The sequence below is a fragment of the Natator depressus genome, chromosome 25 (genome assembly GCF_965152275.1).
Source record: "Natator depressus isolate rNatDep1 chromosome 25, rNatDep2.hap1, whole genome shotgun sequence".
In the NCBI taxonomy this organism is placed as follows: Eukaryota; Metazoa; Chordata; order Testudines; family Cheloniidae; genus Natator; species Natator depressus.
In genome coordinates, this window is record NC_134258.1 from 10,891,401 (window position 1) to 10,953,256 (window position 61,856).

Below are 61,856 nucleotides of genomic sequence, written 5' to 3' on the forward strand. Positions count from 1 at the left end.
CTCACACACGCGCGCACCCAGAGCTTTAAAGGCCTCGCAGATTTATGAATGAGCGGAGCCGCCCCGCCCTCCGCCCGCTGCCATTGGCTGGGACGTCGCCGGGCAGCCCCCCCGCCGGAGAAGCGGCGGCTCTGTCAATGGCAGGAGTCCCCAGGTCCGGCCGGCCCCGCGTGGCGTCTGCTCCTGCTGCGGCTGAGACCGAGACGCGGCCGGCGCCCGGGAGTCCCCGCTGCCCCCCGCTCTGACCCTGACTCCAGCAGCGGCCGGGCAGGGAGCCAGGGCTGGGGGCACCCGCCCGCTCCTGCCTGCCCTGGCTGGGCTTCCCCAGGGGCTGCTGCCCGCTGACCCCTTCCTGGGGGGGGGTCCCCCTGCCCTAGGAGCCCTGCGGGGAAGCTGGCACCGGGGATGCCCCCGGGGAGCTCTTGGCTGGGCTGGCAACGCGCCCCGCGCCTCCCGCCAGCCTGAGCCCGGGCATGTGCTGGAACCCGTCATAGCGCATGGTCCCACCCGTCCCGCCTGCCGCCTGGACCTCCTGCCCCCGGGACTGCCATGGGGCGGCGGGGGCTGGCCCGCCCCTGCTCTCTCTGGCTCTGCCTGGCCCTCTCGCTGCTCGCCGGATCGGCCCATGGGGACCCGCCGGGGAGCAACCACTCGGGGGCCACCAGCAGGCGCCCCCGGAGCTATAATCATCTGGAGGGCGACGTGCGCTGGAGGAGGCTGTACGGCGCCACTCACTTCTTCCTGTGCATCGACAGCAGTGGCAAGGTGCAAGGCACACGGTGGAAGGAAAGTCCTAACAGTGAGTCTGGAGGGCACCGGGGTGGGGGAGTCCCCAGGGGACATTAGAGGCCTGTGCCCCAGGTATCAGGGGCTAGTGGTTTGAGCACTGGCCTGGGAGCCAGGAACAGGTCCTTTCTCACCCTTGCTCTGCCTCTGGCTGCAACCCAGGGTGCATCACTTTGCCTCCTTGTGCCTCAGTTTCCCTGTCTGTGACATGGGAGTCAAGACTTGGCGGGGAGGGCTTGGTTAATGTGTGTAAAGGGCTTTGAAGGTGGAAAGCTCTGTTATTAATGGTCCTGTCCCCACTTCCCGGGCCCTGATCCTTCCTAAACTGCTGGTGGACCTGGTCTTTTTGTCTGGCTGTTTGGAGCCCAGGTTCCCCCAGGTTCCCACTCCCATCACAAAGGAAAATAACAGTAAGAGAGTCACCATGAGGAGAGGTGCTTGCCCAGCGGGGTCATTACAAGCATGTTAACTCTCAGAGATGTACATAGGCCCTGGGGAGCATCCGTGTATATGGATGCCAGAGTGGAGAGGTGGTGTGCTGGATACACTGCGGCAGGTGTTTTTTCTGAGGAATTTTTCGGGGATTACTTAGTGCTGTTTGGCCCACTGCTGCAGGGAGAGAATGCCATCAAAGGCAGCAGGAGTTTTCATTGCATTGAGACCACCTGATCGGGCACGAACATAACCATAACACACTGAGCACTTCCCATCGCTCGATCACAAAGTGCTCCACAAAGGTGGGTAGGCGCCGTTATCCCCATTTTACAGGAGGAGAAACTGAGGCCCGAGCGGGGAAGCGACTTACCCAAGGACAGGCAGGATGGACCATGTGTCATGAAGAGAGCAGGGGTTTTCAAAGACGGGAAGCTCTGTTTAAAGCAGAGCTGGGGGAGTTTGGCTCTAGCTGCAGCCATGAACCATGGGGCCGGATCCAGGTTTTTATTCCAGTTCGGATTCAGGCCCATCTCTCACGGAAACTCAAGTAAGGCCCGGACTTTCAGAAGTGATTAGCAACAGCTTGAGCTGCGTCAGAGAAGCCTGATTTTCAGAAGGGACCTGAGCACCTGCTCTCTAAAGTAGCTTCAAGTTGGGCCCCCAAACTCACTGCATCACTTTTGAAAATCTCGCTGTATGTATGCACTAGAAGATCTCCTGCAAGGCCACCGGAAATCTCCAATTCCCCCCGCATCCCAGCCCTGAGGCCCAGCCCCTGCAATCAACACCCGGCCTCATCAGGCCGTCGGGACAGCAGCTTCTTGTCTGGTCGCTAATAATTCTCTTTTTGTTTTGCCCTGTGATTGAGTCGCCTGTCCAGCTCCGTGCAGCGATGAGCTCACACTAGATCACAGGGCCACTTGCCTGCTGCTAATGAGGGTCAGGATGGGCTTGTGACCTGGGACTCGGGGGATCTGGGTTCACCTGCCAGCTCTGACACTGACGCCTTGTGCAGCCTTGGGTGAGGCACTTTAAAGCCCAGATCCTCAACGATATTTAGGCATCTAACTCCCATTGGTTTGAATGGGATCTGGGCTATATACCTTTGAGGACCTGGGCTTTAATCTTTCTGGCCCTCAGTTCCCCATCTGTAAAATGGGGATAATAATCCCTTTTCCATGCCCTTTGGCTACGCTATTGTAAATTCTTGGGCTCTTTTATTCTCTATATGTTATCAATGGGTGCCTGATCTTGGCCTTATTGGAAAACGGAAAATTGGAAAACGTCCAGTAGAGGGCAACAAAAGTGATTAGGGGACTGGAACACATGACTTATGAGGAGAGGCTGAGGGAACTGGGATTGTTTAGTCTGCGGAAGAGAAGAATGAGGGGGATTTGCTAGTTGCTTTCAACTACCTGAAAGGGGGTTCCAAAGAGGATGGCTCTAGACTGTTCTCAGTGGTAGCAGATGACAGAACGAGGAGTAATGGTCTCAAGTTGCAGTGGGGGAGATTTAGGTTGGATATTAGGAAAAACTTTTTCACTAGGAGGGTGGTGAAACACTGGAATGCGTTACCTAGGGAGGTGGTGGAATCTCCTTCCTTTGAAGTTTTTAAGGTCAGGCTTGACAAAGCCCTGGCTGGGATAATTTAGTTGGGGATTGGTCCTGCTTTGGGCAGGGGTTGGACTAGATGACCTCCTGAGGTCCCTTCCAACCTCGATAGTCTATGATTCTATGATTCTTAGAGACGCTCTTGTAGTGTTAATACGTAGAAGAATCGCTCTTAAGATGAGTTGGGCTTGAACCAAATTTCTGTTGGAGCAGGAGGCTCAGAATCCAGGTCTGACTTTTTGCACACTGAGGCATCCTCTAGTCTTAGCACACCTCCGCTACATTAATCCTGGCCCATTCCAAGCCCGCTTCCCAGACGCCTGGAATTCTACCCAGCTCTCCCTGTGCAACAGACTGGCCCTGAAATGCAGCAAGGAACTTTGCGCATCTGCCTTTGCGTCAGTGCCCAGAACCGCATCCTAATTAATGTCAGGAGGCCTGGGCAGATGCATGGAGGCCTGTGTTTGTTACAGGAGGCCAGATATTGCTGTTATGTTACCTTTGCATAGAGCCCGAGTACTTAATAGTCAAATACGAAGGTGAGGCCACTGTCCCAAATAGCGTGCAGCCTGACCAGATCGGACAGCATTATGGTATGACATCTCGAGTGCATTAAGGAAGGATCAGGGAAAATCACAGCAAGGGTATCAGGAGCATCACATTGCCTGGCTGCTTTGCTACAGCAGGGTAACCTGCATCCCCCAGAGAGGAGGTGTGGGGAGGAGCCTGATGCTAGGAGACAGTAACAACACCACAAGATTAGGTCTTTCCCTGGGGCATGAGGCTGGCTCTTTGTCTCCTCCACCAGCCTCTAATCAGGAGGGCCACACCAGGCTGCTGGCAGGAGGAGGTGGCCAGTGGCCCCTCTATGCTGGAGGGTCTCAGTTCATCAGGGTTCGGCTGTAAGTATTTTCACTGTGGAAGCAAAGTCCTGATTCAGTTCCACTCTCTCCCTGCTCTGCCGGTCCCCACCCCTCTCCCATGTCCTCGATAACAGCGCTGCAGCTCCTGGCGGGACTTGGCACCCAAATGCGGCCACGGAGACAGGGACGGGAGGCTGATGGTATCTTGAAGAGAAAAGCCCTGGCGCCGGGAAAGCTGCCTGAGATCTGTGCACAATCCGAGGGGTTGACTCCTGCAGGAGTTGGATCCTGTCCTTGCTTGCACCCAGGCACTTCCACTGACCCTAACGAGGGTGGAGTCTAGCCTAGCGTGGCTAGGTGATGACTAACATGGCCCAGATCGGCCAGGGTTACCCTTCCCTGTGAGTTTGGTCCAGTTTATTATTGGTGTGACAGTAGCACCTACAGGCTCCGGCTGAAATCTGGACCCCATTGTGCTGGGAAGCGAACAGACAGAGAGACTCTTCCCCCCAAAAGTTTACAATCATAAGAAACAAGACCGACAAAGGATGATCTCTATTGTACAGATAGGGAAACTGAGGCACAGAGCGACGGGCCTGACTCTACACAGGGGCTCGGTGGCAGAGCCAGGTTTTTCCTCTGAAGCTGATGGTTGCCAACACCAAGGGCCCAAGTGGGAGGATTGCGTCGCCCTTCGCTCCTGCCAAGCTCCCCAACAGGAGCCGAAGGCTTGGAAAGGAACAATGAAGGCAGAACAGGGACTCCATATCGGCCCTGGCTAACAGCACGGCCTGGGGTGATGTTGGGGGGCACGGACTTTGTGCGGATGCTGCCGCAACAGAAACATATGCTGTCCTGGAGCCTCCCACAGGAAACTTGGCCAGATCAGCTCCTCCTGGGAGCTCCGATTGCTGTGCAGCCCCCGCTGCTAAGCCTGAGGCTGGCCAAGGTGGAATCTAGCCTCTTACTGGGGTGGCGATTTTATTGCGCTAGGGAACAGAGACACTATCGGGTTTGAACTCCCAGGACAGATCCAGCCGGGACTGAGAGCAGACCCACTTGTGTTATTTTTAGAGAAGCAAACGTCCTTTGTTATTAACAGCAGCAGTCGCAGAGGATCATTAAACCTGACTGGAGTCGCAGCCACCTAATTAGCTTCTCACCACCCAGGCAGTTTGCTCGGGGCTTTGCTCAGACCGTGCAAAAGACGACTGGTCGGTTTCACTGGTTTCTAGCCAGCGCCAGGTCCTGGCTCCTGGGTACGAGTGCAACCCTGCGACAGGTGGGTGGCAAATGCCACAGAGGAGGAGGTAAATTTCCCTTCCCCCTAGGAATGGATCTGACCCCTCCCATTTTAGACAGAAGCCAACCAATAACCGAGGGGCTTAAGAGAAATTTTCCCGTAAGCGCCTGCTGCAGCGTTTCACGCACCTTCCTCTGAAGTAGCTGGTGCTGGGGCCTGTTGGAGACGGGGTGATGGGCTCTTAGTCTGATCTGGCAGTTTCTGTGCTCCCATTGATCCCAGGCTTCACCAACACTGGTCTTTGTAAAACACCACTTTCATCCTGACCATGTCCTTTTAATGGCCGCGATGAGCCAAAATTAGAGACTGGGGACGGTGCGCTGGATGCAAAACAGGGACAGAGAAAGTTGCTTAATGGAGCCCAGTTTTGCTCATGCTAAGAGATGAAGTGGTGTCCAGCTGAATGTGAAAATCTAAGGGGGATGTTTTCACAAGAGAGAGAGGCCGGGGTCTTACTCGGAAGATGCCCCATCCTGGCTCCCCTCCACACACAAAACTCTAGTGCTGTGGTGCTTTAAACCTGGGTTACCTGGCCCATCCTGTCCTGAGTGCTGGGTTCACGCCAGCTGGTAACCCACCCTCTTTGCAGGGAGGATGTGGGCTTGCACCACTCGAATGCTTCCTGTCCTCCAATGCCTTCCCACAATCCCCCCCGGGTGCCTGGAAAGACAGACAAATCCTCCCACAAGTCATTGGGCGGGGGCAAAAATCAGAGAGCAGCTAGGCTGATTGCAGCACAAAGCAGCATGGGATATGCCCCAGGAGCCCTAGCTCCAGCCCACGAGGAGCGCTGCGCCAGCGAGGGGCGTGGCTTTGCAGCACCGTGACCGCTCACCCCTGGGCTGAGCTAACCCAGACTCAGCCGCTGATCCCCCTGCGTTGCTCCCACTGTCCCGGGAGCTGCCCACTGCAGCAAAGCCCGGGGCACGTGCCCCAGCGGCTGGGTTTGGAACGGAAAGTCCCACCGGAGGTTTTATTCTCTGCTTCCAGGGGTGCTGGGGGAGAGGAGAGGGAGAACAGAATGGGCCTCCTCAATGGGTCCTGGGCCTGGTCCATTGCCATCAGTGGGAGCCTGTCCACAGGCTGCCCTGGGTGCTGGAGCAAGCCCCGCGTCGGCCGTTTGTAGCGACGGGTCCGTTCGCCTGCAGCTACGTCAGGACGCTGTGGCACAAAGCAAAGTAAGGAGCCTGCTGGCTGCTTCCAGAGCGAGAGAGACTAATCTCTGTCCTTGCCAGCAGGGGGTGCTGCGGGAAACAGTCTGACCTGATCGCCAGGGCCAGAGGATGTGTCCAGAACCCCCTTGGCATATAAATCTATGGCAGCTTCTCCCCGGCTCCAGAAATGAGCCTGCCCCGTCTCTCCAACTCCTTTGTAACAGCCGCTGCAGCCACCCCAACTGGGACCATGGTGAATGGTCCTTTCATGTGAAATAATTTGGCCTAAATTGTTATCTGTCCATCCATCCATCTGTGGAGCCCAACATGCATGCATCTGTCTGTCTGTCTGCCTCCTATGGGGTCTGGAGCCTTCTCCCTTGCTCAAAGTTCCTGCCAGTTTCCCACCCACCTCCTTTACCCTGACCGAGGGCAGCTCCTGCCACTTCTCCCGTCCTCATTTGCTCGGTCGCCCCTGGGAGCTCTTCCCCTCTCTCTGGAGAGTAAGAGCACGTCCTCCGCCTTCCCCCCATGTGGGGCCTGGGGCGATGGGGGAGAATTCTGGCTTGCCGGTGCTGGCCCATCAGAACAATGGGAGGTTGATTGCAAATACACCAGTGGACTGAGCTGGGGAGCATTGAGTGGGTATCTAGACCCACTCTCCCCGCTCCCCCAAGCCTCTGCAAGGGGTGCAGGATGCCATGTGCCTTCCAATTCCCAGCCAGCTTCCCCATCCGTGAAGTGCAATCGGAAACAATAAAGAGCCAGATGACCTTTGATCCTCAGAGGCTGCCAGGCTTCCTCTGAGCTGGCCTCGTTAATGAAAGACTTCCTGCCTTGTGATCATGCACAGCCGCCCGCCTGCCCCTTGCTGTCCTGCTCTGGCCCTATTTACGAGGGATGTTTGGGGCACGAACCAGACCAGATTTGGCTGGAAACTCCAGGTCTAGGACAGCAGGTCAGGTGGCAGCTGCGAAAATGCACCTGGCTCCCTGACTCAACCCTGGGCTCTCTCTTGGTGTCCTTTAAGCCGCTGCACGCATGGCTCCATCCGTGCATCATGCGGCACCCCCTGCAGGGTCACTGCAGTCTGCACCTGCCCCTTGCACCTCCCCTGTGTTTAGACGGCAAACTCTTTGGGGCAGGACCAATCGACCAGCGCCCGAGTAGAAGGGTGGACTCGCTGCAGGTGGGCCCCTTCGTGGCGGGGCACGGCCTAGCAGGCTTTGTTCGAATGCTCCTGGCGAAGGTTGCTCCAGCCCTGCAGGGGTCAACTCTTCGGCCAAGTCGTAGTTTGTTTCCACCCCTTCCGGGGTAAGAGAAAATCCAACACAGCAAATGTCCAATGTTGTTATGACAGGTTTGCAACCCACGACTCTGGGTCCTGTGGTCTGTACTCACCCTTGTCCTGGGGTATTCAAAAGTCCTGATCCCCTTGTCTCTGCAGGTTTTTTCTCCACCACCTTCCCTGGTGGCTGGTAGAGGAACCCAGGCCCCTTCTCTCCTCTAGGTTCCAGCCCAGGAAGCCTGTAGGGAACAGCCTGGGTCTGTCTATTCAGACTCATCCCTGCTGCCTCCCATGGGTGTCTTCCTACGCTGGGCTGGCAGTAGGCCTTTCCCCACAGCCCCCTCCTGGGACAACCGGGCAGCTGTATTTCCCTCCGGTGCTCCAAGGTTTCAGCCCTCACCCTTCCTTCAGGGCTGTACGCCCCAGCATTCTTCCCTAGCGCTCACCCACAAATCCCCAAACCACAGATACAATCTTAAGCCCCTATTGCCCTTCCCAGTCTCCTGCACTGCTCTGCGCCTTCTCGCTTCCTCTCTCCTGGGTCTCCCGCAGCTGAGGTTCACCTGATTCCTTTCTAGGTGGCCTTGCTTAATTAACCCTCTCCAGGTGTCAACAGGTAGGCTGATTGAGTGCTGAAGCTCCCACGAACCTCTGAATGCCGGTGTGGGGCATATACCCCCATCCAGCCTGGCGCAATGGGGCTCTGATCCCTAGCTGCTCCAGTGATACAAAGAACAAGTGGGATGCTGTGCTGAAAACCCCACCTGCCCCAAAGAAAAGAGGTTTGTCAGTGTCACTGAGTGGATTTCACACTCTCTCCTCCCAGGGCCACAGCCACTAAGGGGGATGCTTCTGTAGCTCCTGGTAGGAGTGTGTGTGTGTGGGGGGGGGATGTCTTTGTCCTCCTCTAGTGGCAAATCCACAAAAGAGGATAAGAGCCTGCGGGAGCTGCCAGTTAATGGAGTTACTCCTTTCGCTCAAGCATTAGAGGTGTGGTGGTGCTAAGGAGGGCAGGCCTCCAGCACGGTATGTGGGGGAAGGAGACACCCTCCCAGGGAACCACTGCTGTGGAGAATGGACACAGAGACTGGAGATCCCTCCCCAGAACTGGGTTTAATAGGAGAGCTGGGATCTCCCAAGAGTGTAGCACAGTAATAGAAGTGGTAGCATGGTCTAGAAGTCTGAGCAACCACCTGCGGGCCAGGAGCTCCTGACCTGAGTGCCTGGCTCTGATGCTGACTTGCTGTGGCAGCTTGGGTGACTCACAGCCCCTTTGTGCCTCAGTTTCCCCAGTTGCAAAATGGGACTGAAAATACTTACCTCACTCCCCAGGGTGTTGTGAGAACTAGCCCTTTGCAAAATGCTGCAAGATCCTCGGGCCCCAGACAAAGGCAACATGAACTCTCCTCACACGACTGTGCGAGGAGGTGGTGCTAAGGACCCTGAGTAAGGATGGCAGTGCAGCTTGCAAGTGCCAGCATTGGGGGCGGTGAAGGAGTCAGCAGCACATGTGCGGAGCCGTGTGTCTGTGCAGAGGCTCGCTACCCCCAGGGTCTTGGCCAGAGCAGGAGCTACGGGAATCTGGAGATGGAGTTTCCTGAAACCGTGCTGGGTGTTTCCATTGTAAACCCTGCCTTGTCTGGCCACATGCCTTTCGCATTAGTGTCTCTGCTAGAAGATCTGCCAGCCACCCACCCACCTCTGGCCAAGCACAGAGCCAGAGCCCAGGCTAGTTCTCTATTACAACTGCACCCCTTTTCTCCTCATGTACTCCTCCACCCCCACATATTCAGACACCCGCTAACAATCCACGGGACATAAATCCTCCCCCAGCCCTGTCCCCACACACACACACACACACACCCATCTGTATTCCCTCCACTTGCACTCACATCCACCCACATTCCCATGTGCACACACCCTCTGCCACCCCCATTCTCACATCTCCTCCTCTCGTTCAAACACAGCCCCGGCCTTGCACTGAGCCCCCCACCTTCCCTTTCGTATACACACGGCCGCACCCCTCCACCCCTATTCTCACAAGTACGCAGGCGTGCACACCCCTCCATCCATTCACACAGACACACTGCACCTGTGCCTCCCTGGCGGGCAATGCATGAAATGTGTACATGTGCAAGCTATGTGCATGGCATGTACATCTCCACTGCATACGTCGCGTAACGTGTATAGGCAGAGGGTACATGTGTAATGCATGTCACATATTATTGTATATGGGCAGAGCATCTGTACGGGATTTGTTTCTGCAGGTAACGTGTAGCATGTATATATGCAAAGCATGTACCCATGCACACGTATACACGCTGCAAATACACCCAACCCCTCTTTGCCCAAGGCTGAGTCCTCTCTCTCTCCTTGGAAGGTGGGTCAGCGATTTGCAGGCTGACATGAGGAAGTCATCCTGGGCCTGGTCGGTCACCGAGGACGTGGCTCACAGAGCTAGGACAGGGCCGGAGTTTCCTAAGAGGAAGGGAAAAGAAGCAGTTTGGAAAAAACCAAAGCCAGCGACACTGGGGAGCGGGGAAGAATTGCAGTTTTACCACTTTAATCCCTTCAGTTCCTCTTTCCTCATCTTTTTCCCCCCTCTGCCACTCAGCGAAAGCAGCCAGGAGCTAGGGCCAGGCTCTCTGCTCCCCTTAGGCCGCAGGGCCTGTTCTTCACAGACCCCAAAGGCACGGGAGCTAACGAAGGACCCCTGGGAGGGCGCTGAGGTGAAAGAGCCTGGGATGATCTAACAGCGGGGTCGGTACCTGAAGATCAGGAATCATGTTTCGACTAAACACACAACACAGCTGCCAATTAGGAGGAAATAAATCAGGGGTCAGCGCCGGTCAAAGACTGACCATTTGTTCCAGCCACGTGGAGGTTTTGCTTAGATCCCTTGCGCCTGGCTCTAGGGAAGCAGCTGGTCCCAAGGGAGAGGGGAAAATAAATCACACAACGAATCTGGACTTTTCCCTGCAGGGAAATCCGTCCCACACTTTCATCTCCTTGACAGCGTGAAAGGACGGCTGTGGCTGCGGCTAATGCAGCTAGGGACAAGCTGGGGTGCTTTTGTTCTTTGCTCTTCCTCGGAAAAGGCAGGCCTGATCTCACGGCCCGTGCAGCTCGTGATCAAAGCGCTGGCCTGTTTTTCAAGCTGGAGCTCAGAGAACATAGCAAGGGGATAGAAATCCCAATTCCACAGCCAGCGCCTGAGATGGTAACCATGCTTTCCCTTTCATGCAGCACCTTTCATCCCAGGATCTCCCAGCACAAGTTGCTGGGCTGGTGGAGAAGGGGAGGGGAATTCCCTCCCCTCTAAGGACTATTGGGTGCAGTTCTCTGGCTTGTGTCATGCAGAAAGTCAGACGATGAGCATAAATTATAGGGCCCGAACGGACTGTTAAATCTCATCCCAGGGATTTTTCTTGGCTGACCACATGAGGCACTAAGAACACTATCCGCCCCGGGTCACACGGGGTGGGAACTGGGAATAGAACCCAGGCGTCCCAACTCCTCCTCTGCACTACCAGACTGCATGCCTTCCTGTGCTCACAGCACCTCTTGCAACTCAGTTGTGCTAGGCCTTTGGAAAGGTCCACCTGAACCTCCGGCTTTCCTAGTCTCTCCTTAGTTTTGCTCATGGTGGTGAGATGCTTCCCAGATCCCTGTGACAAATGGCAGTTGTGGGTCTCCTGGATTTTGTCCAGGCAGTTCTTGTGCTGGAACATGATGCCTGATGTTAGCAGACCGGATATTCGAAAGGACCAGCAGCAACTCGGTGGTTGTTTGGTCTCGTAATCCCGGTTATTCTCATTGTTTGATTCAATTGGACATCAACTAGCTTGGTGGGGGAAGAGCTTAACCACCCTGGAGCACGGCAGAGAGCTAGCACCGAGCTGAACAGTGTATGTGCATTTGCCCCCCCAGGTTGAGCCGGGAAGCTTATTTGGGGGTCATTTTTGCTCATAATCTTCTCAGCTATGTGGGTGAGGCATTCTTTGTAGATAAGTATACAAGCTAGGAGTTACTCCTCGATATACGGCTAGCAGGTCCCATGCCCGTTGTTTTCCACTCAAGACGACGTGGGGCTCTTGCGAAGCATTGGCGTGACACAGATGGAAGTATGACCACACAGTCTTTGACACCTGGGTCTTAAGACTCCACTTCTTGCAAGAGTCTGATGCTACCACGCCTTAGTTCAGGTTGTCCCCAATCTTTTGGAAGTCTGTCTCTTGAAACGAGGCAGATGTCATCTGCATACCTGAATGGCCTTGAGAGTGGGGGGGGGGGGGGGGAGGGGCAGATCATTTATCAATATGTTGGGGGCAAGAGCAGATCCCTGGAAGAGTCCATTTTTCTGTATCCTCCGTGCGCTCAGTTTACTGCCTAACATCACCTGGAATGGTCTGTTTCAAAGCATCCTGTCGGGCTTCAGGGGCATCTCGTCCCATCCCCGGCTCTCAAGGGCAACTGGAATTTGGCTCCTTGGTTGCGAGCATTTTACAGAAAGAAAAAACACTGATACAAACTGTGTTTTATTGAAGCAATAAACATTCCTGTTGAGCTCTGGTCAGTCTCAGCAGATAACTCCAGGACGGAGCAAAGCTGCTCCTGGCACCTGAGAACCAGGCCAACCCCTAGTCCCCACTGGAAGCCAGGAAAGAGTGGCAAGGTTGGGAGAAACTTTTACCTGACCAGCCAACCCGTAACAGTTTGTACTGAGGACAGTCCGATCTCTTTCTAGCCTGTTCTCACTTCTTTAAGAGTCAAACTGGACTGTAGTCGAACACACTGTTACCATGTAGAACGCAAAGGAAAAAGATCAGCTCCCGCACGGCCATTGATTCAGAAGCTAGCAGGAACCTTCTGCAGAGCAGAATGTTGTACAGACCTTGGTCCTGGCGCCGATGTTCGCTCCAGCAGAATATGGTGGAGCAGTTTAGGGCAGAAGGCAGCATCCGCATCTGGTTGATGCGGAACCGAACGCAGTGACATGTACCATTTGCAATTGCCTTCGCCACACATTAATATCTAATTTGTATCTACTGGCACACAGAGCTCCCCCAAAACTTAGACAAGGCGCCATCCTTTTGCAGCAGCCATTCATGTTCATGCCCAGTGCCAATCCCAGATGAATCATGGCATATTAGGGCTGACAACTGTGTCCTCGGAAAGTGGCAGCAACTCTGGGATCGAGAGACCGGCATGCTGCTGAATTTCAGAAGTCCTAATTTACCTGCTTGCAACTTGGGATGCAGATCCTAGATGAGGCTCCACAGGCTGACTGACTGCATGGGCCAGAGCAGCTACCACAATGCAGAAAGGTGACTTAGTCCAATCTTCCCCGTGGGAGGGTGGGGCAGTGAGGCAGAGAGTTCCACATGTGGGGCAGGAGTGCACGTTTAGAAGATTGGAGGGGGGGGGGGGACTGCAACACCTTGGTGCCCTCGATGATGCAGCCGTTAGAGGGCCGAACAGTCAACTTGTGGCACGTACAAAAGAAGAAATCACCACCACTGTGCCTCAGTTTCCCCATTTGTACAAGAGGGATAATGATGCAGACCTCCTCTGTAAAGCACTTTGAGATCTACTGACAAAAGAGCTCCATCTAACCACTAGGTATTAGCAACATAAAAAACAAATCACTCTAAGGGCTTTGTTTGCATTCAGGAGAGCTGGCAGCAGTCTGAGTAGCTGGCCCCTAAGCACAGACAAGGGCAGGAACTGTTTGCACTGATTAGCTCAGTCAACATCCACACATGCTTGTGATCAGGACAGACACCTATTAGTCTGGTGAGCTACATTCGTTTTCTTTCAGAGTAGCAGCCGTGTTAGTCTGTATTCACAGCAAGAAAAGGAATACCTGTGGCACCTTAGAGACTAACCAATTTATTTGAGCATAAGCTTTCGTGAGCTACAGCTCACTCCATCGGATGCATCAGTTTTCTTCTTTGTGCATTCCAGGGCATTCGGTGTTGTCTGAGCTCCTGGGGATAGAGGCTTTGGGACAGATCCGCAGGTGGCATAAAGTCACTGTAGATCTATTGAGGTCAATGGAGTTTTTCTGCTTCACACCAGCTGAGGATCATCTCTTGAGCTGAATCAAAGTGAAAAGTCAAAAATTTCCTAATTTATCACACAATGAAAATTCCTAGATTTCATTTCCAAAACATCGAAACGACCCGATACGGAGATATTTTGACTTTGGTTCATTTTGTGCTATATTAAAAGTCTAAATGTTTTGACTTTGGTCTGTATTCTAAATTATACCGTAAAAGTTGAAATAAAGTCAAAACAGATCGCTTTGATAATTTCCTGTCCAGTGTCGGCAACATCGATACGTTTTGCCAATTCCGTCAAGTCCGCATTTTCTGACGGAAAACGGGCATTGGAAAATTTGCAAGCAGTTCTATTGAACACGCAGTCACTCTACAGAAAAGGCTGGGCAACCCAAGGAAACTGGATTTCCCTCCCTTAGTGCATATGGCGCAGCTCTGTGCTATGGGCCGGATCAGATTGGAAGGATGAAGGCCCCAGAGCGGAGCTCTGCAAACCCAGTCTCCCTCTCCAGCTCTGTATCAAAGGGTCTTTTTGTTTTGTATTGTGGCAGGAAGGAGAAACCTCTCCAGGCTTGGAGGAACTGAAAGATCTCTCTACTGTGTGCTTTGGGCAGGGACTCTCCTTTTTACACCTAGTGCAGTGTGGCCCCAGGCTATCACAAGACAAATAATGAATACTACTAAACAACATATCACACAAGCATCTTGTTGAGCTCTGAAGCAGTGTAGGGCTTACCTTGGACTTATTTCTGATCTCACACTGCTGAAAATCGGGAGTCACTCCATTGATCTCCACGGACTGACTCCAGATTTTCACTAGAAGAACAAAGATCAGCGTTTGGCCCAAGAGCTCCTCGGTGAAATTGCATCATCTGTCTCCATTGCATTCAGCCCAAAAATCCCAGCGTGGCCGAAGCCTTGGCTTAGATTGAAGCTATTTGGAACACGGGCTCTCTTCACAGTGTGTATGGACGCCTAGCAGAGTGGCGCGCCGATCTCTGATTGAGGGCTCTTGGTGCTCCTGCAACGCAACCAATAATTGGGAGGCCGTGTTGCCCAGTGCCCAGCACACTGGATTGGGAGTCAGGAGACCTGGGTTCTAGTCTCATCACTCACCTGCGGTGTGACCCTGCCAGTCACTGCCTCGCGCCGTGCCTCAGTTTCACCTCCCACCCGTTGTCTATTTAGATGGTAAGTGCTTTGGCCATGCACTGCTGGTTATCCCGCCATCCCTCCTTAAAGCTCTCCTCGGCCAGGGGGTTTCAATGCAGCAATTTGTAACTCAGTCACTCGCTGGTTCACTTTCCAGCCTCCAGTCGCTCCCCTGTCCAGTGATACGTTAACGCTCTCAAGGGGCAAGGAAATATCTTTTATCGGACCAGCTTCTGTTGGGGAGAGACACAAGCTTCACTGCATAATGCAATGCCTTGTTAGTCACGTGACAGCAGCTGTCTGGCTCTCAGCTTTCGGGCTGCTGGGGATGGTTTGAGTCTTTAACGATGGGAGGCATTCAATTAACTCAAGCCTCCTGGGGACCATTACTGGGAAATCAGAGGTCAGGCAAGCTGGGCTAACACCCGGCAGGGTGCGAAGGGAGCGATAGGAGGATGTTTTGCTACCGGCAGCCTCATTGACAAAGGTCCAGCTAGAACCCTCCACACAAGGTGCCCTCGACAAATTCCAGCCTAGCCGACTGCACGCTGCCTCCCTTGAAGAGTTTGAATTGGATGAAAGGCTTCTTAGGTATTGAGTAGTATTGCTGTAATAAGCTGCTAAACAGCTGCCACCTTCCACCCCAGAGGTGGCTGCATTTCAGTGGCAGGCAATGCGATGGCTTCCGTCAGCGCTCGTACAAAACAGTGCTTTGCTGGCTAACGAAATGAAGCGCCTTGGCCCTGCGCCAGGGCAGCCCCGCTGTTCTCCACACCCGTTTGCGGCACGGTTACACTCTCCCGATTCAGTGCCCTGAATTCTCTGTCCCCCCCCCACAGGCATCCTGGAGATCCGGTCAGTGCGAGTGGGTGTCGTAGCCATCAAATCCGTGCACACGGGCTTCTACCTGGCCATGAACAAGAAGGGGAAAGTATACGGGTCGGTAGGTAGCAAGCTGTTTCCTCTCCTTCTCGGCCCTCCTTACATGATGCTCTGTGGGGAGCGCGGCTCGTGGCTTCGTTCTGGACCAGGGATCAGACTGGTCGGCTGGAGAATTTGGGATAGAAGCTAGCAGGACCCTGCTCGGCCCAGCCCGGCATTCAGGATATTGTGCCTGATGCTGCCAAGAGAGGGGTTGGGTAGCTGCTTAGAGACAGGCAGCCTGCTGGAAGGAAGCCCTCACTGCTGGGGGGGCTCGTAGCACATTGCTAGGAGAAGAATCCAGGAGTCTTGCCTCCTGGCCGCTTACTCTGTTAGACCCCACTCCCTTCCTGGAGCACGAGCTCCCTGACTCCTAGTCCCCTCCTGCAACCTCTGAACTTCATTCCCAGTCAGGAGCTGGGGCTATAACCCCGGACTCCTGAGGTTCCTTGCTCCAGCCCCCCCCGTCAGAGGACACCCCCCAGCCGCACCGTACTCACGGTCCTCTCTGTCTCCCCAGAAGGAGTATAACCCCAACTGCAAGTTCAAAGAGCGCATCGAGGAGAACGGCTACAACACCTACGCCTCACTACACTGGCACCACGGGGACCACCACATGTTCCTGGCCCTCAACGGCCAGGGCAAGCCCAGGCAGGGGGGCAAGATGCAGCGCCAACACCTCTCCACTCACTTCCTGCCCATGCTTGTCTCCTGAGACGCACGCAGCCGCCCTGGACCGAGTCGGGCTGGGGTTTGTATGTTTTTTTAAAAGGACTTTTTTGTGCTATTTATTATTTTTTGTAACAAAAAGGAGATGGGCTCTCCCCCTGCCCTCCAGCATGGGGAGCAGCGAAGGATTTAAAACCACTGCTTTGGACCTGCTCTCCAGCGAGCAGTGCCAAACCAGAGCCGGGACGCTGGCTCCCACTTGAATAGAACTGGCTCCCCGTGGACCAGGAAGTGGGATCATCCTGCGTGTGTCACCCTGAGCGCTGGCAGCTCCCCCGTCCCCCTGCAGCAGGCCCCAAGATCTCTGGGCATAATGCTCCAACTATTGTTCCCTCAAAAGGAGGACCACGGATGGCGTGAGGCTGAGCTACCCAAGTGGGAACAGCCAAACACTTTGGGGTTGTTTTTGTTAAATTATGTATCAATGCACGTGTATACAGTGTATGTCTCTAAGCGTCCAGGCAAATTAAAGCACTCTTCCGTATTTTTACAGTAGCCACAGGGCTGTGTCATTGCTGGAGGGTGAGCGGTAAAATCTCTGTAGTTTTGCTCTTCGGCGTTTTCTGTGCTGCATCCGCTTGGCTTTCCAAAAGCTGAAATCGCTGGTCTACAACTTGTGCCTTTGCGAGACAGAGTGGACAGCGGCCAGCTCTGGAACATGACAGCGAGAGGGGCCCATTCTTGAAAGGGCACACACAGCAATGATTGCCTTCGATACCTTGATGAAGGTGTCAAATGCTGTATGTGTGAAGTATTAGCTAGGTACAGCATCAAGACCAGTGATGGAATTTGTCCTGAAGAGCAAAGCTAAGGGGAGGTGTGTGCTCGTGTGTGCGATGAAATGAAACAGGGCACGGCTGGTTTGAAAAGAACCAGCGACTCCTGCTTTTCCAAGTCCTTGTCTTGCGTCCCTTTCCCCACCACCAAAGGGCCGAGAGGGCTTTAAAGCAGCAGAGCGGTCTGCCCTGCATTGGTCATTCACAGCCCCATGAAGGACGCCCCGTGGCCAGCGTACAGCCTGGCGGGTCAGATTGACAGCCCACAGCTCAAAGAAGGGCGCAGGCCCAAATGGGCATGAGCTCACTTTGCCCTAGGACATAGGATCCTGATGCAGCCCAGTAAAGGGATCAAGGCGATGGGGCCTTCTGACCCTCTATAGGGTGGCTCTGACTCACCGCCGAGATCCTCAGGATTCATGACCACCACTGGGCATCCTCAGTAAGGACCTAACTAGGTCAGCACTGAGCACGGCCAGATTTGGTCCAGATGAGCTGGTCCCAGCTGTCAGAGTAGGGTAGAAGGGGAAAGAAGCAGGATAAACAGATATGACCTCCCGCTGGTCCCATTAATATGGGTACCACCTCCCCCATCCACAGGCAATGAGCCAAGAGAAAGTGAAAGCCATGGCTCCATTTAAGCTCTTGTCAAACAGCAGGAGACACCCTCAGGGAAGGGTCCTCAGGAGACTGAAGAAGCCAGAGAGACTGGGTAGAGATAAGATAGGGAGTGAGTTCAGGGTCCGCTCACAGCCAAACACGTCCCAGGAGGCCAGGGCAAGGCAGGGCCCCAGATACAAGAACAGCCCGATGAGCTCATCAGTGGTACTCCAGGGGCATCTCACTTCATGGCACTGAGAACGCTCCCAGAACATGCTTGGATTTCATACTCCTCGCCATTTCCTCCACAGATAAGGACAATCAGAGGGAAGCAAAGGTCTCCCAGGTGCTGAGAGGACTGTGCTCTTGGCCTGTGTTCACCAGGTTACAGCCCAGGCTGCAACCCCTGCCGCAATGAAAGCAAGACACCCATGCTTCCTTCTACGCATCACTACGCAAGGAGTCACCCTGCTGCTACCATCTGTATTTGGGAGGAAATTCCCTTCTCTGGATATCAGCAGCACGAACTGGGGCAGTGACTGGATTTCCTAACCGTCGCCACCCCCCAGACCAAGCTCTGCCGGAAGAGAAACTTCTCACCCAAGGCCTCCATGCCGGAGCAGCAGCAGACTCTGCCCGTCCGGTTGGGCTGTCTGGTTAGGCCCAGGGGAAGCCAACAAGGTAGGTCTGAAGCCAGGTGGAGAGAGGCGACGATGGGTTCCAATTGCTAGGAAGCAGCGGTTCAAAGTCGATCTCTGTGTGCACGCGCCTCGTAACTGCGAACGGCGCGTGGGTGCCACCAGTAATGGACGAGCTCAGCTCTGTTACTACTCTCCAGCAGGAGCCTGCCCCCTGCGGAGTCCAGCACGCTCCCGTTTGTAAGGCCGCCCAATCACTTGGGAGTCGCAGCATCTTCAGCACGAGGAAAACACGGGCCTGTTGCTTATGCGCCCAGCATTACAGAACTACTTGGAAGGTGGGCTGCAGACTGGTGGACTCCAGCTGTGACCGTGTCGAGGAAAGGAACTGTGATGCAACAGCCCTGTCAGGGATCATCATCTGTGATACAGGAACATTGACATGGCCCATCTGGGATCAGGACCAGACGGTGCTAGGTGCTGTACATTGAGTGCAAGCTCTTTGGGAAAGGGATGCCAATCTAGAGAGAGGACAAAGGAGGGGAAACTGAGGCACAGAGTGAGGAAGTGACTTGCCCAAGGGCACACAGTGGGTCAGTTGCTGAGCCAGGAGTAGAACCCAGATCTCCTGACTCCCAGGTCAGAGCTGTACCCAGTACACCACACCGCTGCTCCAGCCTGACCAAGGAATTCCTATCTTAGGTGTATAGTACACAGGCTCCCCTCTGATCTCGGGAGGCACAGGGCCTCTCTCAGATGCAGCAGAGCGACTTGCTCCTTTGCGCTGGTACACGAACTGGCCTATCTTCATTTTACTGCTGCCAGCTTCTCACACCGGGGCATGGGGCTGTGCCCAGTGTTATACCAATAAATTAAAAACCAGCAGGATCTTATTAAAGGGAAAAAGGCAAAATACCACATTTATTGTGAATTCAGAAAGAATCATAGTAAGCAGTTAGTTACAGCTATAACATTCCATTCAATCTCATATTTATTCACACACACACAGGTTCTGCAAAGTTATCATAGTTACCAGCCTTAGAGTTGCTCATGCCAAGCCACTGGCCAGGTGGCCTGGACATGAGGAGGGAGCAGGGCCCTGTCAGATGCTCATCTGATGCTCCTGGAAGTTGCTTTGCAGAATCAGACCCCACAGTTCTCACTTTTTAGAGTCTCTTTTTATAGGAATTTCTTCCAAGGCCAGTCTGTGGGAATTGCTTCATCATGCTGTTGCTGAATCAATCAGCAGATGGCACATTCCTGACTGCTCCGTGCTGCTAGATGTTATCTTGTTCTTTGGTTCTCCCATTCTTGAGGCTGTTGGGTGGATTCCAGTCTGCCCTCCGGGGGTCCTCTGGTTATTTCCACTTGATGCCTTCTTCAGCCGATGGACACTGGATTCTTAGGCTGGCACCTCCCTGATCATTCAGTTATTATCCACACCAAGCATCCATCCACATACATCCTCTGTCTCTATTTTAATCACAATTGTTAATACAACAAAAGGGCGGGGAGTCTCTGGGTGCTGTTTCTGTTGTTACAGAGTATTGCTTTGAGTCTCTCTCTGTGTGAATTGCTTTGAGAACAGACTCAGTCTTAGAATGTACTAACGCAATTAGCAGCTTGCAAGTTTCACACAGAGAGGGAGAGAAACAGTACCAAAAACCAAGAGACCTCTTAATTAGTAATACCCTGGAATTTAAACTATGGGGAATCAAACTCATTTGTGATTTTAATACAGAACTTCTTTAATATGATCCAACACCAGGACATCAAAGGCTCCACTGTGGAATCAAGTAACTGCAGCTGCCTGATCCTAATCACTGTGCTTCCCCTCCTGGAGCAGGAAGAGGAGGAGGGGAAACCCCTTGCTATTTAGTAGGAATCCAAGTCAAGCTCCACGGAGTAGCCCAGTTTCTCAGTAACTAAATGAGGCTAGTGGACTCCAGCCACCCCATCAGACTGAGACAACAGCTTCCTCTTACAGAGCAGGAAAGGCCACCTGTGATCCCATGCGGAGCACAGGGCTCCTGATCTCACCCACTAAGAGACAGTTCAGGAGATCTCAGCTGCAGGAGAAATCTATTTGCCCCCACCCCCCATCTCAGGGATTAATGTTGGAGCGCGGTTCTGGCCAGAAAAGCACACGCAAGGCTTCCCTCTCCATGAAACCCAGAGCAACATACAGCGGGATGGAAGCTTTAGATTTTATTAGTTGGTTACATCCCCTAGTCATGGGCATTTATGTTGCCCAGCAGGGACTCCAGCCCCCAACCAAAAACAGTTCCAGGAGGTGCCTCATTTTGCACCTCAACCAGTTCAAGGCATGCAGGCGTGCTGGTCTGAGCTACTTCTATAGCCCCCTTACTGAGCACTCAAGAGTAATCTGACCTCCATCCACCTAAGGCATCACCTCCCAACACCCCTCTGAGGTAGGACAGTGCTATTATCTCCAGCTTACAGAGGCTGGGAGATCAAGGCCCAGATCCCAAGCCTTTAAGGCTCTGAGCCCAAATGACTTGCCCAAGGTGTGTGGCACAGCAGGGAATCGAACCCTGGTATCCAGAATCTAAGGCTCGTACTTTAGCCAGAGTCATCCTTCATGTGTCTGAAGGCAGCTCGGTCCTTAAAGGGGCACAGGCTACAGCGCTGACTCCAGTTTCCTTTGAAGGAAACAACTGGGTGAATGTAGCGATCTTGACAATGGCTGGAACCAGACATAGCACAAGCACGGCAGCGTCCCACACAGGGCTCTGGCAGTGCACGGTTCTGCAACACCCTTGCTGAGCCAGATTCTGGAGAATCAAAACTGCACGGTCATTTGGTAACATCAGATGTGCACGCTGCCTGGAGCAGAAACCACCAGACTTGTTTGCTTTGTCACCAAACCAGATTTAGAACAGGTCTGTGCTCAGGGGAAAGCTCATGCATTAACCCCATGGTGCCTTCTGCTAAAGGGAATCAGGTCTCACACCACCACCCTTAGCCACAAGGGACTGAGGTTCAACAGCTGGCGAGGAAACTCTTGGAAGCCTTCTGGCAGTTTGTGAGTCTGTGTGTTTTAGAAACATGAATGAATTAAGCCACCCTATACCTATGTGGAGTAGGTGACATCCTTGTTTTACAAGTGGGAAGACACAGCAAAGTGTCCAAGGTCTCAGTTGATGGCAGAGTTGGGTATAGAACCTACCTCTGTCTCCCAGACCTGTGTTTTAATGATGAGATAAATGCTTTCTTCTGTCCATCCTGGGTCTAAACCCACTCATCCTCAGAAGCAAGATCAATGGGCTGAGAGAGTTGGCCCTCAAGCAAGGCAGCCCTGGTGACAAAATTCCAGCCTCACCCTCCAGCTCAGGACGTTCCAAACAAGCCACTGACCCTGATGCAACGTCTTGAAGATGCCAGCCTTTTGAAAGATCAAAGGAACTTTCTGACACTTGTCCACTTGGTGAGCATGACAGGAGAAACATTCCAGCACTGCTGCTCAGGTGTAGTAGCTCCCCTGGGCTTTGCTGGATTAGACCCTGCTGTGAATCCCAGACACGCTTTCGGTGGCCATGCGCTGCACTCACAGTTGGGCTTTTTCTCCCAACGTTTTAGCAGCTCTATCCTCTAGCAAAATGGTCTAGTTTTCCTTCCAAAACCGTTTAAGAAGAGGTGCTAGACAAACCTCCATCCTCCCTTGGATGGATCTTAAGACACAGACCTGTGCTTAAGGGTTTCCTTAGACTTCCAGCAGCGTCAACAGCACAGCTGAACTAGGATGGACCAATGTCCTGCACATGACAGAGCATAAAGAACTGGAGGGAACGAATACCCTTCTGGACAGATTTTCAGCACTGATTTTCTTAAGGACTCAGCAGCATCCCCATTGAGAACATCTGACCACTTGCCTAGATGGGAGCAGAACTCTTTGGAAAACCTCATCCTTAACGGGAAGGGGTTATGCTGCCATGATTTCACTCTCTGGGAGGACATAGGGTTCCCACTCCTGATCTGAGGCTTTGGGGTACTACCACAACCATCACCGCTGCGTGTTTAACACACCCCCTGGGTTTTCATGGCACTGGTCCCTCCTTTATGTCAGGAACAACCTCGAAGTTGCGCGTTCTCCACAAAGCAGGGCTAGAACCATCTTGCCCCAATGCATCTTTAACAAATCTATAAAAGGCAACACATGGTGCACAAGGCACCTCTGCGAGCATCTCAAGACAGATGCAGTTGAAAGTCGTGGAGGTGTTGGCACGACCCTCTAAAGGGGACACCCGGAATACCATACCTCCCTTCCCACCCGGAGCTGTCAAGCTAACATGAAAACAGGGCAAAAGATTTTCAACAGCACAAGGCAACTGAGAAGTGAGACAAGAGGGTTTGAAGTGTGTGGCAATCCAAGTGACCCAGCTGGCGTGTAACAGCCAGTTTGTTTTATGAAGTGTCACTGGAACAGAAAGTACAGCTGCAGGATTACTCAAGTCATCCTACCAGCCTCTCCCATGGCTCCACTTCACACACTAGACTGTCAACATGGGCCCAGCAGCCAGTCTACCAGCTCCTCCCACTCTCCACAGTGCACATAGCTTCCTGGTTGCATTCTCAACCTTTCAGAGCACAGCCGAGCTTCTGCCCTTGAATCCTAAAAACAGGGACTGCCCTAAAAGCCAACTAGCAATTGGGGCCTTAGGACAACAAGTCAATTTAGAGGAGTCACCAGTATCGTAGCCTGGCAACATTAAGCAACGGGGAAACGGTGGGACACAGGGAAACTCCAGATGAAGTATGAAGCAGAACATACCCCAAGAGTCTGGGTAGAGGAGCACTGGAGCTAAGCTGGAGAAGTCAGGGAAGGGTCCATAGGTTGATTTTGCCAGGAGATCCAAAGACTCAGAGCTCAGATAGTTAGGTTTTGGTTCTCATTGCGTTTGCCCCAATGGAAATACACTATGGCGGGGATATATGGAAGGCAGTCAGTTTTATATGGATCACCCTAATCACAACAGGGCACACTTTGGCCTTTGTCACTACACATCCTATAGCAATGGTGTCAAACATACAGCCACGGGCCAGCATGGTACATTTACGTGGCCCACATGGCTCATCTGGAGTCTAAACTTTCATTTTATAAAAAGGTTTCTAGCCCGCCGGTTACGAAGATAACCTTCCAAATGTGCACCAAGTGCAGCTGAGGCAGCGGTCTCTGCCTGAGTCTGCAGCAAGCCTGAAACAATGAAATAGGTACGTAGTCCCTTGCTTACCATTAACCTTGCTGGGGCAATAACGCACATGACCAACGATACTTTAGATGGCAAGGTGAGCTATTTCTGGTTTTAGCAGACGGAAGGGGGGCAAGGGAAGGGGAGCTGGATCCACCAGTGGGAGACTGGAAGTTACTGCAAGGGAGGGAAAAGAGGTGACAGACTGGAGGAGAAATGGAGAAAGGCGGCTGGAAGAGGAAGAAAGGCCACTGGTCTTAACCAGGAGCATATTTCCCTTCTTAGCACAATGTCAAGGACTGAAAAAAAAAAGTTTTGTTACGACATAAAAGCCAGATCCTCTCCTTGACCTTTGTGCAAACCTCCCAGTGAGCCCAGTGGTAGCTCCGCTGTGGAGCAAGGGGAGTGTGGAGTCCTAAAATTTACATCCTGAACCACAGATCTTAACTAAAGGTATAAGCCAGGCCCCCTTGGCCCCCCTGCCCCAGAGTCAGACTAAAAGGCTTCACATGAAAGCTATGTTAGCTGGGTCAATACATGACCGGGCTGATTGCCACGAGACACCTGGAAAAGGAACAGGAGACAGCTCGCAGTTGTAACATGGAACCCAGAGCACCACTTTAGAGGGGAAGAATGACAAACAGTTTTCCCCCCAATCATCTTTTCAGCTCTCAGAACATTTTAGCTTTGCCACAACCAGATTGTTTGACACCTCTGGGTCTGTTGCTCCACCTGCCGGCAACACACAGAACTGCAACTGTGAGTTTGCAGGGTATGACAGATTCTTCCTGTTAAAAGCTCACATTACTTGGGGCTAGTCCACACTACAAAAGCTTTGGGCAAAGTCCCCTCGGGGAGACGCAGCTTATGCTAGCAAAAGGAGTTCTTCTGCCTGTGGAGTTAAACCATCTCCCCGAATGATATTAGCTATACCAGCAAGAGTCCCTTTTGCAGTATAAGATGTGTCTACACAAAGGGTTTTGCTGGCAAAGCCGTGAGTTACGGGGGTGATTTTTTTCCCCCCTCACACTCCTGACATAGCTACATCGGTAAAACCTGTCAACCTGGCCTTGGAGAGGAGAGAATGCTCATGCACCTTGCCACACAGTCCTGCCCTGGAGGAAAAGGATCGCTCTACAGCAGACTCCTTGCCTATCTTCCTGCCCACGTACACTTCTGTGAAGGCCTTCAACACACATTACATATCTCACCACCATGGATCTCGGCTAAGACTTCAGGATTCCTTCTACGGCCAGACTATGTCAGTGTGGCCAGCTTTCAAGATTTTTTTTTTTTTTTTGAGAATCCTCCACTTGACGCCAGAAGTAAGCTTCTGCCTCTCACCCTGAAGACACATCATACAGCATCTTCTATGGTCCGACAGCTTGACTTCCCACCTAGCTCCCTGCTGACTGTGCAGCCTCAGAGCTCAGTTGGATCCACACACCCATGGTGCTTCTTTGGGGTCTTCCATGGGATCAGTTGCTTCACTTAATCCTCCAGCTACAGCTTGTGTCACCGCCTCCCCTTTACATGGGGCAGGTCCCTCTTTCCAGCAGGCAGGCCTGGAAAACCCTCAACTACACAGGTTCCTACTATAGATGCCTTCAGAATCATACCATCCACCGCTGAAGCTGAAGTTTTAAAGTGATCAGAACAGTAAATGATATAGGTCCTGCCCACAACCCATGAAAACGTAACTTTGAGCATACCTGCTCCGACTTCCTCTCTCCAGAGAGAATCAGTTTATTAAAAAAGCTCATACAAAATCAAAACCTGCCCCCCGGCCCCTGAACATTAGGACAAAAGTTTCCCCCCACAACCCTCCCCCCATCAAACCAACTCTTGCAAGGAAACTGATTCACAAGCTCCTGGGGATTTTTGAAGCAGCTGTATTTTGAAGTAGCTTTGAAATACATTTTTTTCCCAAGCATCACTTGCTCTGTATTTTATCTGATCACGATGGCGTTTGGCTGGTCCTCGCTCTGGTACAATTTCAGTCCTGCAGCCAACATTCCGCATCCAGGGTGAGAGAAGGGCAGGACTGCGGGGGGTGGCAGGGGGGGTAGAAATACAGAAATTGAACAAAGATGCTGCAAGTTTCTATCCCGCAGCCAACAGCGCTGGATGATTTGCAGGCTGGCAATGTACACGGGTGTTGGTCAGTAGGAACCGAGTGCTAAAGAAGTCACTGTGTACCAGCACACTGGGAGGGCAGGAGGGCACAATGATCTCAGCGCAGACTGGCCTGCCACTGGGAAGGTATCATACAGCACTCAGACGAGCTTACCCTGTATTTATCCACAAATCATGCATAACTTCTTGCTGAGCTGAAACGTCCATTTATTTAACAGCAGTAATAATTTAAAATTATAAAAACCCTTTCTGTGTTGAATATGAGAAGGGTGAAGTTATAAAGAAAACAAAAAGGGACTGTGGCAGGGGAAGGCAGGATAGCTCTGTCTATTCCATGAGTTCACATTTTCTGTGGCAACTCCCTGACCCCCACTCGCCCTCCCCACCTGGAGATCCTCGGCGCAAACTGGATTTTGTTACACTGTCATTTTAAAGGTTTAAAACTTCAAAGCATAAGGGATGGAGGAGCGGGGCGTGGGGAGAGAATATAAAGAGCAGAATCTCAAAACCATACAAACCACCTTCCCCCAGCTGGAGTCGCAGACAATAGCTCAGCACCTTGGGTTTCCAATCTGTGAAGCTTAATGGTCTTTCACAGCAGTTTTAAGAGTCCACACGGTGACGTGATGAATTCAGAGATCTTCCCCCCACTGGAGAGCCGGAGGTGTCTCGTCTCTGAAGAACCAGGGGCCTCATGAGGGAATTTCTGGGTTTTGGTTCCCCCCCTTGCTCCGCTCCGGAAGGCCCTTAGTTGCTTACGTTGGCTAGGGACGAAGGACTATGGACAGGGCACGCAGGATTGGGGCTGGACTAGGATTCATGAGTTGTTTGATGAGTTTTCATTACTTGGTGAGCTGGAGGAGGAGGAGGAAGATGACGAGGAGAAATTCATCCCTGTGAGTCCTGGGGGATTCGTGGCAGTGTTTTGTCCACTTAAACTTTTCCGGCACACGGGGCATGTGTCGTGCTTTGGAGATTTAAAAAAAAAAAGCCAGGAGAGAAAGGATTAGACATAGGACACGGGAACAGTGCAAGTAACAGCCAGTCATGCTACTGCCTACCTCCTTCTTCAGAGGCAAAAGGCTGCTCATGCTCAGGCATCAGCAGGATATAGAAATATTTACCAATGGGAACAGTATAATGGAACGTGTCCAGAGTATATAATATTCCCTTTGCATCAAAGGGATCCGGGCGCTGGTGTAACTAACCTGTTCCAGCCAGGGGACTATACAGCCATTGTGGAATAGATGATTACAGGGTAATTGCCGGACATTTTCACCAAGTGTGTAATCCTCTTTACATACAGGACACTCGAGCCCGGACCCTGCAAGGCACAAAACCACAAAGCGAAGAATAAAAAGGGCTGACTGGGTATCATTCATTCACCGCTTGGGAGCGGAATGAGCACTGGCTTCCCCAGCCAGTTCAGAAATTGGTTCAGAGCTGCCCAGCTTTGAAAACTCGCCAGGGACGTGCTCCAGCTCATCTGACTGACTCTTTATTCCTGCCTTAGGTCATCTGGCAACTGGCCTTTCACAGTCTCCCCAGCACTGGGGAGAAAGCTACTGCCTCCAGAACTTCTGCCACTTGGGATAGCTGCCTGTATCTCTCCACCTTATTCCCAAATTCCTCTCCTTCCTTACCTATATTTTCTCTCTCACTCCCTTCCTCAACATGCTGCTGCCAGTGTATCATGTGTAGGCTTGGAAGGATTTGATTTTTATTTTTAAATGTCAATGTCACCGTACACACAAACCCACGAAAAATATTTCTGTCAATCATCAAACAATCATCAAAATTGACACACCGGTAAAGAAAGAAAAAGGCAGTTTGAGAACCTATTAGAATTTGAGTTATGGAACTTCACCTTGTATATTTTGACAGGCGAGGTCGACAATTTGTATTTTAACAATTATAAAACTAACTTTGAGTCTCAACGAATACCGTCATTAAAGTACTGACCGATCCCTCCCATCATTCCCCACCACTGTGAAATCGGAAATCAATAAAAACTGAAAAAAAAATTGCTTAAAGATAAACACTGATCGTATAAAAAATAAAAATCAAAGTCTGCCAAGCCTAATTCTATATGAACCCTAACAGATTCAAATCTCTCTTCCTGTAAGCCAGTCTGTCCGGCATTTTATTATGCACGGCTATGACGGCCAGCAAACACTATTCGTTGCTCCCAAGAGATTTTTACATGCAGTGGCTGCACCAGCACTGATAGTTTCAGGAGAAACTCACACTGCTGCAGCCCCACCAGGTGCATTTTTACCACTGTGTCATCTAATGCTGCTTATAGCCCATCTAGAAGACACAGCGGCAGAGGCTGGCAACCTGACCAGAACCTGACTCCAGGTGTCAGATCAGGCATGAAAAGGACTTGACGCTCTCAGACTCAGGTTTGGACTCTGAGGGAGCAAGGGAAGGATCCGGTTCCCTGTCCCCAGAGCTCAGTGGAGGTGGCAGCAGCTGGCTGAAGGAGTCGGCGGACAGCTGCGCAGCTCTGCCATGGAAGGAGCACTTCTCCCAAACAGGAAGCCAGGCAGCACCAGGATGCAGAGAGGAGGCTTGGAATGCACCAGGAGCCCACGTGCGCTGCTGTGCAGGTAGGGGTGGGAGAGACACACCACAGTACAGCAGACGTGGGATGATGGTGGCTTAGCCAGGCAGGTGGGCTGGATTCTGTCCCCGTCCTGCCTGCCTGCCAGGAAACCCCATGGCCAAAGGCGCGGGGGCTGTCTGAAGCCGCTGCCAGACAACTGCGCTCCCTGCAAGGGCATGCCTTGGACTGGGTTCCCCAGTCCTGTAGGAAGGAGCCCCAGCAGAGTGCGACGTGTCATGTGCCGTTTGCACCCAGCAGTGGCATGGCTAGAGCCTCCCGGGGGGTGAAGACCAGACAGCGTAGTCCGGCACAGCGAGGGTGGGGGCAGCAGTGTGAGCGAGAGCCTTGCTACCTGAAACGAAGCCGATGGGACGCATCCAACTAAAGCATCAGGTTTGGGTCAGGTATGAAAACAACTCAACAGGTTCGGTCTGGGCTTTAAAATGAGGCCTGAGCAGATCTCTAGGTAGTGGGAACCATGCTGCCAGCTGTTCTACACCACCAGTCCTACGCTACAGTGCCACTGGGTGTGAGATTCCCCTAAAAGGCGACAATGCCCAGGAGATAGCAAAGACCTCTCATTTTCAAGATAGGCTGCAGACTTGGGAGACTGAGACAGTCGGCCAATTTCTGTGCTGGCTCCAATCTTTATATGTGTCTAGCTACATTAGCTTTTACATATGGGGCAGTTAACGGCCTACAGCAAACATATCAGTGTTACAGTACTTCTGTTCAGGTAGGAGTAGGAGAGAGCTGTGCCTAGTTCTGCCTCTGGAATTTTTGCCCTATGATAGATTAGTTGCCAACATGAAAATTCCAAGGGAAAAAACCACATGAAAGCTCTGCAAAGCTCTTCACTGGACTCCTCGGTGAAGGAGGCAGGGGACGTACCTACATGTTCCTCTGTTATCTGAACGGTGGGGAGCGCTTGGATCTTCTCTTTGTCTGCTGGAGGCGGCCCAGTGTTTTCAAATTGATTTAATAACTGAAAGACAAAACGCCATACGGTACAGGACAACGACACTGGCTGAATGGGACACAGGATTTGTTAGGCCAAGGTATTGAGCCATCTAACCATGTCCTGTCACCTGTATCCCGCCTTTACTGCTTGCTAACTCCTGATGCTTCAAATATTAATTCCCCACCAAGGACCTGGGCAACTTTGCAGAGTTGCATCGAGGAGAAAGATTCCACCCTGACCTCTGAATGGACCAGCTGATACCCCTCAGCACAAAATTTAACATATGTATTGATGGCGGAGACCACAAGTCTTGAACCCTGGTCCACAGGGCTCTTAGGAGCTAGTAAGTTCCAACCTGCCACCCAGGGACCTGCTAGCAGTTGCCAGAATAGAAGCCCCTGGCAGAAGACTCCAGTCCTGGAATCTGATTGGCAGAATGCTGGAGGTCCTGATTGGTTCACAGCTTCTATACAAACCCAGCACAGGAACAGGGAGTTGTGCCTGCAGCTGCGATCTCCCTACTTTGGGCTGCTTCCTAGTTCCAGATTCCTGCTCCAACCACTAGGTCTGACCGCCCATGCCCCAGTCATGACAATTGGTCTTAGAACTCTCCAGCAGTGAATTCCACTTGCCAAACATATGCTGAAGGAATTATTTCCTCTTAATTTAATGGATGCCTTGTTATCGGACACCATGAGGAATACCAGGAGCAGAATCAAGCGCGGTCCCCCTCTTCTACCTCCCTAAACCACCAACAGCCATAAAACAGGTTGTCAGCTTGCGGCAGACAGGAGAACATGCTTGTCTTTTGGAACCACAGCCAAGCCCTGACTGAAACATGTTTCTGCTCATACTGTTCCCTCTAGGCGCAGAGCTTGTGTTTTCAAATACATTGCTTCCTTTAAGAAACCGTTACTGAAAGGATAAGCCACTGCAGGGGGAAGTAAACAGAGCCCTCCTCCTTGTGCATTTCAAGACACATGAATCATGAAACAAAAGACATTTTCCCTGGCAATGGAGTGCAAACCTGAGCGCCTCTTGTAGCTACTTTTACACACATTGACTCAATGCTAGGTTTTGGAGACGTACTGGACTGCGAGTCCCTACTAACCAAGATAGATGTCAGTGCTATCCCTCTATGGAAGGGAGAAGGGTAGATTCTTAGAGAAAGGGCTCCACCTCAGTACCAACCACTGCACATGAGCATCCCCCAGTGGCAGAGGCATAGAACAGGTGCCAGGTTTACCTGTGTAATAATTGCATCCAAGCCATTGGCACCCCAGGCATAGTCCATTGGATTCGAATGCAAGACTCCCCTTTAAGAATAAAGACAACAGGGTTTTAGTCTTCACTGGGGCTGCACACAACCAGACCTTTAGGTAGAGTAGCCCGTAACTCCAACTCACCAAGGGCCTAGTCCTAGGTTTGGTATTGTCGTAGGTGCAATAATGCCGTTGACCAGCTGCTGTATGATTCTGAAAGACAGCAAAAATCAAGATCAAAGAAGAACTAGGATCCACTAAATCCCACAAACGGCCCTGAAGTCCAGAGTGGGTCGGAAATACTGTGGTACCATCAGGGGGAATGAAAGGTAAGACACAGTATCCGGTTTAAAGTGCAACTGCATCCTAGTGACTACTTATTTCTTGCCACAGGAAGAAGTCGAAGGATTTTATTCAGAGAGGACCATTTTTCTACACAAAGGTGGGAAGTGGACAGTGTCTCTGGGATGCACTTAGAGAAAAGTCAATCCACTCTAGCATAGGCCTGGGAGGTAGCATCATTTCCAGCTGCTGACTGTAAGGAGCGGAGAAATTCACCAGTGATCGGACACATCAGCTGGTTTTTCGTGCTGCTTTGCCCACAAGTGACCATGCTCAAGGAAAAGAATCAGGGCAGACAGATGCTTACTCAGTCTAGGGCATCTTTTAGTTAAAAGCTCCCAGGCATATTCCCTTCTTTGCGGTATGATCTATTGTAGAGTACAGGCAAACCACGACCAGCAAGTCAGTTTCACTCAAGATACAGGCTGGATAAGGGTTCTATTCCAGCTGAAATGTAATCTCCCAAAAGTAGCTGTTTGCATAGGAAGTAAGGCACCTGTGAAGGAGAATAACTCCATGTAGGAAGTGTTTAATAAGGGACTAGCCCTAGAGAATGGATAACACAAACAAATGTTATGGTTCTCAGCTAAACCACCTTAAAAAGAAAAGCAAGCCCTGGGCACTGAGCAGAGCATTAGAAAGCACTTCTCACCCTTCTAGCGTTGGGACTCCCTCGTGCCTGCCAGCGGCACGCCGTGCAGTGAGACGGGCTCGGGGCTGCCTTGCACCATATCTGTGCCGAGACTGGTGTTCTCTCTCCCGCCGGTTCTCGGAGTCCCTGTTGTCTTCAGATTGGCCACTGGACCCAAAGGCAGGAAACTCAAAGCTGTCATCAAAAATCCCAAAGGCAAACTGGCCATAGCCCTGTGGCAAGGTGAATAAGTGCTGATCCACGTTCTGTAGCGAAGAGAATTCAAGGCAGGTTGGTCACAAGGAGAGACCTTTTACTTCTACTAACAAAGGCCTCTGACGAGACAAAGCCAGACTCTGCAGACAGCTCCAGCATCACAGCTGAGGGCTCTGTGCTGAGCAGAGGCTCTGCAATGAGCAGACAGCATCAGCTGAAATTAGACTTAGGAAATAACCATTATTTTTCTGATACCACTGTGTGGCAACTGAGGCTAACTGCTGACTCTTTAAACGGTGACCCTGGCATGCCCAGATAAACAGTTCAATATACCACAGCATGGCTCCTCCTAACAAAAACGGGATATGGGGGAAACTCAGCTGTCCTCGGAAAAGAATGCCAGGCTATTTAGAGAGTTCTAGAAGCGGTGCTTGGATGATATTTACCTCCAAACTTTGACAGAATCCAGGGGGACAATATAAAATGATCTCCCTGCAGAAAATATTCAGATTCAATGGCAAGGAAAAAAAAAACAAAAAACCACAAAACCAACAAGAATCTAGTAGGGGATGGGGAGCGGCTATTACTCACCTCGAATGGATGCCTGCTCTGATCGCTGGTCGATGCGGAAGAGCTGGAACCATTCTCAGCATTCCTGAGAAGAGCGAACAGCATTGGTTAGCCTCAGGAATGCGGACTCGCAACGGCGCAGGGTAGGTGGAAAGGCTTTTGCAGCAGAGGGAAGCAAGGGATGGGATCTTGGTAGGGGCAGACATCACACCACTTTACGAGTTGTGCAAAACCATTTCACAGGCAACACATTTTCTCATCAGCTGCTGTTTTCCACCACAATCGCTCCTGTAATTTTTCTTCTTGCTGTCCCTTGCCTCCCTGATCATTCAGACCTTCCCCCCCCCCTCTTGCTGATCACCTCGTGCGCATCTCATGAAGCTGCAGAACAGTAACTTTGCTAGGGAAGACCCACCTGTTACATCAGCCAAGCATTCTCTACCCATTCCACCCCTAGGCAACTCAGCTACGTTCTCCGGAGCACCATGAGGGTAAGGTTTAGGATGCCAACACGACAACGATGCAAACATGCTTAATGCTGCTGTTGGAAACCCACTCATCAGAACCAGTCCTCTTTTTTGCACTGCAAAATCACATGACCAGTCAGAGAATGAGAGTTAGCAAATGATTACAAGAGAATACATAGCGCTATGCTTTCAAAAAGCCGTATGAGCGTTACTCCTCATGGCCCATGTGCCTGCTAAATGTTATCTTGGTTTTACAGCAGAGTAAACGGAGGTTCAGAACACCTGAGTGACTCTGCCAATGTCACAGCAAGTCACTCTCAAAGCTAGGATTAGCTAGGCACGATTTGTAGCTCCATCTACCAGACAATGCTGCCTTTCAGGATGGAGCTATGCCTCTTCATGGGTTTAGAAAACCTACTGCAATCCAAAGGAATAACTAATGAACACTTGATACAGCTGATGTATGCAGAGACTTGTTTGTTCTTAAACGTGTAAGTAAGTGGACTTCTTTAACATCTTGTCACCTTGCATTGTTTAAATCTCAAGGCCACTCTCTCTGCAAGTCAAGACCAAGAATCACATTACGTGTGACCTGCACTGGCAAACACACCATTACAGCCAAAACAGGTCAGCGTGTCCACACATTAAAGCATTTTTTACAAGGCAAAAACCACATCCTGATCACATTCTGTATAACTGTGTATCACTGCTTCCTGCCGTGTGTATGGATAATAGTGGGTGTTTCTTCACAGTGACCTTTGAGACATCATATGCTCTCAGATTTTGGGGGGAGGAGGGGAGCTACCCCCGATTAACCCACAGCTAGGTGCTACTGTCTACATAGCAGAAAAACTGTTAGAAATCAGCTACTGTCATGCTTACTATTTCATTTAAATTAATATGTATATTTTGGCAGTGCTTAAGGACCAACCAAGACCAGGGCACGATTGTGCTAGGCACCCTGCAACACAGAACAGTAGACGGTCCTGCCCTGAAGCGCTTACAAACTAACTAAACAAGACAGACGCAGGGTGAGGGAAGGGGTTGAACATACAAGCAGAGTAAACAATGTGATGGCAGCAAATGGGATTTAAGTTGCATGGTGGGTTTTTTTTTTTGGGGGGGGGTGTTAGTTAGCAGGGGATCAGTTAAAAGGAAAGGAAAGGGCAGGGGGATGAAGGGTCAAGGCATGGGAGAAAAGAAGTATGGAGTGAAGCTAAGATGAAGAGACTGTGGGGAAGAGAGGAGTTTGGAGCAAGCAGCCCATCAGCACAGGGCAGAGAAAGTCCAGTCAAGACTGCAGAAAGTTCTCTGAATGGTCCACGGGTCACTAGCCAGGATGTCAGGCTTCCAACCATCATGGTTGGGAAACATGTTGACTTATTTGTGGACACAGACTGTGAGAGTTAAGTATGTTACAACCTTGGAAAAACCAAGTAGCTGGGCCCCCAAGGTTTTCATTGAGAAAAGCCAAATATCATTAGAGGTTGTCCAACTGGTCCCCTTAGTTTGTAATATCTCCCACCCCAGGAAAAGGAAACAGAACAGAGAAGATCCCAAGTTAACGCTCACAGTATCCTTCAGGAACAGCACATTACCTGGGCTCCTCAGGAAGTTCTTCAATAAAACCAGATTCACACCTTGGGCAAATATAATCCTATAGAAGAGAAAAACTACATGAGAAACGCAGGTGCTAGAAAATAGTTACAGATAGTATCTTCCATATGGAGAAATGGAGAAAAACCCTGCGTTCCATTCTCCAGGATGGATTTTCCAGCTAGCCAACAGGAATAAGGCACAGAAACCCTGACTCTGTGCACTCTGAATAATACTCTATAAACTAAGAGGTGAAGTCAGGCAGTGCACCACTTCCCAAAGTCCACCATACTTTAAGTACCAAAGAATTCACTGTTTTGAGTCACTCTGGCAACAAGCAGGAGCTCTAAGTCCTGGAGAAGGAGGAAGCCACCTTTATGGATTAGATACGGTAGGACACATAGCACTGCAGCCCTATGTAACACTGGGCTCAAATTATTCACATTTAAGGGGACTAACTAGAAATTGGTCTCAGTTCATGCAGGCCACACCAACTTTCACCATGAGGGCCAACATGTAACAATACGTGAAGTTAACAACTCCAGAGAAAATTCCAAACTTTACAGCCTCACTCTTACTATCCTTCCCCAGGTACAGCAGGATTAACTACAAATGTAATAGGCAGCCTTTCTACCTCACACTTTCCGGAGCATTCTTTAGTTTCTGATGGCAACTGAGATTTCAGGAATTCTGGCTGGACTTATTCTGTGCCTTTTATGACTGAAGGCTACAAATCCCAGAATTCCATGCTTGTTTCTCACCCTTTTGTAAAAAGAATCTCTACTTAACAGACTCATGGGATACAGACACATGGCTACACCCTTCTTCTGTCTCCACACTGTATTACATGAACCAGTTTTAAATGCTGCATAAAACCATTTCAGGCATAAGTTTCCTTAGTCAGTGTGAACAGGGCACAACTGTTATCAAATCATGTTTTAAAAGCATTCTATTATGCAGAGATTAGATTATAGACCACAGGAAGTCAAGCAGTCTTTATAACAGTTTTAAAACCATTAGCGTATGCCTTCACCAATGTTCCCTCTAATTTTTTAGATCCATGTATGGAATGAATTTTGTTATGTCCACCAATATGGAGGTGCTGTGTGGCGACGATGGGGCTGAGGCGTTTGGAGTGTGGGAGGGGGCTCAGGGCTGGGGCAGAGGGGTGATGGCATCAGCTGCGGCTGTGGGCTCTGGGTTGGGGCCGAGGATGAGGGGTTCAGGGTGTGGGAGGCGGCTTAGGACTGGGGCAGAGGGTTGCGGTGCAGGGGGTGAGGGCTTCAAATAGGAGGGTGGCTCTGGGGTGGGGCTGGGGATGAGGGGTTTGGGGTGCAGGCTGTTGCGGGAGGAGTCGGGGAGAGAGGACTCCCCCCCCAGCCCTCTCTTACCACAGCAGCCCGGGGGAGAGGTTCCTCTCCCCACCTGCGTGGCCCTTGATAGCCTGCCGCACAGCCATGTGGCTGCACAGCTTAGAGGAAACTTAGGCCTTCATCACACTGGCCAGACAAACTTAAGCCTGAATCTGTTCGGAGCATGGTTTAAAGGTGGTTCAGATAACATTGGTTAACCCCCAGCACAGACAGAGCATTAGACGGATCTTGATGTAGTCACAGGCGAAGTGAAAGCAAAACCACTGGATTTCCTGGCAAGGCAGCATGCATACGTGTTGATTTTCAAATGGCTTCTAGAGGACAAACTGTCAGAATGAAAGAGAAACAATGTGGAGTTACAGTTACTGCCAATTATAATGTCAAGAAGAACTAAGAGGAAAGCAATACCTAACAAGATCTGGGATTTTTCACCACACAGAGCATGTCTACACTGCAATTAGACAACCCAGCTGACTCAGGCATGCGGGGCTGGGGCTGAGAGGCTGTTTAATTGCGGTGTAGACACTGGGTCTCTGGCTGCAGTCCTGAGCTCTGGGACCCTCCCACCTCACAGGGTCCTAGAGCCCAGGCTTCAGCCAGAGCCCAGATGTCTACACCGCAATTTAGAAGCCTCACAGACCCAGCCAGCTGGCATGGGCCCGCCATGGGTTTTTAATCGCAGTGTAGCTATACCAGTGGAGGCTTCAAGGAGACATAAGGAGGTCATTCTGCAACACAAACACTAAAATAACCTCCCACACTGCACGTTCATTAGAGAAAGCTCTTTCGGTCTACCTCTATTGCTCCCAATTTAAGATGGGATCGCTTATAAAGCTCAAACAGACTGCACGTTCAGAATCAGGATTTCTTCTCAGAGTAACGGATTCCTTCTCTGCACACCTGCTTTTCTTGTTTATTCCCAGCTTTAGCAAAGCATTTATGTTTAATGACTGTTGATAATTCGACAGCCCCTTTGAGACAGAAGAAACTCAAAGGGCTTAAAATTATATGAAGGAATCATTTGTCAGTAAAATGAGTCCCCACAAATAACTGCACACAACAATGCTATACAATACAGTGCAACTGAAGAGAGGAAGTGAAGTGTACCATGCCCAATTTGAACCAAACACGACACTTAGGGCAGGCAAAATATAAATGACCAAAGTGGAATTTGCTAATTCCACTGATATTGATAGCTGGCTTACCTGAGTTTATCTTTTTAAAAATGCAGATGCTGCTTCCCCTACCACTTTTACTTTCGGGATTGCCACACCCACTAGAACATAAGGCATGTCTACATTAACCCGCAGCCTTAACTAAGGTGGTATGAATAGCAGTGAGTGCTGTGCTATAATTCCCATGTGGACACTGCAGGCATGAACTTAAAGGTGCTTAGTGTGAACTCAGGATCTTTATGTTTACACCCAAAGTGCCCACACAGGGGGAGTTACAGCATAGCACTTTGGTGCACACTGCTATTCACACCCCTTTAGTCCAAACTGTGGGACAGTGTAGTCAAGCCCAAAGATATTCCACCTAGGAGCCGAGCTACGTGATTCCCAAAAGGAACAAGATGCAAGCGGCCTGTGTTCACCCTGCTAAGAAGTTTGTGATCCCTCCCCGAGCCATGGGGGGGGGGGGGGGGAACACACACACATTGTAAGACCCTAGCTATGCACAGCAAAACCCAAAATCCATTTAATGTTGTCTCTATTCAAGAGAATAAGGAATCAGCAAGACACCACCCATCTGTAGGGACTGTCAGTGAATACCACTTAACAGACACTGCTGCCTCCTCTCCCACACTGAACTCTTTAGATTTGCAGTCATGTTTCTATAAAATACCCACAATTTGTATTTCAAACGTGTTCCTACCTCACCCAAATGCCTCCCAGGGAGTTGGTCAACAGCACACAGGGGCAGGAGCGTACAAAAAACTGGATCAGTCTCTGATTTTGAAATAAACGTCAGCCAATTTACTCAATTTCCATCAATGCCCATTCGGATAAGAATTTACAAAACCAATCTATTGCTTTCCACACTCAGCACCATGAGCCTGATCAAGAGAAGCAAGTGATTTGCTCCTCTCAGCTTTCCTATTAGAGGGATATAATTTTGACAACAGGCAGTTCTGAATACAGCAATCAGCAAATTCTTTTGCAGCTGGAACAGCACAATTGCCAAAGTTTACTGCTTTTCAAACTGTTAGACTCTTTCCTTTTGTAACACATGCAGTGCCAGTTCCACTCTGGCAAGTTAGTTTGCTGTCAATAAGAGTGGCCTTCCTAATTTAGACCTCTGAAACAACCAGCTTCTTGAGCATCAACTGAGCCTGGATTTTCAGCACTGAGCTATGTTAGGAGACAGACAACTGTTGCATTCACCACCAAAAGGATTGCTCCAATAGTTATAGGAAACCCAACTTTGCGTATTACGCAAGGCTAGTGACCAATATATCTGGGAGGAAAGGGTTTTTTTGGCGGGGGGGGGGGTGAGGGAGGGGAGGAACCACCAACAAATTCCCTATCCACCCTCTCAAAGCTCAAGAGTATTTAGCAGGAGCATATCAGCCTTTTAGCTCTTAAACTGTATATAAACGTAAAATAAAAATCCAGTTCTTTCATCCCGCTGAAGAACGGATCAGCTATACAAAGGTTCACTTCACCCACTGCTCAGGTGCAGGTATCCCAGAAGTGAAACAGCAGGTGTTTAAAAGAACGCAGCAACATAACATTGCAGGAAGAACTGTAGGTAGGTAGACTAATTAAGCTGGAATCTGGCCAAGAAATCTGTCTTCAGCATGTTTTGAGAAGCACTATGGAATCTCTAATGGGACTAAAGATTAAAGGCCTCAGTTTTACGTATTTCAGAAAGGGTACTTCCAGTTGCTGACTCAGAAAGTTGAGCGCCACCAGCTGCATCACCACACTGGATTTCCTCAAAGGCTTCCATTCAAGCAACAACCAGCCTTGTCCTTGGTTAGTTTATGAACCAGTACTTGACAGAAGTCCAAGGTGGCGTATCTAGAAAACCTTGCTATACACATTCTTTCCTGATTTTAAAACAGCCAGAAAAGTTTTCATCAAAACAGCTAGTGAATTGAGGAGTTACCTGGAGAGCTGGATGCTCAGATTAAAGGCTGTGGGCTAAACATGCTTTAACAAAAATGTTAACCTCCCAGTTCAACAGTAGTTTGTCAAAATATCAGGGGAATCCTTGCGGTCACCCAGGAAAGAAAATGACATCCAGTTAGCGAGTCTGAAGCTGTGGTTAAAAATGTCCATTACAACATAATCAGACTAGAAAATAAAACGTGGTGTTTGATAGTCACACCTAAAAAACCCTCCTCCATATAAAGGGTTAACCGGGTATATTCAGACACACACTTGGAGAATCAAGCATCAGGGTGCACCGGAAGGTTTTAACAGCAACTGTTTACAACGATCATGTCCTGAGGAACATCCATAATGCTGGTATTTATGTTAAAGCTAAACCAGATACAGACTGAGATGGGGGAGAGTATTTACCAAACAAAAATAAATAGCAACAAAACGAGTATTTTTGTAATTATTTAGAGGGGTTAAAAAAAAACATCAGGAAAAGGCAGAATCTTTTCACAGCATGCATCACAGCAGTGCTACAGTAGCAGATGAACAGCAACTGATTTAAAGGAGACGTTTTCATTTGACAACCTTCTCAGCAGCCTGTTACAATTACTAGACAATCATTGAACTAATCTAGACCCCCTCAAAACAAAACAAAAATTGTAAACTTTCCTCTAGTTCATTTTAAGATAAACAGATAGTCCTCTGCACAATCTGCTGGCACTAGGTGTAAAGTCTGATACGAAGAGATAGCTTGCCGTGGTGGTGTAGCCATGTTGGTCCCAGGATATGAGAGGGACAAGGTGGGCGAGGGAATATCTTTTATGGGACCAGGTTCCATTGGTGGAGGGTACAAGTTTTCAAGCTACACAGAGCTCTTCATCAGGTCTGTGGCAGAAAGAGAGACTTGTGTATCTCAAAGTCTTGTATACTTCACCAAGGCTATGTATACACTAGAGAGCTTAGAGCAGCGGACTGTACCAATGCAGGTGCACCGCTGTAAGATCTCTCGTGTAGTTGCTGTGTGAAGATGGGACAGAGCTCTCCTGTCAGTGTAATTAAACCACCCCCAAAGAAAGGCAGGAGAAGCTCTTCGACCAACATAGCGCTCTTCACACCGGCGCTTCTGTTGGTGAAACTTCTGTCACTCAGAAGGGTGGGTTTTTTCCACACTCCTGAACGACATAAGTTCTACTGTACTGACAAATGTGGTAGTGTAGATATAGCCTAACAGAAGATAGATTTTTGGTAGGATTCTGCAACTCAGACTTTACAGCTGGGAGTTTCAAAGAGACCTAAGGGAGTTAGGCATCCAATTCCCATTGAATTCCAACAAGAACTGAACACCTAACTTCCTTTTGCTCCTTCCAAAACCCCAGTCAAAGGGTGGGGTAAAAGCTCACTTTATCACTGTATAAAATGCTATATAGATTTGAACTCTCAGAAGGATGATTTGACAAAGGAGTCCAGCACAACCAACAAGTCACAGGCCTGTGAATTACTCTAGTAAAGAGACCGACTGACAGCAGCACACATTAAAAATCAACCCAGAGCTTCACTATATATTGTAAAAGATGAATTAAACTGGATTATTTGTGCACACAATTTAAAAAGACTTCCCTAGAAGCAATACAACTGTGAGAAGCCTCATGGTCTAGTGGCTAGAGTAGAGAAGCGGGTTCTATTTCCAACCTTGGCACTGATGTTTTTATGACTGTGGGTAAGTTTCTTAATCTGTTTTAGGGCTCAATTTCCCCAGTAATACAGGATTAATATTTAGCACCATGTCTATAGGACCCTGAGATAGTCAGCTGCTAAGCACTCTACTAAAATGTCAAGTATTCTATCTGGAACTCACTACCAAGTTCATGGCACAACTTGAGTTTTCACTGTACACCAGATCAGCAAATGACTTTCACTAAAGATAGAAATTCTATTGCAAATAATTTCCTGGCACGATGTTAAGAGTTTCAGAACAAATAAAGGCTCAGCATCAAGGGAAAGGCTCATTAACTTCAAAAAACAAACTTGATGTGCTGACGACATTTGGCAACTCATTAATAGAGCACATCTTGGCCAGATTTCCTACAAGTCACGGTCAAACATGTTGCTTTATCAAAGTCACTTTCATGCCAATAATCAGCACTTTTCTCACCATTATGGGGGGAGTGTGTTTCTCTCCTAACAAGTAAAGATGCATGGGCATTTTAGTTGGAGCTCAAAGCACATCGTTAAAGCACTACAGTGAGTGTAAGAAACACTCCTGCACTGGTCAGTGAAATTATTGTGTTTGCCTCACAGTTGCCCATTTCTAGATTCCAAAGCATTACTTTCTCTAAGGGTTACACTCAGCTTGTCTTCACTGACTGTTAATAGGAAATCTTCCTGATAATTGGAAGAACTCTATCACACCCCCTAGTTTGTTTGTTTGTTTTTTTTTGGGGGGGGGGGGTGTTCTGGTGCACATAGAGTAGAAAGCATGCAGCTTTAATTTGGAAGAATGTCACTTAGAACCTCTCCCTCTACCTAAATGAAGACAGTGAGGCAAGAAGAACCCAGAGGCATGGATGGGTGCCAGGAGACACCTTCTCTGGGTATCTGTTGTAGGCAGCCTTGGGGTGTGGGCATCTTTTGATCAAACATTCTGCCGTATAAGTTACCTTGAAACATTTAAAGTCACCCTCCTAGTCAAGTTGTCCCAGTTCAAAAGCCTGGGGGAAGGGTGCGTGGGAACAGCCACCACCTTGCAGTTTGTCAGCAGGGTCCCACCCTTCCCCACCACCCCAGAACATGGAAGGGGGAAGAGGGAGAAAATCCTCTTCACCCTCCTGTTCCCCACCCAAGAGCCTCCAGTACACTTTGCTATCTTCCAAACCAGGAACAGCAAGGGGATGCAAACTAGAACCCCTCCCCCCCCCCAGCACAGAGCCCATCACCCTCCCGAACGGACTTCCCCAAACCCCACCCAGTGCAACCCCCCCTTCCCCTCCAGCCTAGGGGATCCTTTTACGTCCCTTCCCCGACCCCTCCAATCCCAGCTCCCTTCTTCTTTTAGCCCCCTTCTCTGCCCCTCACTACTCCCCATGGCCCCAGTCTTATCACTCACCGTCCCCAGCCCACTGCCCTCCCATGCCTCACACCCCCCCCGACCCGGCCGCCCCCCCGACCCATGCCTCACACCCCCCCCCGACCCGGCCGCCCCCCCCCGACCCGACCCATGCCTCACCCCCCCCGACCCGACCCATGCCTCGCCCCCCAACCGGCCCGGCCCGGCCTCCCCCGCTCATCCCTCGCCCGGCCCGGGACCCCCTCATCCTCCTCCTCACCAACTGCCCGGCTCCCCCCCAGCTCAGGCCGCAGCGCCCTCCTCACCGGCAGGCGCGGAGCGATCTCGGCCGCGCAGCAGTGGCAGAAATACCGTCCCGGCTGCGGGGAAGCCTCCGCCATCTTCCCCCCCCGACGCCACGCCGCCCCGCCCGGCCGGGGGCGACGCACGGCGCGGCTACGGCGGCCGAGCGGGCACGAAAGGTGCTCGCGGTGGGACTGGCGGAAACGCGGACTGGGACGGGGCGGAGCCTCTGAGACTCCTGAGGAGGGCGGGGGCCTCTGGGAGCCCACACAGAGGGGGCGGGGCCTCTTTGCCTGGAGGGGTGGGGCCTTGAGTCGCCTCAGGGGAGAGGGTTGAGGTGGGGCGGAGGGAACTACTGGAGGGCATAGCCACGCCCCATGGGGGGAGGTTCCTGAGGAAGTGGGAGGGGCTAAAGCATTTTGGGAGGAGGAGCTAATTGGTCCTCTGAGGAGAGGGGGAAGAGCAGGAGGGCTTGGGGAACGACGCCCCATCTAGGGTCTGTGTCCCCTCACTGCACAGGGGTATAGGAAGTAGGGGTGGGGGGGGGATGACTGTGCAAGGGTATGGGGTGTAGGGGGCTGCTCAGGGGTGCAGGGGACTGCATAGGGGTATGGGGTGTAGGGGGCTGCTCAGGGGTGTAGGGGACTGCACAGGGGTATGGGGTGTGGGGGGCTGCACAGGGGTGTAGGGGACTGCACAGGGGTATGGGGTGTAGAGGGCTGCACAGGGATGTAGGGGGCTGCACAGGGGTATGGTGTGTAGGGGGCTGCACAGGGGTATGGGGTGTAGGGAGCTACACAGGGGTGTAGGGGGCTGCACAGGGATATGGGGTGTAGGGAGCTGCATGGGGCGTAGGGGGCTGCACAGGAGCATGGGGCGTAGGGGGCTGCACAGGAGCATGGGGCGTAGGGGGCTGCACAGGGGTATGGGGTGTAGGGGGCTGCACAGGGGCATAGGGGGCTGCACAGGGATGTGGGGTGTAGGGAGCTGCACAGGGGCGTAGGGGGCTGCACAGGGACATGAGGCGTAGGGGGCTGCACAGGGACAGGGGTGTCCCTCTACCTGTGCCTACTGGGATCTGTGGGGTCTGCACAGAGGCCTGTCTGCTTGTTGGTCTCAGATACAAAAGAAGCCCCCCATGACAGCGTCTCCCACTACCGCTAGGCCTCAACATCTAGAACAGCCTGGTGCTAACGCACAGCGGTGGGAGCGGCTCCTTTGACTGAACTGCCGGGGCTCTGGCGTCTGGTGCGGGGTTCGATTTTCTGTTGGCGAATGTGGTGCTCGTCTCGATGTGGCTGCTCAGCACCAGCACCCCTCTCCCATCTGTGAGTGAGTTTTTCTCTGTAGATGTATGCTAGCAAGCACAAGAGTGACTTCATCTGCTACTGAAATGCAGCCACCTCTGGGGTGGAGTGCAGCAGCTGACAACCCCACAGCAAAGCTGCATGTTGGTGAGGAACAGGAATTGAAGGCGTATTGGTAACTAGATGGAGTAATATTTCAACTGCAGTTTACAAATTCTGCATAATTCCTATTTTATAAATGACACTGTGGAAGGACAATGTTCTGACTGATAGGAGAGCTTACTCATGGAGCTACTACCGGTTTGTGTCCTTGGGCTCACTACTGCCCACAGAGTTCCATAATTTAGCTAATATCTGTTCTCTTCGTTAATACAGGGGTATTTCCATGGAGACTACATATCCCAGCATGCTTCTGATCTGAAATCTATAAGAGCATTGCATGCTGGGACCTGCAGTCTTTATCGTCTGCACCGCTGTGTATTCTCAGTCTACCCCAATTTTGGTCAATTAAGAGAGGTACCAAGGCACACAGCGGGTTATGAAGGTAGCCCTCAGCTGAGCAAAGTTTGCTAGCCGCTGTAGCCAGTACATCCTCCTCCTTCAAGGGACAGATTTGTTTCCAGGGGATGACGCTTTACTGAAGATGGATTTGACCCAACATCTGTACTAGGGAAGAACTGACGCAGCTGTGGTGTGCTGATGCCGCCACTCCAGCACCTGTGCTGCCAAAGAGTATTTTTTTACTATGGCATTCAAATTCCAGTGCTGCGTGCTCATGCTCCTAGTACTTCTGGTAGCACTGGGGTTCATCTCTCCCTTGTGCCTGGCATGTTAGGGAGCAGAGAAATAGTTAAAGCAAATTCCCCCATTTTTACCATTTCTGTTTCCATGGAAATGCTAGCTGGTGGTCAGGGATAAAACCATCCCTTGCCAATTTCAGCTGTGGCTGGCAGCTGGGACCAGCTAGTGCTGGGAAACAAGTGCAGTGTATTTATTTTGAATATATATATATATATATATATGAAACAAACAAAATTTCAATTTTTTTTTAAAGAAAAGTTTTTGGAACACCGTTCCCCTTAATATCTAGGGAAGAATTGAAATCTCCTGCAAACACATGTGAGGGCAGGTTTTGGCTTTGAGGACAAACCTCAGGATTTGGCCCTTTGGATGATTGGTCCTCAGATATAAATTTTGTTTTATGAATTAATCTAATCTATCCATGCATAGACAAGAGCCCCAATTCTGAGCCTTAACATTGCTCCAGCACCTTAAAGGGGCTAGAACATTGCCAGATCCACCAGCCAGAAATTCCTCCCCATGCAGGTGGGTTCCTATGTAGCATAAGGCCTTATGTTGCCTCCATTCACAGCCTCTGACAAAGGGATATAACGTAGGGCAGACCCACGGGCCTGGTAGTGGCAGAAAGGAGCACTCTATGTTCCAGCTATTCTGGGTTGCCAGACAGCTCCACAGAGTTATCTCCTCTACCCCACATCAGACCAAAATTTGGGAGGCATGAATCTACTTTTGCTCCCTCTGTGTTGGGACTTCTGATCTGCATCCACTAAGAGGTGCAACATAGAATCTGGCCCAAGATATATATAGATCAGGATAGCATTGTGAAAGGAAGTCTCTGACTGATGAGGGCCCAGGGAATATATATGAGTCTAAGGCATGGTAATGGGATGCAACAACCAGTTGTTACAGAATTATAGCACCAATGGCTATTATGATTTATGCTATTGCTCATTGAGATTAGGGCCCCAGTGTGCTGGTGGTGCACAAAGAAAAAATCCTATGCATAGATCCACCTTATCTTTACAAAAATATTTTTTTAAAAAACTTTTAGAAGTGAGCGTATTGCCTGTGAAAGGTGCCAGACAGAGGTAGTGGTGCTGAAACAATTTACAGAGTGGGGGTGCTGAGAGCCATTGAACCAAACTGTAAACCCAGTATCTGATGGAAACCACTTCAAACCAGGGGGTGCAGCAGCACCCCTAGTTCCAGCACCTCTGGATAAAGGCCATGAGGCCCCTGGACTGTCAATGCACAAAACAGGGACAGCTTGGGAACTTGCAGAGCAAGCTTTTCTCCAATTCCACCCAGCCAGAGTGCCTCCGCAGGGTCCTGAACTGATCCTGTGTAGGGCAGAGAAGGGAAATCCGTCTTCATTCAGTTCTTATCCTCTCCAGTGAGTCTTATTACCGCGTGTGCTGGTGGTTCGGTGATGTGCTTATCTGTGGGAGGATGGCACTGTTTTCAAATCGGTGGAGCTAGCTGGTAAATTTTTTTCTCCTTGTGAAAAATGTTGACAAAAATTAAAATCTGGGTTTTTTTCAGTGACTGAAAACTGAAAATTTTCCTCTGAAAACCAAAATTGGGGTGAGGGGTCTGGTTTGCAAAAACTTGGGGGAGGGGCGGGAATTATTTTTTGGATGGTGTTCCAAGTGTAAATTTCCAACAAAAAACCCCACTGTCAAAATAACTTTTCAGTGGAAAGTTTTCGATCAGCTCTGCTCATTTATTTTAACTTCAGATATTGGCACTTTTGAGAGTTAAGGGTGGTTTAAGTAACAGAGAAAAAATGATTCTTTTGCTCTGTTTCTCCAAGTGCCCTGATAGCCAATAGACTAAAGCCTCAGAACAGCCTAAAAGCCCCAATCCTGCAAACACTAATGAACTGCTTCATTTTGCACACAAGAGTACCCATATGAGGCAAAGTTAAGTATTCATGTGTGAGCACAGAATCCTACCTTTATTTTAGAAAGTGCTGGCTAGTTTTAACCACAGTGTTGCGGTGAAAAAACCACGATGGTAAAAATAGCTCTGTGCCAGGCACGTTACTTAGATTGTAAGCTCTGTGGGGCAGGGACTGTTTTTATGTCCTATGTCTGTACAGAGCCTAGCGTAATGGGGTCCTGATCATGAATGGGGCTTGTAGGTGCTACTGTTATATAAATAAAAAGAGGCAAATGCCACAATACCACACATACATTCACCCATCAACATGAGACGCAGAGAACAGATTGTGTATGTATGTGGTGGTTTGAGAATATGTTTCCTATCTGCACATGCTGGGTCTAATTCACCCCTGAGATAACTCCACTGAAGCCAACAGTTAACACAACAGAAGAATCTGGTCTCGCACCAAAAGGCGGCTATTGCATAGATGCCTAAGCATCAAATTAATCTGTATACACGAGAGGGCGCCATTGGCTCAGGTTTTTAAGAGGAAGAGATGAAATTCTGGAGGTGTCTTGCTCAGTGAATTTTTGTACTTCTGAAAAGCAGAGAGATAAAACTCTGTGAAATTGTCAGTTTATTTTAAAAAATTAAAAAGCTGAGGGACAGTGGTACAAAATTTTGCCATTGGGTACTAAATGATTGGCTTTTTCTGGAGGAGTATAGAAATTGTTATAGCAACTGATTAGTAATTGAGCAGCTATTTCTAGAATTGTTTAGTAATTGCTTAGAAATTCTAACAATTGCTTAGCAAATTCTACAGTTAATTAGTAACTGTAGTTAGTTATTGCAGAGTCATTAGTAATGGTTCTAGTATTTGTTGAGAAATTTTTACAATTAATTGGTAATTGATTCATAATTCTGCTAGCTTTTCCTGTAACTGATGAGTCCCTCCTTTTTATAGGAGATGAGTCTAGACAAAAACATTACATCTGAAATCCCCTGACCCGGGTGACAGTTCAGCTCTAAATCTAGAGCCAAACTTGGTAAATTCCCACTAACTATACTAGTCTAAAGCCAAATCCTGGTTTCTAACACCTCTCAAATTTAAGGAAAGTTCTGATCTGACTTTTTTGACTTGGACCTCTCTCTCCTTTTTTACTCTGTGTCATAGTATGAGAACAGCTGTAGTGAATGGCTGTAAATTTTATAACAAGCAGGAAATACTCCTTTGCTTTCTGTGTCCCTGTGGAAGTCCCTGACAAAGGAAGGGATGGAGTCAAATATGACGGCTGTATCATTTTAATAATCATTGATAATATTTTCACATATGCATGTTGAGATAAGGGCAATCAAATCTCAAGTTTCAGGGCATTAGGCACTGATAGCCTGGAGCAAGCAGGAAATAATTATCACACAGTCTCCCTGTCATTATTGTTATTTATTTTATTTGTATCACAGTAGAGCGTGGGAGTCCCAGTCATGGACGGGGCCCCATTGTATGTGGTGTTGTACAAACACAGCACACAGCTGGAGAGGTTTGCACTGTCCCCTGAAGCATCAAGTATTAGCTATTGTTGGTGATAAGATTCTGGAGGTCAATGGACCGATCCACAAGAACAACTCTATTCTTCAGTGCTGCTGTTTCTCATCTTAGGTGAGAGAAGATGAGTGGACAATGGAAAGAAAGACCCTTTAGAGGCAATCTGACTGATCCAGAGAGGAAACTACACATTTGTGGACAGATTTACAAACCTGGGAAAGTTGCAGTCCCGGCAGTCGGCATCTAAATGCCCGTGGACAGATGGGTAGAGATAGAGAGATGGGTAGTTAGTAGACGTCGAGTCTTGCTTTTCTGCAGTGGGGTAGTGGCGTGTATTGGCAGCCACTTTGCACAGTCTGTCCTCCAAAGGCCACATCCTGAATAACAGATGTGGTGAGGGACATTCCAAAGCAGCTGATCTTTAGAAGGCCTCCTGGAGACGAAGGAAGAGATTGTACCAGTTGATACGACAGATGCCCAGCTCTTCCCTCTTGTGGGGCTTAAGCCAAGCAGAGGTTGTCACATGCGCTGTCTTCACTTGGGTGAATATTATTCTCTGTGAGTAAACTCAGCCATTTAAGGAGATAATGGTGGGAGCTGGGAGAATATTGCCAGACAGGTTTGCTGCGAACATCCAATGGTTTAAATGAGCCGGCTTTGCAGAGTGCACGCCCCTGTTCTGCATGATTTCTAGCACACAGGTTCACCAGCAGGAGCATTGGCAGAAACCTCACACTTTAAGCAAATGTCAGTGGTCATTGATGTAAAATGGTTATCACATTTGGAGTGATGCATATTTGTACTGGGAAGCTAATTCTACAAGTTACACTCGTTCAGTGGGGGCAGCAAATTCTTAGGTGGTTTATGTGTCCAATGAAAACGGACAAGTGAGCTGCCAGCCACAAACAGTTTCTGCTAATGCTCTTGAATAGCAAATATGAGAAAATTGCAGTCTGTCTGCAGAAGATTGACCGGGAGGCAAAATGTTTTGAATCAGTTATCCTCTGTGAATTAGTTGCTCAGCGCTAAGTTGTCCGTATACAGCACCTTCCGTTCCCAAAATGCTTTTCTAGCAGTTGCTGGAATGCAGCCATAACCATTCAGGGAAGGCAGCAAGGAAAGGGAGAATTTTGGCTAAGGGCAGTGGAAAATATCACAAACACTTAAATGTCCACAAGGAAGAGACAGGCCTGAAAGGACACATCTGAGAGGCACACGGAGTAAACTGCAGTGGCTGAATATATCTCCTTTAAGATGAAGGGTTGGAGACCTCACTTGGGATTCTGTCCCTGTGATTACAGAGAGAGTAAATATAGCAAGGCCAATGCTTAGACCTTTAAACTGTCCACACCTGTGGGAAAAGGGGGAGTTTAATCCAGGACCACTGCAAAGCAGTAGAATCTTCTCTGTTCAGCTCACTGCAGGAAGCAGCCTGCGGATCTTACCCAGCCCCAAGCAAGTGATTCTGTCTGGCTCATGCACATGAGATGCAGCATGCCCAGGAAGCCCAGAGGAATTGAGTCAGGGCACCTCTTGTTCCATTCACATGACCCTGCCGCTTGCATTCCATCCAAGAGCCTGTGGGCGTTAACCATGAGATCACGTCCCGAGACGTTACTTCATTCAGACAATGCCACTTTGCCAGGCTGTTGGCAAGGGGTGAGAGGCGTCTCAGACAGTGAGGCTCTACAGTGGACTCCGGCATGCATGTGTGATGTGTGTTCATGGCACACGCTTGCTCCCATTTTGTGCTGGGGGAAGCCCAGCTTGCCAGCACTGTGCCAGCTGTGTGGGCTCTAGTTTACATTACGCAAAGCTGGTTAGCAGGTAGAGGAGCCTGTAGCCGGGGCCTTCTCTACCCAGACATGCCCTGTGAAAAGTAACAAAGCTGTGGGCAAATCCATCCAACTCCTGGATTTGCTGACATGAGCTCTGCAGTGTTTATATAAATTCCAGACTCTCAGATGTTATTCCACGTAGATGTCGCATTGCACAGACATGTTCCCAAAGTGTCTCTCCTTCACAGTTCCTTCCCCTGCACACACCAGATCCACATCACGCTGTTGAAGCCAGGGGCTCCAAAGCGCTGTATATTTCCTATTCATAAAAGCTGTGAGGTCATCAGCAAGTCTGGGCTTAAAGCTGAGCTGTTGCATACCACCTCCTCCATCACCCTAAATCCTGTTTCACAAAACCATACGTGTCCTGGGGAGAGCAACTTCTAGAACAACTTCCCTGCCTCAGAACTGGGGTCTTTGTTTTAAATGATATCCAGAGTTGAAATCCCAGTTTCCAACTCTCGCAGACTGCCCCACAATTCAGACCCAAATTCTGCCGTGCAGACCCAGAGCTGGTTAGTTCCAGAATGGCAGACGCAATTCTCTCCTGCAAGGCACAGAACCAACCCCAGATTCTGCCTTAGAAAGACCCTTGAAGCCAGGAGAAGCTCAAAGGAGACAAAGCCTAGCTCTGTGTTGTGTTTCTGGGCAAGTGAGAATAAATAATGTAGCTAGGCTCCTGGCTTTCCCCCACCCCAGATGATACGTAATTGCATGTTTTAATTAGTAAATTGGAGACCATTCAAAGGAAAGCTGCAAGGTTTGTTATAGACGCTGCAGGGATTGTCAGCACTGAACCAGTCACTCACATCATGGTGGATTTGAATTAATGTACAGGCAGATCATAAGAATTACATTTCTATCCCCACCTCCACCCAAAGAGCCTTTCACCTCTGGCTCACAGGTTCAAATTCAGCCCCAGCTGCAGTGACCAAAGGCTGTTGGGTGGCCTGGGTGAAATGAGTTTGAAGGTCTCGATCCACTTTCCACCAAATCATGTGTGCACATTGCCTAATCATGTGTGCACTGACACACCCTTGTGTGATTCTGGGCAAGTCACAGAGGTCTGGTATGAACCTAAAACTTAGGTCTACCTACCTACATCGCTCAGGGCTGAGAAAAGTCTCACGCCCTGTGTGACGTAACTAGCTAGACCTAACTCCTGCTGTAGACACAGCCAGGATTCTTCTGTCACCCTGGCAACTGCCTCTCCGAGAGATGGATTACCTACACTGATGGAAAATCCCCTTCCCCTGCTGTAGTAGGTGTCCACGCTAGAGCAGCACAGCTGCAGTGCTGTAGCTTAGCCACTGTAATGTAGACCGACTCTGCGTCTGAGGAGTGTGATCTACACAACAGGGATAATGGCACTGCCGTTCCCCACAGGAGGCGGTGTGAGGATAAACCCATTAAAGAGTGGGAGATTCTCAGATACTGCGGTGATGGAGGCCAGATACATTCTTGGGACAGAAGGTGTGGATTCTATTCCCAGCCCCACCACTGACCTGCTTGTGTGACCTTCAGCAAGTCTCTTTACTTTTCCACTGTTTGTCTGTCCTCTTTAGATGATAAGCTCTTTGGGGCAGGGGCTGGCTTTTGGTATGTGTTTTATATAGTGCCCAGCCCAACAGGGCCCCAGTCCAGGGGCGGGGCTTCTAAGCACTCCTGGAGTGCCAATAATAAGCAGTCATTCATTCATCTCTTTGCTCTGCTGCTATTTCCTGCCCTTGCTGGAGGGGTTGATCTATAGGAGCAGTTCGTGGTGGGAGATCCCACCTGCCTTTTAGGGTTCATGAAACCTCTATAACTTATTTTTAAAAAGTTTGGAGTTTCATTAAACTTGTTGGAGTTTCACTAAAGTTTTTTTTCTTTCTTTCTTTTCTTTTCTTTTCTTTTCTTTTCTTTTCTTTTCACCCTTAATTTAAACCATTGTTTTTCAAGGGAAATTTAATGTGAAAAACATGTTTTGTTTTTATACTAACTGGAAGCCTGTACTATCTATTGCAAGCCATCGAGATTCTTCTCCGAAAGTCATTCTGGCCCCACTGCTGAGGCTGACGGGGTAAATCTAAGAATGTGACATGCCATGCAGCCGCACAGGACCCGCATTTCACTGAAGCCAGTCAGAAGTGGAGCCTTCAATCTACCAAGAACCTAGAACCCTGCTTTTTTAATAGGTTGTAAGCCTGGCAAAGTTAGATCCCTCCCTCCTGGCTAACAGCTTGCTGAGCTAATGTAACTTTTGTCATTGTGGTTCTCTGAACAATTCCTCTCTTTCTGGTACTGAACTATGTAAGTTGTAGTCACATCAGACCTGCCAGGAGGGTATTGATCCAACTTCTGACTAAGGGCCCGATCCTGTGCACCTTCTGCCAGGTGCTGACTATCCTCAAAACCCACTGAAGCCAACGGGAGCAGAGTGTTTTCAGTGCCTCGCAGCATCAAGGCCTCAGATGCCATTTTGCAGCTTGCTTCTCTTCCCTGTGATTCAGTGGGAGCAGGACTGGGTCTTCAGTGGGAAAAGCTGACAGTATAAACAGCATTTTCTTACTCAATGTCTCTGCTCCCCACCATGTGTCAAGCTGTGAGTAATAGCTGCTTGTCCTGCTTTCATAAGTATGCTTTAATTTCTCTGGTTAGTGTGGCATTGAGAGGATGGCTCTGTAAGAGCGGGCTGGATTCCATTCGGCCCCATTCATCCTCCTCCATCACACTGTCATCTGACATCCGGTAGCAGGATCTTTGTCACAGGCGATGACGTGCAAGGGGCAGGACGAATGCAGCTGGCTCTTCAGACCTGCTAGTTGGAGCTTGGAAGGCAGGATCTGGAGTCGCATATTGAGCAACTGTGACCCATCATTGAGAGAGAATAGACACAGAGCCCTGGGATGGACCAGATTGTCCCCTCCTGCCAGAAGACGAGAGGGTTGGGATGGTATACTGTATGAGGGTCATCATGAGGAGTTAATACCCCATCGTTCCATTGGGGTGAACGGGGGGAGGGTGGATGGTAGAATTTCTCTCCTATTCCTGGCAGAAAGTGCACAGCCTTTGGCCCCCCAGAACCAACAGACCTTGGGTGATCTGCCAGATGATGGCTATCTGCACAGACATCCTCTTCTTGTACACCGGCTTTGGGGAACTTCTCTGCCCCCAGCTCTCTGGAAGGTCCCACCAGGCTAACAGGCTCCAGTTAAAAGGATATTGCTCACTTTGGAGCAGATTCTCTGTAAGGATGATTGCAGGATGGGCAGGACAATGCATTAAGCAACCCAGTCCCCTCTTCAACCACACTCCCTGCCACCTCTATCCCCCCATGCAGATCCCACGTCCTGTAGCGTGCCCTCCTCACAAGATGGGGAGGGTGCGGAGGAGGCTTCTGCCCGGAAAGGGGAAGATCACCCCCAGAGGCACACCTGAGCGAGCAGCTCTCAGCAGGATCCTCCAGCCCAACATCCTCGTTCGTAGTTGCTTTCCTAGCTCTAACCATGTTTTGGGACAAACTCTGCAGCTGGTGTACGTCGGCGCAGCTCACTCTTGAATTAATTCTCTGGGCCACTAACTGCCCCGTCACCTGTCGTTACAGCCTTTGTCCCTTTTCCTGCTTACTCGTCCCCCGGAAAGACTCATGCCCGCAATAACTTATGGCAAGAAATACCAGCGGTTTTGTGAAATTATGTGGCCCGGGTCCATCAGGCATGACACAGTTTGCTACGTAACTTATGCAGGCATGTAGTGTAGACAAAGTTATGAGTCAACACACAAGTAGGCTGTGTGGGTTCCCAGTGCTAATGGTTCTTCTGTCCTGTTAGACGTCACGGGCTAAACTGAGCCTTGATGTATAAAAGGGTGCAACTCTATTAAAGACACCTGGGTTGAGTTTGCTCCAGAGAAGCAGACACAGTGCCACATAACAGAAGTGTCATCAATGGGGGGTGTTGCAGTGCAATACTTTTTGGACACACATCTTTGTGCACCATGTTACTTGGGTGATATAATTGCACCATCTGTATTTGTGCAGTACCCTTTTGTGCAGATATTTTTTGTGTGCTGCTCCTGCATTACAATTCTTGGACCAAACAGATCAAAACATCTTGCACCCATTAGAATAGGACATTGATGGTAACACGATTCCTTGACTTGCATGTCTTGGAAGGGACTTTGGACACAGAGCTGTTTTCCCCATGGCCCAGAGCAATCTTGGACACCTCTGGATGTGCTCATCAGGACTCTTCCTGTGCCCCCAGATTGTCTCGCCACTACGCTGTGTCCACCTGGCTTCAGTTAGACTTGGGCAGAGAGTCTGGGTCATTAGAAAAACAAAATCTTTGGCTACAACTAAAATCTTGCCATCCAGCCTTCCCCTTTTCTTACATAGCCTGGCACTTGTGCCCCAGCCCCCATCCTAAAGATCAGAAAATTATGTGCATAACTCGATCATTTCATAAGGAACCAATTAAGGTAGCTATAAATCTCTGTGCATCCGCTGTAGCTCACAAAAGCTTATGCTCAAATAAATTTGTTAGTCTCTAAGGTGCCACAAGTACTCCTTTTCTTTCTGCAGCCTGGAGAAATCAAATACAGAGCCCAGGGAATACCATAGACAAGAGGCATCTGGCCCTTCACTCAGATGGGAAACCAGCTTCATCAATGACTAGCTGCTTCTCTTCAGTAGTAACAACTTGACTTTACCGACTTCTGGACAACTTTCCCATCTCCAAGGTGCAGTCTGTATTTCCCCTCTTCTCTGCTTTCCATAGCTCTACTCCACAGCCCCAGTCATGTTTCTGATGCCTTTCTTTTCAGGCAGTCGGGGCCATACATTTTAATGTGCTTTAGTACTGACGAATGTGTTTTAAAATCTCCAAGTCAAATTCAGCCTTGGTGTAAGTGGGCACACATACATTGACTTCATTACGTCTGATTATGCCAAGGATGAATTTGCTCCTCCATGTTCAACAGCCCAGACTCTGACATGTTGTAACAAAAGAAAAGGACCTCACTAGAGGTCAGAAGTCAAATCCTGGCCCTATTGCAATCATGAGAGTTTAGCCATTGACCACAGTAGGGCTAGATTTCACCCCAAGAAGTCTTTACTGGGATGCAAAAGAGCTACCAGAGGATCTCAAGATCACACATTTTGCTTTGTATCTTCAAAGCATGGTACTAACACCAACTAATTGCAGCAATCCTCCCAACGCTCTTGAAAGGTAGGTAAGCAAGAATTAGGTCAACGTTTTTCAGACACATAGGGGTCAAGGCCCTGACCGTCTGCGGTATTTAGGTGCCTAACTCCCATTGAACTTAAGAATGGCCATACTGGGTCAGACCAGTGGTCCGTCCAGCCCAGTACCCTGTTTTCTGACAGTGGCTGATGCCTGGTACTTCAGAGGGAATGAACAGAACAAGTAGTCATCAAGTGATCCATCCCCTGTCTCCCATTCCCAGCTTCTGGCAAACAGACACTAGGGACACCATCCCTGTCCATCCTGGCTAATAGCCATTGATGGACCTATCCTCCATGAACTTATCTAGTTCCTTTTTGAACCCTGTTGAAGTCTTGGTCTTCTCAATATCCTCTGGCAAGGAGTTCCACAGGTTGACTGTGCATCGTGTGAAGAAGTATATTGAAGTCCCTGGGAGTTAGGTACCTAAATATCGTTGAAGATCTAGGCCCAAGTGACTTGTCACAGAATAAGTGGCAGAGCTGGATTAGAACAAAGAAAGTCCAAGGCTCTTAGCCGTGTGCAAGTGCTCATAGACCACTCTGCCTCTCAAGCCACATGCAGAAGATGAGCAATGTTCCTGTTGCAAGGGGTACCGGCTGATTTCTGACCTGTTACTATTACTATCTGTATTATGGTAGCACTTAGAGGTCCCAAGCAAGATCCTGGCCCCACTGAGCTAGACACTGTAAAGAAGAGACATCATAAGAGACAATTCCTATCCCAAAGAGATTACATTCTAAATTGACAAAACAGAGGGAGGATTATTATTCCCATTCTACAAATGGGGAACTGACTCCTTCCAGGGCCAGTGAACTAGCCCACCAGCTCACAGTGATTTTGATTGGTGAATTGATAGAGAATAATATAGTCTAGGCCATCTGTGAACCAGATGAAGAGAACAGGATGGCATGCTAGGATTAGAAAGATACCCAGAAGGATGCAAGGAATACTGGGAAACTTTGAGCTCATGTGGGAACCCAGAGCCTGGGTGAAGAATGCAAGGAGAAGAAGCATCCCCAAGAACAGAAGAAGGCTGGAGCAAACCTACAGTCTGAGTAAGAAACTGAGTCAGGATCTCTGGACTTTGCCCAGCATAACTGAGGAGCAAGAGCCATAATGCCAGGGAAAAGAGACCAACCAGGAGCAATAAGGAGGCTGATGTGGCTTTGAATGGGGCTGACTCAAATTAAGGAGATGATGTCCTGGAAACTGAGAAGGAAAGAACGTTCAGTTGGATGGAGCTTGCAGAGACAAAGCACAAGCGGTTCTGTGGCGCTAAAGATGTCTCTGGGCTGGAATAGCTTTCAGGCCACCTTCAGTGGAGAGAGAGGTCAGGATCAGGTGAAACAGCCAGAGTGGGGCCATATCTGGATTCAGTTAGAGTCTTGGGTGTGCTGCAGGGTCTATTGCCATGGGATTAAACGCACATGAATCAGGTGGCTTAATATAGGGCCAGATTTTCTATCTAGGTAGCTCTGAAAATCTGGGTCTAATTCAACGTCTATTGAAATCAATGGAAAGACTCCCCCTAACTTCAGGGGGGCTTTGGATCAGGTCCTTCTAGAGTGAACAGAGGCAAGGAGCATGTTCTGAGGCGATAGAAGTGTATGGATGCAGAGTATAGTCAGAGAAGAGATCTGCAGGCACCAAGAGGTTAATGGGACCCTGGGCAATAAACAGCTGGGTTCATAGAGAGCAAACCGTGCCAGACGAACTCAATAGCTTTTCTGATCGAATTACAGACTGAGCTTACGGTGTGGGATGCAGGCAGTGTAATAGATCGGAACTTTAATTAAGCATTTGACACGGTGACTTGTGAAGTCTTACCCAAATAATTAATTCAAATTGCCTGGGATATGAGCAATGCCAAATGTGCTGAAATCAGGCAGGAGGGTAGTAAACAAATGGCAAAGTGTCAAGTCTTAGTGGGGAGTTGGTTTGCTACAGGACTGGGCATCAGGCTGTTTATCATTTAACCCCCTTTTTGTTAATAATCTGGAAGATGAGGTAAATGGGGTATCAATTAACTGGGCAGTTGATGCTACAGTAGGACACGGTGCAGCCATCGGCTTGGCTGGAGTGGGAAAACGGCAGTCAGGAAAAGCAGTTGCACTGGGATAAAAGACCCAATAGTGGAACTAGGTATTTATAAGGTGGTATCGTTCGTATCTTGCATTCCCTACAGAGGCTGTATTTGAAGAAACCAGGGTGAGTATTCAGGGGGAGTCTGAGTTGATCAAGACCCAACATCCAAGGGAATCAGATTTGGAGGAGTTGGTCTTTGAAAGATTTGAAACCCTCCCTCCCCATTTTGCAGAAATGGAAGTGTGACATGAAAAGATTTGTTGGGCAGGAGAATATAGCTCAGTAATTCTTGGCATTTCTTCGGGGGTTTTCATCTTCAAAGATATTTTGTGAATATTAGCGAATTAATCCTCAACAACTTCCCCGTGAGGTACCATAGAATGGAGCAAGAAACATTATCTTTGTTTGACAGATGGGGAAACTGAGGCATGGAGCTGTGAAGCAACTTGCCCCAGGGGAACAGAGGAAGCTAGTCTCGGGGATTAGAACACAGCAGTGCCTGCTGTCCAGCTCTGGCTCAGACCCACTAGTCATGAGACAAATCCACTAATGTGGCATCGCTCTGAATAAAGGGCCAATTGGTTTAAATGGGCGTAGCTCCATTGAAGTTGATGGGGCTGCACCAGTTTATATTAGCTGAGAATCTGGCCATTCGCCTTAATAATAATCCGTAGCTGTTATTCAGCACTTTTCATCAGTAGGTCTCAAAGTACTTTATAAAGGAAGTCAGTATCATTATTCCCTTTTTACAGATGGGGAAACTGAGGCAATGAGCAGGGTAGTGACTTGCCCAATGTCACCCAACAGGCTAATGGCAGAAACGGATACAAGCCAGGTCTCCTAGTGCTCTGTCCATTAGGCGACACTGCCTTAATACACTGTACTGTGCCTGAGTGCTGGAGACATCTCAGAACAACACAAGCTACATGCTGCTGTCCCTGGGCACAAGTAAAGAATGGAGCTTTGCCCTTAACTCTTGGTTCCCTGGCTTTGCTGGGCCTACATTTGGATTGTGTGCCAGATCCTTTGCTGATGTAAACCGAGGCAGCTCCACTGACTTCAGTGTAGCCACACCAATTTACACTAAGGAAGGACCTGGTCCTCTGAGCCAGATTCTTAACCATCTGTTCAACAAGTACATGGCAATAATGCACAGTTGTCATTTTTCTATTGTGCGACCTATAAAATGTGCCCCTCTTGTTATTTCTTGTGCAAAACAATATTGACAAAGGTCAGCCTAAAAAATTCCCTGACCAGAATAAAGCTACCTCTGTATTCTCTGTAATCACCCGCCCTGCTTAGGCAAACGCCTAAGTAAATAGATGGTTCTTATATTACACCCTGAAGGTCAGTGGGTTGGGGCTCTGTTTAATCACAGAGCAAATTCCTACTCCCCCCCACCCCCGACCCACTCCTGCTGCCTGGTCTCCCACATTTATTTGTAGGTTTTTCTGTGGCACTCATCACCATTCCCAGTTGTATCAGAGCAGCTCATGAGTGTTAGTGAATTACATCCCTCTGGGGTGGGGAGCTGTCAATGCCATTTTACTGGTGGGGAAACTGAGGTAGGTAGTGAGATTAAATTATTTGCCCATGGCCCCACAGTGGCCGGGATGAAAACCACATTCTCCGTCCTGTTGCTCTAGCCGGGGGATCTTTAAGAAGCACTTTGCTCAATGCCACTAATGAATTCAGTGTCTTGTTGCAAATTGGAGCCATAATTTATATAGCAGAGTGTAATTATCCCAAACAAAGGAGAGAAGAAAGATTCTCTTGAAGGGTCATCTGCGGTTCAGGGATTATGGAATGAGATTGTTTCTTTTTTCCTCTTTAATGTACACATAATTTTAAAATACCACTACAGAGCAAAATACCATTGGAAGCCGCTTGATCCAGAACAATGCCAGCACCCAGACAGCTAACCCGAGTCGTTTCAACAAGGGAACGTAATCAGACAGGGAAGGTCAAGTGCAAGGTTACCATTTATTGTGTCTGTAAAGAATTGCTTTATCCCTGCCCACCAAACACTGTAACGGCACCAAAGCCTGTTGCAAAAGCCAGCATTACAATGTCCCTCTCTGTGGAGGGCAGATCTAGAAGAAACATTTTGGCCTGGCCTCTGTGTGCCCGGGACAATAAAGGATAGAGATGTGTTTTGTTTCTTGGGTGGTCAGGCTGAGCTCAGGCACCTATGACCTTTTATCGCTGGACAGAAAACATACTTGGTTTTTTCGGCATGGCTTCTCCCTTTCCCCTTTGGCATGTGCTACTGTTTTGCCTCAGTATCTGCCAGCCATTCCTTTTGGTTTTGACCTTAGGGATGACAATCACAAGTGCACCAGTGAAAATGTGAAAAGGGGAGGAAGGATCATCTGTTGATTACAGCACGGGACTGGTTGTTACATTCTGTTCCTGGCTTGGCTACAGAACTTCCCCCTCTCCCAGCATGACCTTAGGCAAGCCACTTCATCTTGCTGTGCCTCAGTTTCCCCAGCTGTAAAATGGGATAATGATACTTCCCTGCCTCCAGGGTTGCTGAAGCTAAATTCATTAATGCTTAGAAAGGGACAGATCCTCAGCTGGTGTAAAGTGTCATATCTTCATTGACTACAGTAGCAAAGCTATGATAATTTAAATTAGCTGAGTATCCCCCTTCCCCCATGTTTTGCAATCCTTGAAGGGACACTACAGAACTATGTTCTGAGAGGAAGAAAATATGCCATGCTTTGACCTTTTCCTCCCCAGCACAATGCCATAGGGCGTCTGTCCAGCAGTTCTGGCAGCCTGCCTCCAGACATGGCCAATACTTTATGTTGCTGAGAAAGGTAACCTCCTCCCCATAATGCACCTGATCCATTGTGCAATGCCAGGGAAAATCCCATCTTGGCCACTGCAATGAGCCGCTCATGCCTTGAAGCGGGTGGATTAATGATCCCTCCATTGTGCTGCATACTTATTCTTGCTGATTTAAAGCCAGCCACAGAATTTGACTCTATCACCCCCTGACCTGCCATGGGCAATTGCTCAGCAAGAACACAGCAAATGTCCACGTGTTGCAACAGAAAGGTACAAGGCAGGCTTGAATGCAGGCAACTAGCCTCTGCCCCTGCCCATGCTGCTGCCCCTTCGCTGCTATTTTTACTGAGGTGGTCTCTGCATAAAGGTTGGAGCATTTTGATTTGGTAGCATTTGACATGTGCTATGTATAGGTGCAATGACTGCACAAGGTGCAGGGTAATGGAGAATGTGGTTCTGTGCATGGCTGGCCTTTCCCGTTTCTTATGATTCTAGCTGTCTGGAGAGAGTTGCTCCCTCCACATGACATCTAGCCCTGGCTGGATCTGAACTAATCCCCCACCAAACTAGGATTCAAGGATAACTCTGGGATAGCATCATCAGCTCTGAGATGACATGCTCTGAGCTGCAAGATCACTGCTCCGTAAGGCAGAATTTAAGAGAGAGGGAATGTGAAGCAAGGGAGGTCCCCTATGTCATCTGGAAGAGGCCTCCCTTCTGAAAGACCCTGGATCGGTTTTGCAGAGTGAGTGACCTCAGCAGAGGCCAGTGTTAAGGGTCTGATGTTCTCCTCAGCTGTGAAGTACAGAGGGACAAAAAATAAAGGTTACATGGGTTAGAAAAGACCTCCAAAACAGCTGCAGGAAGAGGCAGAGATAATACAGCCTGCATCTCCGCTCTACCCAGCCTCAGGGAGGCTGGGAACAAGCGTGGTTGGACTGGGGCATGATCGGAACCCTGTAGCTATGCAGAATGATATTCACATGGAAGTGATACCATTCCAGGTTCCCTTAACTTCCACTCCACCCCAGCACTGGTGTTGCACAGGCCTGGGCAGATGAGTCAGTGGCCCCTGAGGAGTGATGCTAACAGAGGGAAGGGAGCCAGGCAGAATCTTTTTTGAAGCAGCTAGAACTTCATTTCCCTGTATTTTCTCTGGATCTGTGGGTTTTGGAAGCCGCGCCCCTTCCCCATTCCGGCCCTCCCACTCCTGTGTAGTATCCATTGAAAGCCTGGCAACATTTAATTGCCAGACTCTCCTTGGCCTCACAGACATGGCCCCAGGACTTCTAACCCTCCCTCTGACGCTGAATTGCTCTATGAGGACTGACAAGGCCTGTCTGTGTCTCAGTTTCCCCCTCTACAAAATGTGGCGAGCGCCCTTCTACGAGAGAGGCTGGGAACTTGAATTAATTAAGCTTTACAAAGTGCTCTGAAGATGAAAACGGCTGCATAACAGCAAAGTAGTATGAATATTATCTGAAGTTACTGAGCACTCTGGTACCATGATTGAGGGGGTGTTATAAAACCTAGGTCACTAGACAGCTAGAGAGAATTAACCTGAAAGAAAACCCTAGCCCCAAGCACGCCTGAACTTTGGCAAAATTCAAATCAGGGGTCTGGGTTATTCGTTGCCCTACGACCCATGCAGACATTTACACTAGTGCGGACTCTTTGCAGTCTGGTCCCATCCTTCCCCTGAGGCAAATTATTTGCCCCACTCCACATTAGTTACTTCATTTACACACATACATACACACATCCCTGAAGTTCCAAGAAAAATCTCTGGGGAATAACACTTGAGCTGACCCTCCCAACAAACCTGCATTGCACCAATGACTTCAACAACAAATTTCCAACAGCCTCATATTAATTCTGCGGGGCTCGCCTTGATTTTTTTCCCCTTCTACTTCTTTTTTGAACCAACTGTGATGTATAAACAGCTATAGTTATTCCCCACAGCTAAGCAACAAATACAAACTTAAGCAGTTTGCCATCCAGCCTGGACCCATGAGTGATTATTCTAAGCTGGGGCTGGCAGGAGTAAACAGAACTAGGGAGAGATCTACTCCACATACCAGAGACATGTGTTTAAAGGGTCAGGAAGGGAGCATTATTTTGGCGGAAAAGAATAAGGAGTGGAGAAAAGAAAGAAAAAAACCCAGAAGCTGGCAGCCAGCTACACTCGAGAGTTTTCTCCCCATCCCTCCTCCTGTCAACTTGTGTGTACG

General features: G+C 49.5%; 2 protein-coding genes across 2 annotated transcripts; one reads left to right on the top strand and one right to left on the bottom strand.

Moving 5' to 3' along the window:
* The first annotated feature begins 511 nt into the window (after positions 1-511).
* FGF22 (fibroblast growth factor 22) lies at positions 512-16,757 on the top strand. The gene is made up of 3 exons (XM_074939449.1): positions 512-799; positions 15,494-15,597; positions 16,096-16,757. The coding sequence occupies exons 1-3, from the start codon at positions 550-552 to the stop codon at positions 16,288-16,290; spliced, it is 549 nt and encodes a 182-aa protein (XP_074795550.1). The 5' UTR covers positions 512-549; the 3' UTR covers positions 16,291-16,757.
* Positions 16,758-25,421: 8,664 nt separating this feature from the next.
* RNF126 (ring finger protein 126) lies at positions 25,422-42,257 on the bottom strand. The gene is made up of 9 exons (XM_074939227.1): positions 42,167-42,257; positions 34,320-34,378; positions 32,276-32,339; positions 31,490-31,734; positions 30,640-30,708; positions 30,480-30,549; positions 29,164-29,257; positions 26,873-26,988; positions 25,422-26,631 (listed from the first exon to the last, which is right to left on the bottom strand). The coding sequence occupies exons 1-9, from the start codon at positions 42,239-42,241 to the stop codon at positions 26,482-26,484; spliced, it is 942 nt and encodes a 313-aa protein (XP_074795328.1). The 5' UTR covers positions 42,242-42,257; the 3' UTR covers positions 25,422-26,481.
* Between the last annotated feature and the right edge of the window lie 19,599 nt (positions 42,258-61,856).

Coding starts and splice junctions, on each gene's coding strand:
- RNF126 (XM_074939227.1), bottom strand. CDS start 42,241: ATGGCGGAGGCTTCCCCGCAGCCGGGACGGTATTTCTGCCACTGCTGC. Junction 31,735..32,275: donor AGAGCAGGCATCCATTCGAG/GTGAGTAATAGC, acceptor TCTTCGCTACAG/AACGTGGATCAGCACTTATT. Junction 29,258..30,479: donor TGGATGCAATTATTACACAG/GTAAACCTGGCA, acceptor TTTGTCTTTCAG/TTATTAAATCAATTTGAAAA.
- FGF22 (XM_074939449.1), top strand. CDS start 550: ATGGGGCGGCGGGGGCTGGCCCGCCCCTGCTCTCTCTGGCTCTGCCTG. Junction 800..15,493: donor GTGGAAGGAAAGTCCTAACA/GTGAGTCTGGAG, acceptor CCCCCCCCACAG/GCATCCTGGAGATCCGGTCA. Junction 15,598..16,095: donor AGGGGAAAGTATACGGGTCG/GTAGGTAGCAAG, acceptor CTGTCTCCCCAG/AAGGAGTATAACCCCAACTG.